At 44.4% G+C, this 68,387-nt stretch overlaps 3 protein-coding genes and 2 non-coding genes across 9 annotated transcripts; all 5 read right to left on the bottom strand.

Annotated features, from left to right (window-relative positions):
* Positions 1–2,881: 2,881 nt before the first annotated feature.
* LOC116277761 (U6 spliceosomal RNA) lies at positions 2,882–2,985 on the bottom strand. The gene has a single exon (XR_004187230.1). It is a non-coding gene; the product is annotated as a U6 spliceosomal RNA (small nuclear RNA).
* Positions 2,986–14,254: 11,269 nt separating this feature from the next.
* TRNAL-AAG (transfer RNA leucine (anticodon AAG)) lies at positions 14,255–14,327 on the bottom strand. Its single transcript has one exon. It is a non-coding gene; the product is annotated as a tRNA-Leu (tRNA).
* An 11,470-nt stretch (positions 14,328–25,797) lies between these two features.
* On the bottom strand, positions 25,798–32,544 carry WDR13 (WD repeat domain 13). Of its 2 annotated transcripts, none has more exons than XM_015247290.3 (10): positions 32,405–32,544; positions 31,982–32,061; positions 31,056–31,296; positions 30,310–30,419; positions 30,062–30,192; positions 28,857–29,164; positions 27,951–28,131; positions 27,709–27,850; positions 26,499–26,617; positions 25,798–26,066 (listed from the first exon to the last, which is right to left on the bottom strand). In XM_015247290.3, the coding sequence occupies exons 2-10, from the start codon at positions 32,020–32,022 to the stop codon at positions 25,882–25,884; spliced, it is 1,458 nt and encodes a 485-aa protein (XP_015102776.1). In that variant the 5' UTR covers positions 32,023–32,061; positions 32,405–32,544; the 3' UTR covers positions 25,798–25,881. The 2 variants fall into 2 exon arrangements, with proteins under 2 accessions (XP_015102776.1, XP_031528295.1); XM_031672435.2 differs by having other exon boundaries at positions 31,056–31,262; positions 32,405–32,476.
* A 6,394-nt stretch (positions 32,545–38,938) lies between these two features.
* On the bottom strand, positions 38,939–46,797 carry RBM3 (RNA binding motif protein 3). 4 transcript variants are annotated; one of them, XM_072956315.1, is made up of 7 exons: positions 46,662–46,797; positions 45,942–46,061; positions 45,580–45,686; positions 44,827–44,935; positions 44,633–44,732; positions 44,071–44,156; positions 38,939–39,373 (listed from the first exon to the last, which is right to left on the bottom strand). In XM_072956315.1, the coding sequence occupies exons 2-6, from the start codon at positions 46,042–46,044 to the stop codon at positions 44,096–44,098; spliced, it is 480 nt and encodes a 159-aa protein (XP_072812416.1). In that variant the 5' UTR covers positions 46,045–46,061; positions 46,662–46,797; the 3' UTR covers positions 38,939–39,373; positions 44,071–44,095. The 4 variants fall into 4 exon arrangements, with proteins under 4 accessions (XP_072812416.1, XP_072812417.1, XP_006213508.1 ...); XM_072956316.1 differs by having other exon boundaries at positions 44,071–44,153; XM_006213446.4 differs by lacking the exon at positions 38,939–39,373 and adding an exon at positions 43,147–43,723.
* An 8,378-nt stretch (positions 46,798–55,175) lies between these two features.
* Positions 55,176–67,068, bottom strand: TBC1D25 (TBC1 domain family member 25). The gene is made up of 6 exons (XM_006213445.3): positions 66,807–67,068; positions 65,101–65,210; positions 63,985–64,139; positions 57,343–57,470; positions 57,027–57,215; positions 55,176–56,778 (listed from the first exon to the last, which is right to left on the bottom strand). Exons 1-6 carry the CDS (start codon positions 66,924–66,926, stop codon positions 55,417–55,419), a joined length of 2,064 nt encoding a protein of 687 aa, XP_006213507.1. The 5' UTR covers positions 66,927–67,068; the 3' UTR covers positions 55,176–55,416.
* Between the last annotated feature and the right edge of the window lie 1,319 nt (positions 67,069–68,387).

The following is a 68,387-nucleotide window of genomic DNA, read 5'->3' as shown; positions in this document are numbered from 1 at the left end:
TACAATTTTGAAATCCCAGTCTATCCCTTATTTGTTTATTTTCAATGGCGATACTGGGGATTGAACCCAGGACCTTGTGCTTGCTAGGAACGCACTCTACCACTGAGCTATCTCCTTCCCCCTAATTGTTTTTTTAATGGACGCACTGGGGACCTCCTGCATGCTAGGCATGTACACTACCACTGAGCTATATACCCTGTGCCCAAATGTTGCCACTTTTTAGAGGCAATATGGAGAACTTTATTATAAATTATTAATTTATGAGAAGCATTTATTATAAATGATTTTAGTTTAAAATGAAACACTTTACTATAAATAAGTTATGATAAACGATTTTGTGATAAATGATTAATTCATGATAAGTATTACATGTATTTTTGAAGTGTAAGATAATTTAAATACATAACACGGACACTAGACAAATTTTTGATGGATTAATGAATCTCCCCCTTCTCCTGCAAGCAAACAGGATCCTCATGTGTGTGTATGTGTGGGAAGGATTAGACATTGTCCAACTGTCAATTTTACCAAGTTAGAAACTTAACAATCTAATAAAGACTCAACTTCTTTTTTTTTTTTTGGTAAAGATTGAACCCAGGACCTGGTACATGCTAAACATGCCCTCTACCTCTGAGCTATTACCCCCGGCCCCACCCCCAAAGCGTCAACTTCTAACTATTCTCCCCATGTTTTTAAGGAAGAAAGAAAAAAATGTTTTACATTAAAAAAAAAAACTAGAAAGGACATAATCTTAGAATATAGCCTCTTCATCCTGTAGGGCCCCAGAGATCCAGAGAAGGAAGCAAGAATAGGGTGAAGATGTCAAAGACTGAGCAGGAAGAAGAGAAGAAAGGTAAGGAGAAGTCATCCTCTTTTTCCGATCATGTAGGATGGGACATCTGTTGGAAGGATAAAAGAAATAAGCTTAGGGGTAGTGGGAAAACTTTGGGAGACCTTTTGAGGGAAATGGGTGTTTATTTCCAAAGGCCAACAAATGGAGTCTTTGATGATATTAAGGCCCCATAGCACCTGTGATCCCCTCCTGGTTTCAGAAATTGGTGCAGCTGCACCTCGCTTGTTATTGGTGATGATTTGGGGAGAAACAGGGAAATAGCACAGAAACCATGGTCTATTTGTGGAAGCCTGGAAGAGTCTGATTTCAAGCCAAGAGAATGCAGTATTTTGTTGCCAAGATCCCTAGAAAAGCTCTCAATTCTAATAGCAGGTCCTTGAGGAAGTCAATAGTCTTTGGTCAGGAGAACACTGATGGCAGCAGCATCTCCCAGCCCTCCTTTCTCATCTGGCTTATCTTCCAGGCACACACTGTGGTTGGTGTTGCTGCAGCTGCTGGGGCAAGATAAAGCCCGTCCATTTCTCCTGCCTCTGGGTCCAATTTTTTATAGCTTCATCAAGGTATAATTTACATGTCATAATATTCACTCATTGTAAACGTACAATTCAATGATTTATTTTATTTTACTTTAATTGAAGTATAGTCAGTTTACAATGTTGTGTCAATTTCTGGTGTACAGCATAATGTTTCAGTCATATATGTACATATATATTTCTTTTCATCTTTCACTGTAGGTTACTACAGGATATTGAATATAGTTCCCTGTGCTATACAGAAGAAACTTGTTCATCTATTTTATATATAGTAGCTAATATTTGCAAATCTCAAACTCCCAACTTATCCCCTCCCACTCTCTTTCAATGATTTTTAATACATTTATAGAATCATACAATCATCATCACCATCCAGTTTCAGAACTTTCTCATCACTTCCAAAATTTCCCACAAGCCCACTTGTCATCACTCCCCACTCCCTACCCACCAGCCGTAGGCAACCACTGACCTTTTTGTCCCTATGGAGTTACCTTTTCCCAACATTTCATATAAATGGAATCATACAATATGTGGGCCTTTGTATCTGGCTTCTTTTGCCTGTTAATATAATGTTTTTGAGATTCATCCATGTTGTATGTAGCGTGTATCAGTATTTTGTCCCTTTTTATTGTTGATAGTAATTTTGTTTGGATATACCACATTCGGTTGATCCATTCATTAGTAATAGAAATATAGATAGTTTCTAGATTTTGGTTATTACGAATAATGTTGCTATAAATATTCACATCCCAGTCTTTGTATGGACATGTTTTTATTCTCTTGAGTAGATTCCTAGGAGTGAAATTGTTGGGTCGTATGGTTAGTTTATCTGTAAGTTTTCAAGAAACCTGTCAAACCCCTTTCCAATGGCTGTACCATTATAAATTCCCACCAGCAATGGATGAGGATTCCAGTTTCTCCCCATCCTCCTCAACACTTGGTATTATCTGTCTTTCTGGTAATAGCCATTCTAAATGGTATATAGCGACATCTTATTGGGGTTTTAATTTGTATTTCCCTAATGACTAATGGTGCTGAGTATCCTTTCATGTACTTATTAGCCATTCCTATATCTTCTTTGGTGAAATGTATACTCAAATCTTTTGCCAATTTTTCAGTTGAGTTGTTTGTCTTTTTATCGAGTTTTAAGAGTTCTTTGTATTTTCCGGATACAAGTCCATTATCAGATATGTGATTTGGAAATATTTTCTTCCAGTTTATTGTTTGCCTTTTCATGTTTCTTGAGAAAAATATATTTTTATTTTACAATATTCATTGGAAAAATACTGAATATACATCTATCTATATTAGATATTAGATATATATATATTATTACTGGTATAGATATATATTGTTACTGAAGGTATACCAGTATATATCAGTCCTTCAACAACGGTTATTCTGGGGTGATAGAAATTTTAGTTAGTGAACTTTTTACTCTTCATTTTAAATATTTCCGTAATTTTTAAATTCTTTCATTTTAATGGGCTTTTCAAAAAATATGGAATGCTTCACAAATTTGGGTGCCATCTTTGTGAAGGGGATATGCTATTCTCTGTATTGTTTCAATTTTAGTATGTGTGCTGCTGACGCAAGCACTGTCTTCGTTTTCTTGGCGGTGTCTTTTGAAGTGCAAACATTTTAAATTTTATTGAAATCCAATATCAACTTTTTTGGGGGGGGGTCAGGGAACAGAGGGATTTTTTATTTGTGGGAGCTTTATCCTAAGAAAGTAACTTAGACATCCATGATGTCCCAGGAAGAATATTTCAAGAATACTTCAAAGAATATTTTTTACTTTTCTCAGGACCAGTTGCATACTTAAATGCTAAAGTCCTTGGCTGCAGCATTTGGTAACATTCTTTTTTTGTAAACATTTTTTTTACTGAGTTATAGTCATTTTACAATGTTGTGTCAAATTCCAGTGTAGAGCACAATTTTTCAGTTATACATGAACATATATATATTCATTGTCACATTTTTTTTCTCTGTGAGCTACCACAAGATCTTGTATATATTTCCCTGTGCTATGCGGTATAATCTTGTTTACCTATTCTACATATGCCTGTCAGTATCAACAAATTTTGAACTCCCAGTCTATCCCTTCCCACCCTGCTCCCCCTTGGCAACCAAAAGTTTGTATTCTATGTCTATGAGTCTGTTTCTGTTTTGTATTTATGTTTTTTTTTTAGATTCTACATATGAGCAATCTCATGTGGTATTTTTCTTTCTCTTTCTGGCTTGCTTCACTTAGAATGACATTCTCCAGGGACATCCATGTTGCTGCAAATGGTGTTATGTTGTCATTTTTATGGCTGAATAATATTCCATTGTATAAATATACCACCTCTTCTTTATCCAGTCATCTGTTGATGGACATTTAGGCTGTTTCCGTCAACTTTTTTCTTTTATTAGTTATTTGGTATCTTTAAAATTTTTTTTCCCTCCAGTTTTATTGAAATATAATTGACATGCAGCACTGTATACATTTTTTTTTCTTTTTTGCCAGGAGGAGGTAATTAGGTTTTTTTACTTATATTTTTTAATGGAGCTACTGAGACTTGAACCCAGGGCCTCATGCTGGCTAGGCATGCACTCTACCACTGAGCTATCCCCTCCGCCTTCTTTGGTGTCTTTTTGAAGAACTCTTTACCTAACCTCAAGGTTGCAAAGATTTTCTCTTATGTTTTCTTCTAAACATTTTAGCTATAGGTCTAGGCTCTATTTTGAGTTAATTTTTGTGTATGGTGTGAGATAACAGCCTAAATTTACTTTTTCCATATGGATATCCAATTGTCCCAGGACCATTTGTTGGAAAGACTGTCTTTTCCCTATTGAATTATCTTAGTACTCTGTCGAAATCAATTGACCATAAATGTAGGGGTTATTTCTAGACTCTCAATTTGATTACATTGATCTATATGACTATTTTTGTGCAGATACCACCCTGTCATGATTAACTTTTGAAATTGGGTAGTAGAAGCTTTGTTCTTTTTCAAAATTGTTTTGGCTATTCTAGGTCATTTGCATTTCCATATAAATTTTAGGTTTAGCTTGTCAATACCTACAACAAAGCCCTCCAGGATTTTCTTAGAGAGTTCATTGTAATTATAGAACAATTTTGGGAGAATTACCATCTTAACAATATTGAGGGGGGAGGGTATATCTCAGTGATAGAACACGTGCTCAGCATGCAAGAGGTCCTGGGTTCAATCCCCAGTACCTCCTCTAAAAATAAAAAACCCCACTCCCCCCCCCAAAAAGATAAAAGAAACAAAAAATAATTTCTAAAATATATATATAGAGAGAGGGTCTCCTATGAATGTGAATTGTTTGTCCATTTATTTAGACCTTCTTTAATTTCTCGCAGCAATGATTTAAGTTTTTAGCACACAAATCTTGAGTTTCCTTTGTTAAATTCATTCTTAAGTATTTTATGCTTTTAGTTACAATTGTCAATGCAGTTTTTTCCCCTTAATTTTACTTTTGGATTGCTCATTGCTAGCATGTTGAGCTGCAGTTGATTTTGTATCCTGAAACCTTGCTAAACTCACTTCTTAGTTCTAGTAGTTATTTTTTAAAGGATTCCTTAGGATCAGATTTTCTACATAGAGGATCATATTGCTTATGAATAAAGACATTTTTACTTCTTCTTTTCTAATATACATGTCTTTATTTCCCCACCCCCGCCTTTTTTTGGCTGGTTGCATTTTTGGCTAGAATCTCCACTAAGAGCAGACATCCTCACCTTGTTCCTGACGCTAATGAAACTAACTTTTCCTTTACTTCCAATAAGAAGCTCTATGCAAAGATATTTTTTGATTATGCTTGAACAATCGCAAGGACTTACTTAAAAATATCTTTTTTCTTTTTTTTCTGGGGGCGGGTATTTTTATGTTGGTGTTATATAAATCATTTTAAGAATTGTGATTAGTGGTGTCCGCCAGCCACTTGAGCTGGATGGAGGGCTGGCAAGGGTCGGGAGGCTGTGCACTCCGGACAAGGGCAGCCGGCCTCCCATAGCCTCCAAGCTCAGGAGTGTGAGGAGACCCAAGCCCTGTCAGTGAACATGGATGAGCTGCGGCACCAGGTCCTGATCAATCAGTTGGTGCTGGCATCGGGCTGCACAGCAGACTAGGAGAAGCGGCTGCTGCAGGCGGTGCACTGGCAGCTGGAAGCCGCCCTGAGCACGTTTTTCCAGGAAACCAACATTCCCAATAGTTACACCAGATGATGTGCACCCCCAGCAAACCCCTGCCACACCACCAAACTTCGCCGATGCGCTGGACATGTTCTCTAGGCTTTGCACTCGCTCCCCCCACCCTGCCCCAGAACCAGCAGCACCGCAATGGCCTCATGACAGCCATGGCCCACTCCCTGTCTGCAAATCCCAGCTACCATGCTACCTGAATCCCATCATCCTCCCCTACAGCCCACAGCTTCCACCATCCTTACCACCCACAGCCCATATGCCCCCCTCCCCAGTACAGCAAGGGCACCCACAGAAAGACAGGGTTGCAATGGATGGCCAGAGATGAGACTGGATAAGGCAGGCACTGTACTGGCGCTGGGGGACAGTCCAGGGTTGTGGGGACAGAGGAGGGCCAGGGTGGCAGGAGATGGGGCAGTGGGGGGTGGTTTCTTGAAGATGACACTGGAAGATTTTATAAAATATTTTTCGTGGGTGGGGGGACAGTAAACTTCCTGAGACACACACACACACACACACAATATATATATTAACTTGTCAGTAGGTTTTTGGGAGCTCGGCTTGATGGAGGAAACTCAGGCTGGAAAGATTAAACAAGCAGACTTCAGCCTGATGTACCCAGCCCATCTGTTTCGCCCTCCCATCACCACCTCCGGTCTGACCTGGGCATGTATGAACTCTCTTTGCACAAAGCAAAATGAAACAGCTGGGCTTCAGCCAGCGTGTAACAAAACATGTTGAGAGGGAGGGTATAGCTCAGTGGTAGGGTCTGCTTAGCATGCACAGAGGTCGTGGGTTCAATCCCCAGTACTATCATTAAAAAAAGTAATAAACCTAATTACTCCCCCCAGAATATTAAGAGCATAAAAGACAAGAAAACTACGTGATCATATAGATGCAGAAAAGGCATTTGACAAAATTCAGCTCCCTTTCATGATTAAAAAGTCAACAAACTACCAATGGCAGTGAATTTCCTCAACCTGATAAAGGCATTTATAATATATATATATATATATATATATATATATATATATATGTCTGCAACTAACATCACAATGGTGAAAGACTGAATGCATTCACCGTAAGATTGGGAAGAAGGCAAGGTTGTTCACTCTCACCTCTTGTACTAGGCATAGTACTAGAAGTCTTCACTAGTGCAATTAGGCAAGAAAAAGGTAAAAGGCATACAGATTGGAAAGGAAGAAATTAAACTGTCCCTATTCACAGACGACAAGATTGTGCAGATACAGAGAACAAACTAGTGATTACTAGGTGGGGGGGGGGAAGCAATTTAGGGACAAGGGATTTAGAGGTACAAACTATAATGTATAAAATAAGCTAGAAGGATATATCGTACAACACGGAATATAGCCAGTATTTTATAATAACTATAATTGGTGTATATGCTTTAAAATTGTGAATCACTATGTTATGCACCTGTAACTTACATAATACTGTATAGCAACTATACTTCAATGAAAGTTAAAAAAAATTTTTTAAAGAAAGCTTCTCTATGTAGAAAATCTCAAGGAATCTACAAAAACAAAACAAAACAAAAAACTTCTGAAACTCAGAAATAAGCTTAGCAAGGTCAACAAACAAAAATCAATCACACATCTATAAACCAGAAATGTACAATTAGAACCCCCCTCAAAATGTACAACAGCGCCAACAAAAATGAAACAGTTATAAACCTAACAAAACACATACAGGAACTGTATGCTGAAAACTATAAAATATTGATGAAAGACATCAACAAGAGCTCAATAAATGGAGAGGCATGCTGTGTGCAGTGACTGGAAGACTCAGTGCAGAAAAGATGTCAGTTCTCCCCCAAATTGATCAAAATATTTAATTCAATACCAATCAAAATCCCAGCAGGAGTTGGTGTGGATATAGATTGATTCTAAAATTTATATGGAAGGACAAAGGAACTAGAGTAGCTAAAAGAATTTTGAAAAGGAAGACTCAAGTTGGAGGAATCACACTACTCAATTTTAAGAATTTCGGTGAAACCATAGTATTCAGGACAGTGTGGTATTGGCAAAGGAACAGACACAAAGATCAATGGAGCAAAATAGAGTTTGGAAATATATTCACACAAATATTGACCTTTGATTTTTTGACAAAGTTGCAAAAGAAAGTCAATGGAAGCAGGACAGTCTTTTCAAAAAAGTGGTGTTGGAACAATTAGCAATCCATGTGCAAAAAAAACAAGAATCTCGATGGAAACCTCAAACTTTATACAAAAATGAACAAAAGCAGATCATAGAGCTACATGTCAAACATAAAACTATCAAACTTTAGAAAGAAAACATGGGAGAAAATCTTTGCAACCAGGAATTAGGAGAAGAGTTCTTAGACACGACACCCAACACATGAAATATAACTGAAAAATGATTAAATTCGACCTCACCAAAAGTAAAAATCTTTTGCTCTGTGAAAGACACTGTTAAAAGAATGAAAAGAATGAAGCTACAGATTAGGAGAAAGTATTTGCAAATCATATATCAGATAAAGAACTTATATCCAGAATATGTAAAGGATTCTCAAAGCTCAATAATAAAAAATCAAGACAGGGAGTGGGATGGTTGAGGGGATGGAGATGGCATGTAAGCTCAGTGGTACAGCGCATGCTTAGCATGCAGGAGGTCCTGGGTTCAGTCCCCAGCATTTCCAGTAAAAAAAACGCCAATTTTTTTTAACATTTTTTATTGATTTATAATCATTTTACAATGTTGTGTCAAATTCCAGTGTTCAGCACAATTTTTCAGTCATTCATGGACATATACACACTCATTGTCACATTTTTTTCTCTGTGATTTATCATAACATTTTGTGTATATTTCCCTGTGCTATACAATGTAATCTTGTTTATCTATTCTACAATTTTGAAATCCCAGTCTATCCCTTCCCACCCTCTACCCCCCTGGTAACCACAAGTCTGTATTCTCTGTCCATGAGTCTATTTCTGTCCTGTATTTATGCTTTGTTTTTGTTTGTTTGTTTGTTTTTGTTTTTTAGATTCCACATACGAGCGATCTCATATGGTATTTTTCTTTCTCTTTCTGGCTTACTTCACTTAGAATGACATTCTCAAAAAACCCCCAATTTTTAAAATGGGGAGAAAATTTGAATAGATATGACACCAGAGGATATACAGTGGACTATGAACACATAAAAAGATGTTCAACATCACCATCATTAGGGAACTGCAGATTATCACCACCGTGAGATACACACATTCTAATGAGGACTGAAATAATAATACTGACAACACCAAATGCTGGCAACGATGTGGAGAAACTAGATCACTCATACATTGCTGGTGGGAAAGCAAAATGACACAGCCACTCTGGAAATGGTTTGCAGTTTCTTATGAAGTTAAATAAACACTTACCTCGTGACCCAGCAATTTCACTTCTAGGTATTTACTGTAGAGAAATGAAAAGTTACAGTCATACAAAAACCTGTATGTGAATATTTATAGCGGCTCTAAGCATGATTTCCCAAAGCTGGAAACAATCCAAATATCCATGACTATATAAATGGATTAACCAACTGTGGTGCATCCTTATAATAGAATATTACTCCAAACCATTGATAGACAGCACAACGTGCAGAAATCTCAAGGTCATTATGAAAGAAACCTGGCTGAAAAGGTCGCATACTTTATGATTCCATTTATATGACATTCTGGAAAGGACAAAACTCTAGTGATGGGAACAGACCAGTGGTTTACAGCGGCTTGGGGGTAGGGGGCGGGGTGTATCTAGAAAGGGATGGTATGAAGGAGTTTGGGGAGGGGATGGAAATGTTCCAGATCCTGATTGTGGTGGTGTTCACACAAATATGTGGTAAAAGTCATAGAACTGTACAATAAAAGGATAAAAGTCCATTCTGTGGTATGATGATTGAAACAAAATAAAAGACACAACTCTTGCCCTGAAGAGTACACAGATCAGAGAGCTGGAGGTGTAGACGTATCCTACATTAAACAACACATCAGTCACTGATAGTGCTGTGAGGGCACAGAGCAAGGAGATTATCACTTGATGGGGGTAGGAATCAAAGAAGGCATCACAACTAACACTTCTTTGATTAGTAGGCAGCTGTTGAATATATTTTCATGTGTATTATGGCCACGTGTGGTGGTTTTAAAAAAATGGTTTGTCATCCTTTGCCCATTTAAAAAATGTGAATATCCTTTTTTTCTTCAGTTTGTAAGCTTTTTTTAAATTTTATTTGTATTTTTTAGTGGAGGTACCGAGGATTGAACCCAGGACCTCCAGTATGCTAAGCATGTGCTCTACCACTGAGCTATAGCCTCACCCCTCTATACAAATTCTTTATGTATTGAAAGTATTAACTCTTTGGCTTTATTTCTGTCTATTTTTCCATTTACTTCCCTTTTATTTGTGTGTGTTGTAAATTTTGTGATAAACACAATTTTTTTTGAGCAACAAGAGGAGTAGATGTTTTTATTGATCTGGAACCCCTTATGGATCTTCACGTTGGGCAACCTGAAAGATGAGTGGACCGTTTCTTATTCATCCCATGCCTCTCCCCAACCCCTCGCCCCACCCACCTCCTTCCCTGATTGGCTCCCAGTGGCAATGGCTGACAGAGGAGCGCCTTCACCCATCCTCTTAGTGATGCTGGGGCCCCCTCGCCACGGCATTCCTATCATTTTGGTAAATGAAAGCTCCCCTGGCCCCCTCAGGGGACGTGGTCATCCTGTGGGTTTTTCTGGGGGTTTTCCACTTTCACATTATATATCCACTCAGGCACACCCACTTCTTTGACCCTTCTTCCACCATCTGCTCCAGGAGTCCTGACATTTCTAGTTCACTTAGAATGAGGCTTTCTCCAGTCTTTACAGCTGGCAATGAAACTTCAGAAGTGCAAGGATTGAGGAAGGGATAAATTAGGATTTTGGGATTAGCAGATACAAACTACTATATATAAAACAAACAACAGAGTCCTACTGTATAGCACAGGGAGCTATATTCAATATCCTGTAATAAACCATAATGGAAAAGAATATGAAAAAATATATATGTGTATAACTGAATCACTTTGCTGTACATCTGAAACTAACACAACATTGTAAATCAACTATACTTCAACAACAAAAAAGTGCAAGGATCGAAAGAAAATCTTAAAAAGGTAAAAGAAAAAAATCTAAAATTAAATTCATGAGAATAAGGATCAAAATGATAATCTCATTTCTCACTCGACTGGATGAAGGTAAGAGCTGTTTTTTCGCTGTTTCTCCTTGGATGTATGCAGTCTCTAAAACAGTGCCTGACACATAGTAGACACTCAATTAATACTTGTTATATGATTGATTAGAATAGTAGCTTGAAAATAGCTTTAAACCTACATCTGCATCACTGCCCAGTTAATCCTCAAGAGTGAGTGTGGACAGAATGTAGTTATGATTGGACAAATAAGGATGCTGTGATCAATGCTCATAGGCCCGAGGTGAAAAGTGTACCAAAGGATGTACTCCAGCTAACAGAAAAAAACAACCCAAAAGGGAGTAGTGGGATGCAAAGGTCAAATGTGAGCAAAGAAATCGGTATAGAATGCTGGTACAGATAAACAAACATTGACTGTCAAAAAAGATAATAGTAATTACAAACTTTACAGTTCTGATAACTCTTGACAACAAGTCAGACATTAAATTACCAAAAATATTAACAGGACAGATGGGAGGAAGAATAGTGCCCTGGGATGCTGTTGAATCTGTTTTTGTTAAAGTGATATATCAGGCTTTTAGAAAGCAGACAATAGAAATACTAAATAACTCCAGTCATTGGTAGGAAAATGTAGGTTTCAGCTTGTTAAGAATTCTATATAAACATTAAAATAATAGGAATAGAAAATATAATTTCCAAGCTACTAAGGGGAAAAAAAAGAATAACCCCCCTAAATCAATCCAAGAAGTGAAACAAATGTATATATACATTGATATTTCATTGTAAAAATATTTATATCTATATATGAGTGACTAAAATGAAAGGTTATACTACTAATTAAATTAAACTGCTAATTGAATTGAAAAGTTATTAGGTCCGAGGACTAGGATTAGCCTGTTTAGGCCTTTATTATTTTGGATAATTTTTGGAATACAAATTTGAACACTGATCATAGCACGACGATTGGAGAAATATTATATAAAACTCCAGAAAATGGTGGGGGGAAGCTTTAGCTCAAGCGGTAGAGTACATGCTTAGCATGCACGAGGTCCTGGGTTCAATCCCCATGGAAATTTAGAAAGCTATAAATATGTAAAGTACAGAAATGAGAAACTATTCCTAGGAGGTTGGATTGATACTTGCCATTTATTTCTGCAACGTAGTTCCTTCTTTTCCAAAAATCTTGCAAGCAGCGTGGGTGACTTTTCTAATGATAAGAGAAAACACTATTTCTGGAATGAAAGTAAAGGAAATAGGAAGCAACAGAAGGCTATTTAATGGTATGTGAAAGGGTTCCAGTTTCAATATAAATGATAAAACCACAAGACAAAGCTTTATCCCGCCCCTCTGCCTAGAGCACACACGTCCTGTGTGTGACCATTGTATGGTGCACACTGATGGATTGATGGAGACTATCTGACCTGTCCTTTGAGGACTTGCCCCAAATAGCTATTTCCCACTTAGCACACCTGGCCTAGAGCACGAGTGTTCATAATCCACTGGTGGGCTTGTTCAAACCCAGGCTGCTGGACCCCCATCCCCAGTTTTCTCATTCAGTGGGTCTGGGGTGGGGTCCGACAATGGACATTTCTAACACGTTCCCAGTGATGAGGCTGCATCCTCGTTTGGAAAACTACCGGCCTCGGATCTGGGTCCGCAAACGGAGGACACCGGAGCCTGGCAGATGTGTGAGGCCCGGCACCTCAGGGCTGGGTGGCTAGGGACACCCCTGGCCTTTAGCCTCCGGGACCTCTTGACAACTTGGGGAAATTGCGGGGAGCTAATGCTGGGTAACTAGCGCGGATTTACAAAGCCAGAGTCGTGGAGAAATGGCATTCTCGAAATGATGTCTGATGAGAGTTTGCAGTTTAGACCTCAAATTTATTTCAGATTCAAAGGAGAAAGGTAAGCACCGCCGCAGCGAGCAGGTTTCCCGCAAACCTTGCGGTGGGCAGCTTCCTTCCCAGCAGCCATCAGGCTCCGAAGCGTTTTTTTCAGACACGAAAGGCGGGCGAAGAGGCTGCGTAGATGGGGGCGGGGTGAAGGCATGGAGGGCTTCTCGGCATTTCTGGAGCAACATTGCCATCAAGAGGAAAATCTAACAAAGCCTCAAGCCACGTGGGAAAACAGGGTGAGGCTGCACAATACCAGGCAGAAAGGAAAGCTTTGTTGGAGCAGAAAACCCAGAAGTCCTGAGTAAAGGATCCAGAAGCCGAGTGAAAGGTAGTCCCACTGATAGCAGGTGGGACGATTTGATCGTCACCAAGGTTATGATTGCAATGGATGGAAATACATGAAAGAGAAACCTGTTTGAAATCCAAAAACTCGTGATGATACGAATGAAACTAGCTCATTGGTCACTGTGGGAGGATGCTTGGGAAACAAAGCTTGATATTGAAAACTGGTAAATACAGGGAAAGAATCAAGCGTTTATCCTGTTTTTCTTATATAAGGCGAAGAGTTGGCTAGGGGAAGTTCTCCTTTATAGGTGTATTTGGGCTAATAAACGAAGAAGGAACGAGGGACTCAGAACATCCCATTTTGTCACTCCTTTGTGAATAAATGATCCAGGCACCGCCCATCGATGACCGATGACGTCACAAAAAGAGGGACAACAAATAGTATGTGCCTGACAATGAAGGCACAAAGCATCCATATGAAGCTGTCCTGAATCTATATAAACATGAGAATAATGTGAAGGCTGAATGGATATTTGACGACATTTAGGATTTATTATAATTTTTTTGATGAGAAAATGGTGTTGAGTTTAGATTTTCTAGAGTCCTTATCTTTCAGATGCACATACTGACATATTCTAGATAAAATAATATGATGTCTGAGATTTGCTTCAAAATAATCTGAGAGGAGTGTAGCGGGTGGGATATAGATGAAATAAGATTGGTCATGAGTTTATAAAGGTCGGAGCTGTGTGATGGGTACAGAATGTTCTAGAAAAGTCTCTAGACTTTTGTGTACTTTTTTTTATTTTTAATTTTTTATTTCTTTATTGAAGTATAGTCGATTTACAATGTTGTATTAAATTCTGGGGTACAGCATGGTGATTCAGTTATATATATATATATATATATATATATATATATATATATATATATGCCTTTTCATATTCTTTTTCATTGTAGGCTGTTACAAGATATTGAATATAGTTCCCTGTGCTCTACAGTAGAACCTTGTTATGTAAGTTTCTAATTTGCCGTAATACAAAGTAAAAATAAAATTTGATTACTGGAATTAAGCATTTTATAATTAATTCAGAGCTAGCTTTGAATACACTCTTAACACATGCTCCACTAATTTGTATTCATACAGCTTGTGTGAAATGTGACTTAAAGTTTTAGATGGCCTAGTTTCATACAATCCTGAGTCATGTCACCGCTTATGAGTCATTTCCCAAATCCACAACCCTACTTACTGTTAAGGATCCATTTTTTTTTAAAGGAGATACTGGGGATTGAACCCAGGACCTCATGCATCTTAAGCATGTGCTTTACCACTGAGCTACACCCTCCCCTCAATCCATGTTTAGCTTTTCTTTTTCTAGTAAAGACAGACAGGGATTCATGTGGTGCTGCATTTTGTATGTACATGGAATTATGTTTTACTCATAAGGTTCTAGTAAATAGAGTTGGAGGTTCTCAACTTGCTCTGAATCATTTCATAGTTAATTACACATGTAGGACATTCATGTTTCAGCCACTGGTGAGAAATGAAGCTTCTCTCGTGTTACTTAAAACCCATTAATGACCCCCTCCCAAATAAAAGACATGCTCTGTTCTTTAACTGGTAGGATGCCTCCTGCTCACACATCAACTTCTGATTTTGTTAGCTGTGGCCAAGGCGGCAGGAAGGTTCTCAACACACAGGGGATAAGCGATTTTAACCTGGACCACAGGCAACAAATGGGGCCCCCTTCTTCCCAGGGAACAGTGTGATTGGCAGCCATTTTAAGGCTTCTCGAACTGGGGATGGAGCCTGAACTGGAAAAAGTTTGCAGGGGAGGCCTGAGACTGCTGTCCTGAGAAAGGCCTGCTTGCAAAGTTGGCCCTTGGTTAGTGTCACAGATTGAGCTGTGTCCCTACCCCCAAATTCGTATGTTGAAGCCCTACCATCAGTGTGACTGTATTTGGAGACTAGGGCCTTTAAGGAGGTAATTAAAGTTAAATAAGGTCATAAAGGTGGGGCCCTGATCCAATAGGACTGGTGTCCTGAGATGAAGAGACCCCAGGTTGCTCTCTTTCTCAGTGCCTGCACAGAGGAAAGGCCATGTTAAGACACAGCAAGAAGGCGGCTGTCTACAAGGCAGGAAGAGAGTCCTCGCCAGCAACCAACCCTGGTGGTGCCTTGATCTTGAATTTCTAGCCTCCAGAACTGTGAGAAAAGAAAGTTTCTGTTGTTAAAGCCACCAAGACTGTGGTAGCTTGTGTGGCAGCCTGAGCTGACTAATGCAGCTGGCATCTGGGAACTCAGATTTTGGGAGGGTTCCCGGCACTCTCTAAATGACAAGTGGCTGACTGTGCCTAAATGGTTCGAACAAAACACTGTGGTTTATGCTGAACACCTGCTTTCCTTCTGGGGAGCTGGGGTTTGGGTCCATGCTAACTGGAGGGTGCCTATGTCACTGGCTCCTGATAAAAATCTTGGACTCTTATGCTCAGGTTGAGTTTCCCCATTGACCAGATTTTAGATGTGGTGTCACAGTTCATTCATTGCTGGAGGAATTAAGCGTGTCTTGTGTGACTTCACCAAGAGAGGAATGTCCCTTTTCCCTGTGCTGATCGCACTTCGGGTCCTTTCATTGTAATAAATCACAGCATGACTACACAGAGACCTGTGAGTCCTCAGTGTGAATCATCAAACCTGGGGGTGGTCTCAGGGACCCCCACACACACAGCCTCTTCCCCATAGTCCCATGCCATTGTCCTCAGAGCCCTTCCATTCGTCCCTTTACTGCTTGTATAACTGCTAGCTCCTTGGGAGCAGGGTCCTTAGTCATTACTGTATTCCCAGTGCCTGGAACAGAGTAGGATCCCAGTAAAGGTCTGTTGATTCTTTTGGGGGTGGGGAGGGCTTAAAACAACAGACATTTATTCTCTGATGGTTCTGGAAGTTAGACATCTGAAATCAAGATGTCAGCAGAGTCATGTTCCCTCAAAGGCTCCAGGGGAGAGAACTTACTTGCCTCTTCCAGCTTCTGGTGGGTTGCCAGCAATCCTTGGCAGTCCACGCAGAATTGCTTGGTGTGGGAAAAAAAACCCCACACATCTGGTGTCAGAGGTGGTGTGAGCAGTAATTTTTATAGAGGAAAAAAATCTTGGAATACATAATAAGCATGAGACATAATATACATGATATGTCAAGAATATCAAGTAAAGAGATTGAGAAAATCTGGAGTAGGTTCTAAACATCTGTATTTTGATTTATGATGGGGAGGTAATTAGGTTTCTTCATTGATTTCCGCTTGGAGGAGGTACTGGGGTTTGAACCCCTGACCTCCTGGGTGCTGAGCATGCGCTCTGTCACTTGAGCTATACCCTTCCCCCTAAACATCTGTATTTTGATAAAACTCTGTTGGCAAGTCTGATGTGCATTGAGAACCACTGGCTTAGAACATGCTAGATTTAAAAAGAAGTAAATTTATGACAAAATAAACATTCACAATGATGACTGATATTATGACTGATAACTCTATCCTGTTGTGGTCTAACCTCGTCAAGCAAAGTGCCACCAGGACTCTGACAAATATAGGAAAACTCAACGGAAATGTTTCAGAAGGGTTTTGGTTAGTGCTTCCTCTAAGTTTCAACATATTATGAAAAGCAAGATCACAAATCTCTAGGGACTTCTCATAAAGCAAACGCTTTCGAAAATATTTATATTAGTCACATTTTAACTATATAAAGTTAACCTCAGGAAGGCCAAGGGTCTTATGATTTGCCAATTCTTTCCATGCAACTTATCAGTAGTAACACAGCAGATAAGATATTTTAAACAATGAGTAAAAATGTATGAGAAAAGTAAAGACAGAAAACAGTGGTTGCAATATAAATTCAAGACAAAATTAAGGGAATTTAAAAGATTAAACAGTCAAAAAGGATCAAGGCATGATCGCAAGCATGATCAACACTGAAAATATAACAGCCATAGATGATCGGATAAAGAAGTTGTGTCATATATATATATATATATATACACACACACACACATACATATATATAATGGAATACTATTCAACCATTAAAAGGGAAAAATGGTAACATTTGCAGCAACATGGATGGACCTAGAGATTATCACACTAAGTGAAATAAATCAGAGAACGCCAAATACCATATGATATCATTTATATGGGGAAATTTTTTTAAAAAGTGACACAAATGAACTTACTTACAAAACAGAAACAGACTCAGACAGAAAACAAACTTATGGTTACCAAAGGGGAAAGAGGGGAGAGGGATAAATTAGGAATTTGGGATTTGCAGATACACACTACTATAAATAAAAAAGATAAACAACTAGGTCTTACTGTATAATACAGGGATCTATATTCAATAGCTTGCAATAACTTATCATGAAAAAGAATATGAAAAATAATATATATGTAAATGTATAACTGAATCACTATGCTGGACACCAGAAACTAACACAACACTGTAAATCAACAATACTTTAATTGAAAAAAACCTAGAGAATGTCATTCTCAGTGAAGTAAGCCAGAAAGAGAAAGAAAAATACCATATGAGATCGCTCATATGTGGAATCTAAAAAACAAACAAACAAACAAAGCATAAATACAAAACAAAAACAGACTCATAGACATAGAATACAAACTTGTGGTTGCCAAGGGGGTGGGGGGTGGGAAGGGATAGTCTGGGATTTCAAAATGTAGAATAGATAAACAAGATTATACTGCATAGCACAGGGAAATATATACAAGATCTTGTGGTAGCTCACAGAGAAAAATAATGTGACAATGTATATATATATATGTTCATGTGTAACTGAAAAATTGTGCTCTACATTGAAATTTGACACAACATTGTAAAATCATTATAAATCAATAAAAAATGTTTTAAAAAAAGAAAAAGAAAAAAACCTAGAAAGTAACATGATTGTAAAGAACTTAAGTCAGAAAACTTCATTTAAAATTTTTTTCCTTCAAAAATTAAAACATAATAAAGTCTGTATAGAACACAGATTATTATTTCAGTAAAATGCAAAGCCTTTGCTATCTCAGTGTAGATTGGACAGAAAGTAAAGAATAACCATTCACGTGGTAGGTGGACACAAGGACACCAGCAAGCAAGTCCATCAAAATTGAGCAAACTATGCTAAGAACCCATCACGCAGCTCCCTCCAAGACTCAGGTATTAGAAACTAAGGCCAATAAAATTCACTTTTCTCCAGGTTGGGTTCTTCATTATTCTCTTTCATATTCTGGAATGATCTGGCACTTGAGGACAGATGTCAGGGGGGCCCCCAAGGTCGGAACTAATTTCATAATGATACCAAGATATTAGTTACGTTAAACATGTAATGCATTCATCATTGCTATCATTGAATGAATCAGTAACGATGTAAATTTTTCTCATTTTTAATTTCTAACCTGGCAAATAGCAAAAGCTATAACCCATATAGAAAATGCAGAAAGAAAGGAAAACAGTCAAGCAAGGCAAAATAATAGCAGTTTAGCCATTAAACAAAGTCAAGGACCTTTAGTTCCTCCACAAGGGCTATAGATAATATACTGAGCCATATCCTTTGAACTGTTTTGCAGACTGAAAACTCCCACCAGGTGGAGGAAGTTAACTGTATGCTGCCCGCAAGCACACAGACCCCAGACCAGGTGGAACTAGAAGGTTGATGGTGTTGACTCCCAATTACCTCACCACCAACCAATCAGAAAAATGTCCACATACCCCCCACAACCCGCCTCCCTCAACCTTTTTTTTAAAACCTTTCTTGGGGGAGCTCAGTGGTAGAGGGCATGCCTAGCACGCATGAGGTCCTGGGTTCAATCCCAGTACTTCCATTTAAAAAATAAATAAACCTAATTACCACCCTCCCACTCCCCACAAAAAACCCAAACTTTCCCTGAAAGCCTTGGGAGAGTTTGGGCCTTTTAAGCACTAGCTGCCTAGACTCCTTGCTTGGCGCCCTGCAATAAACACTGCACTTTCCTTGACCACAACCTGCTGTCAGTAGATTGGCTTTACTGTGCATTGGCAAGTGGACCCAAGTTTGGTTTGGTAACAAGAACACAGCTCTTTTAATTTAAGAGACTCGGCAAAATAGTTGATTTGTTGACGCCCTCCGGAGCTAGAAAAACATTACACGCTCACACACCAAACACTGAATAACAGACACACTCATGCACACAGACACAGAGAGCTTAAAGTTTCCGTTCTTCACTGTTAGTCACCGGACAAGAGCTGCAAAAGGTATAGACAAATAAATCAGATACCCTGTGGTTTCTTGCCCAAGCTTCATTCATTCATTCATTCATAGATGTCACCATATGGCCAGATTAGAAAGCCAAGTTCCTAATCATTGCTGCCACCGATGGGCAATAATTTGGTTGCAACAAGCCAAAAACAAACATTCAACACACAGCTGGGCAGGCACTGTGTCTTGGCCTCGATGTCTATTTTTCTTCACTTGACCCCTGCAAGGAGCAGGATGATATGCAGTAAAAATGTCTTTTTTCTGCACTTTTGTTATTGACTGCTGCTGGAATAGTCCTTTTAAAACTCCCCGCTTATCTCTTTGCACTCCTGCTCAAGAATCCATAGTGGCGCCCTCCTTCCTGTTATCAAGTGGACCCAGCTGATCATTTCCTCAGCTTCCATGCTTGCCAGTCATGTCTGAGAATGCATTGAGGCCATGGTGCCCACCGTGCGTCACAATCATCAAAAGCAAGGCCAGGGATGACCTCCGCTCTGAGTCTGCGTCACTGGATGGAGTTCAGGGGTCATTGGGAATGTCAGTTTTCTGAGGGCAGAGGTTTGACCTGTTTTGTTCTCTGTCCTGGCCCAGTGCCTACCACGCTGTAGAGACTTAGGTAATAAATGTCAGAAGAATGAATGAACTGACTCCCCAACCCTCAGCTGGGTCCGGAGGAAACTGAGGAACAGCATGGGGAGGCGATTGGCTCAGGGTTGAATAATGGGGGGAGCCAGGATTTTACCTGGCCAGTTTCTTTCACAGCCCCTCTCCTCGCGCTGCTCCTGGCAATGGTAGGTGCGGATGTGCACAACCTAGACCCCCTTTCAAGGAAACGCTGGCTGCAGCCGTCAGCTCCGCAGGGTGGCTAAGAGCCACCTTCCTGGGGTCAAGCCCAGCCTGGCCAGCCCACATCTGATGACTGAGCCAGGTGGAGATATGGTGCCCAGCGTTTCCTCCCAATGGGGGTCGCTCTGACTGATAGCCCTGGCTCCAGAGCTCCCTTGGGGCCTTTGTAGGGCCAGTGTCCCAACTCTACTGCCCCCTCCCCATCCCACTTCCCTGTGCAGGAACCCATCCCTAACAAACATACCCCAGACTCCATCTCGAGTTCTGCTTTCAGAGAACCCATCTTGTGACACTGGCTGTCCAGCAAAGGCCTAATAAAATGTCCCAGTGATCTCAAGGGCCTTAACCTGGCAGCTGCCAGGAATTACACCAGTTTGGGGAAAGCAGATGAGTAGAATAGCTATCTTGTTCATCAGCTAAATGTCGCTGTCTGACTAGTTGAGAGGCAATTTATTTCAAGCGCACGTGAGAAAGTTGGAGGCACGCGACACAAAGCAGAAGGGGCAGGAAGTGGCTGTGTGAACTTCACTGGCGCTGGGTAGTATGAAACTCAGGCTCACACAACCAGACAGGTGGGATGGAGGGCAAAAGCCTGGGGCGGGTTTTTATTCAGAACACGTTTCCATCTGGTTCTGTGGGGATTGCAAAAATCAAAAGGCCCAAGAGAACAGCAGATGGACTGTATTCTTTGGGATCTGGGAAGTCAGGTTTCAGGGAGCTCCTGAAACGTGTAACATGCTGTGTAGCTCAAGAATCGTGTCCAACAGGTTGTTTTAGCTTAAGAAACACTCAAGAATGAAAAGTTGAAAGCGATGATACTTAGCACTTGAATGAATAATCTCTCTGATGCAAGAATGAGTAAGACTAGATCAAGCCTGTCAGGAAACTCGAGCATCACTCTGGACAGATGGAGGAAACAGCCTCAGAGATTCTAGCCTGCACCTCAGTTAGTGTGGTAGTAGGAGCTTGGTGGCTTCTTTTTTATAATTGAGTGCTAATTTCTAATCATTATTGCATCATGGTCTGGGATTATGGTCATTGGAAATTTTTTTTTAAGCTAGAGGATTTCTTGTGGTTCACAAACTGGGCAGTACACATCTTTTTTATTCTCCAATGAGGCTGAGTGAGGTGTAATTTGACCATCAGTGACTTCTCCCTTTGAATAGACACCTGAAGATGGACTTAGGGAGAAAAAGAAAAAGCTCATAGATAAAGACAACAGATTGGTGGTTGCCAGAGGTTGGGGGGTAGGGGTGAAATGGATGAAGGGCAGGTGGGAGGATATAGCTCAGTGGTAGAGTGCATGCCTAGCATGCACGAGGTCCTAGGTTCAATCCCCAGTACCTCCATCAAATAAACAAACAAACAAACCTAATTACCTTCCCCCCACACAAAAAAAGAAAAAAAAATTTTTTAATGGGTGAAGGGCATCAAAAAAAGGTACAAACTTCCATTTATAAAATAAATAAGTCATGGGGATTTAATGTACAGCATGGCAACTATAGTTAATAATACTGTATTTCATATATGAAAGTAAATCTTGAGTTCTCATCACAGAAAAAAATTGTAACTACATATGGTGATGGGTGTTAACTAGACTTATTGTGGTAATTATTTCACAATATATACAAATACCAAATCTTTATCCATTTCATTATATTTACACCTGAAACTAATATAATATTGTATGTCAGTTATACCTCAGTTAAAAATTTAAACATGGACCTAGGGCAGTCAAATCAAGATCTAATAGAGACTCACATAGTAAACTTATGGTTACTAGGAGGGAAGGGGGTGAGAAGGGATAAACTGGGCGTACAAGATGTGCAAATACTAACTACTATATATAAAATACTTAAAAAAAACCAGATTTCCTCTGTATAGCACAGGGAACTATATTCAGTATCTTGTGGTAACCTATAATGAAAAAGAATATGAAAACGAATGTATGTATGTATATGACTGAAGGGCACGGATGGTGGAATTGTTAATAGAGGTCAAACCAGAGAAGCTGGAGTCCTGGAATAGCTCAAAATTAGATCAGAGGGTCTTAATGTTGGAATGGTTAACAGGAATCTCTATTCCTAGTCAGACCAGAGGGCCGATGATGGTGGAACCATTTATAGAGGTCTGGGTTTGAGGTCAGGGCAGAGGGGCACCCGCAGTAGAATAGCTAACAAAAGCTCTGGGTTTTACTTGGATGGAAAGTCAGTCATGTTGGATTAATTAAGAGACACCCATATGAGAATTCAGATCAAAGGGCGTCTTGATGGAGTAAAAGCTAACAGTGTCTGAATTTAAAGTCAGACCAGAGATGTCTTGATAACTTGAGTTCAAAAAGAGCCATACCGAATGATCCAGCAATCCCACTCCTGGGCATATATCCAGAGAGAATTCTGATTTGAAAAGATAACATGCACCCCAATGTTCATAGCAGCACTATTTACAATAGCCAAGACATGGAAACAACCTAAATGTCCATCGACAGATGACTGGATAAAGAAGCTGTGGTGTATTTATACAATGGAATACTGCTCAGCCATTAAAAAGAATAAAATAGTGCCATTTGAAGCAACATGGATGGACCTGGAGATCGTCATTCTAAGTGAAGTAAGCCAGAAAGAGAAAGAAAAATACCACATGATATCACTCATATGTGGAATCTAAAAAAAAAAAAAAACAAAGACACAAATGAACTTATTTACAAAATGGAAACAGACTCACAGACATAGCAAATAAACTATGGTTACCAGGGGGGAAAGTGGGTGGGAAGGGATAAATTGGGAGTTTGAGATTTGCAGATACTAATTATTATGTATAAAATAGATAAACGACAAGTTTCTTCTGTATAGCACAGGAAACTACATTTAATATCTTGTAGTAACCTATAGTGAAAAGAATATAATAAGGAATATATGTGTGTATATGCATGACTGAAACACGATGCTGTATACCAGAAATTGACACATCGTAAACTGGCTATACTTCAATTAAAAAAAAACGTTAAAAAAAGGCCCAGTCAGAGCCGAAAACCAGTGACGATGAGATTTTAACCAGAGGCCCAGATTCAAGGTTGAATCAAAGAGTCACCAGAATTTCAGTTCCAGGTAAGACCAGAGGGATACTGATGGTGGTGTGGTTAAGAGTTCCAGAGCTGATGTCAAATTGGAGGCACAGTGATGACAGACAAGTTAACAGAGGCCCAAATTTGACCAATAAGCTTATTTTTTATTACTTGCTCTTTATTTCACCTTGGGTTGTAAGTCAAGAAAAAATATCATGAAGATGAATTTAAAGCAGAATGTAGTAACTAACATTAAAAAAAAAGAATGCCAACTCTGCCACCTCAAAATTTCACAAGGAGGAAACCCCCAAAATTGTGTATAACAACATCCACGATCAGCTGTCTTGGATCCAGATGCAATAAAGAACATGACGAAGTGTGAAGACGACGTTAGAGAAAACTGAGGGTCCCCCTAAATGATCCTGCCCACCCACTGACCTTAGTTGAAACCGAGCATCTTTTCGGTGTTGCATACTGTGCAGAAAAATAGTTAACACAGCAGACCTGAACCCCTCTCCTTGGAAAGTCCTGCATCAAGGTAGGCCCTTGGCTGGTGTCTGGAAACTTCGATTCCAGGATGACTCCCACCACTCTCTAAACGATGACAGTGCCTGGACTGTTTGTGTGAGCACTGTGGTTTATGCAGAACTCCTGCTTTCCTTCAGGGAGCCTGAAAGTTGGGTATTTTCCAGGCAGGGGCTGCCTATGTGACCAGCCCCCAGTGGAAACCTTGGGTGCTAAGTCTCTAATGAGATTCCCTAGTTGGCAACATGTCACGTGTGCTGTCGGTACCCAGGACTGGGGGAATTTGGTGCATCCTGTGCGACTCCACTGGGAGAGGACCCTTGGAAGCTTGTGCCTGGTCTCCTCTGGACTTCACCCTGTATCAGCTGTGTATACAACCATATGCTGATACTGAGAGTCCTCGCAAAACATTGAGTCTGGGTGGTCCTAGGAACCTCTGACACACATACATACGTGATCTTGACCATGAACAGTCCAGATCTCTGATGTCTCTATTGCATCACCATTTACCTTAAGGTCTTGTCAGATGGAAGGTCCAGGTAGAAATGCTTCTGGCTGCAAGTAACCTCACTGTCCAGTAATAGTGGCTTGAATGAACAAGAGGTAACTTTCCACCCGCTACAAGACCGCTGGTGGTAGTTCAGCAACTCAACAATGTTGGGCCCAGCTGAGGTGCTGTGACTCTGAGGACTGACCCTGTGGTCTCAAGACGGTAGCTACACTTCCCACTGAAGCCTCTGGACATGGCAGCCTACAGAGCTGGTGGGGAGGGAGCAGCTGAAGCAAGAGCCTCTTTGATGTCCTGACAAGCCTGACATTTCCTGGTGACTCGGGTCACTGACAAGGGATTTGGGTTCTCCATCTGTCTATACCCCCAAATTTTCTCTCCATGCTCAGGGCTCCTGTCAAATGTTGAACATTATTCTGTAGCCTCTGAGCTGTTCCAAGCCCTGAATTTGGGCCCTGGGTGGGCATGGGAAAAGCTAGGGGTGGCTGGGGTTTCTCTGCGGTGGAGAGGTTCTCCATCCCCTGACCCCACCAACACGAACTGCCACCTCAGCCTTAGGGCCTCTGGTTGCTCTGCACCACTGGCCTGATGCTCTAAGTCCTCAACACCCCTGCTCCCTGCTTGTGGAAAAGAGGTGTTGGGCCTCGGCCTCCCTGAGGAGCTAGCAGAGTCCTGCAGACTAACAGGTGAAAGCACTGGGTTAGAAGCCAGCAGTCCCTACCTCAGCTCCTCCGCTGCCGCCGCCCTGGTGCAAGTCCCCGCCATGGCCCGCCTCCACTACTGCAGGGTCTCTGGAAGGGCCCCCCTGCTCCCGCTCCCCACCCCCAGGCTGTTCTTTTCACAGTACCCAGAGGGGTCCTCTTCCAACCAAGTCACATCACATCTCTACTCTCTTTAAAATGGTCCAGTGACTCACCCCTCACTCAACCAAAAAGCCTAAGTTCTCACCGTAGCCCCCAAAGCCTTCCAGGATCAGGCCTGTTCAACTTCATGTCCCACCAAACTCTGATCCAGCCACATTGGCCTCTACAGCGGCCCTTCTGGCACACTCCAGCCTCAGGGCCTTTGCACTGCCTTTTCTCTGCCGCTAATTTTCTTCTCCCCGCTATGCTATGGCTCCCTCTCTCACTTCGTGCAGGTCTCTGTTTAAATCTCAGTCAGAAACGTGTTCCCTGATCACGACACCAAAAAGAGCCCAATGTCCCCCACCCCTGAAGTTCTATCTCCTGTCCTTGCTTTTTTCCCACGACACTCATCTTTAGCTGACCTATTATATATTTGTATTATCTACCTGCCCCCACTAGAACGTAAGCCCCATGAGGGCAGGGATTTCTGTCAGTTTAGGCCACAGCTGTACCTTTGGTGCCCAGGACAGTTCCTAGCACACAGTAGGTGCTCAGTATTGTCTGTCCAGTGCAGGGCTGTGTGAAACACTCAAAGTGGTGCCTCTGACATGATAGACGTTCATAAGTGGTTGTTGAATGAATGAATAAATCAATGCATGAAGGCCCGAATGAGAAGGGGAACCCCGTTCCATCTTTGGTCTGAGAGCTGCCCTCTCCCCTATCCCACCCCTAGTGGACCTGGGAGCCTGCCGTCAGCACAACCACGGAACTTTATTTACACACACAAGGCTGGGGCAGGAGGTGGGTGGAAGGTGGATGGTGGCAGGGCTGGAAGTCTACTTCTGCTCACGCCTCCAGACGATGACCATGCCGCTGGCGTCACTGGAAGCCAGCAGGCTCTCGTCACAGTTGAAGCTGACGTCCAGCACGGGTGCGCTGTGGCCCTGCAGCTTGTTGACGGCGGCCTTGGCTGCCCGCTCCACATCAAAGAAATGCACGCACATGTCCTCGCTGCCCGTCACTGCCCAGGTGAGAGGAGAGGCCATCGGGGGGTGTTGTGGGAGGCAGTGGGGTGCCCTGCACGGTAAGTCTCTAAGGTGTCTTGAGGTGTTGAGGGATTTGTGTCCAAGTTGTGAGGCCCCATGGCTGGGGTGGGGGGCTCTAGGGTGGACCATCCCTAGACAGGAGGTCACCTCGCTGTTGTGGCTCTGTGTCCAGAGTGTGAGGTCTCTGAGCTCCTTGGGGGCTGGGGAGGGGGTCTGTCTCAGACTGAGGTTTCTGGTCTGTTGGGGGGATCTGTGTTCAAAATGTGAGGTTGCTGGGGCGAGAGAGTTCTCAATGCACAGGAAGTTAGGGCATCAGGGTGTCATATCTGAGCTGGATCAGCACCAGCCCTGGTCCATGCCCCACCCAACCCCCCACCGCCTTGATGCCCCGACCCCAAGGGACTCACCCACACAGGCCCCCTGGCGGAAGGACATGAGGGGGCAGAAGATGCTGCGTACGGGGTGCGAACTCTGCTCAATGGGGAAGCTTCTCTTCAGCTGCAGGGTCCCCTCGTTGTCCACCACCCTGAGAGGAGGAGGAGAGCAGGTGAGGGCACAGCCTCAGCCCCAGAGAGGGACGAATGGTGGGCCAGTCTGTGTCCCCACCCCTGTGCAAGGTTCATAAGATCCAGTTTTGAGACGACTGCGTAAACCTCTGAAGTGTGGGCTGGTGTGTGAGTTACTGACGGTTTGGAAGCGGTACCTGCTGATGGAAATGGGAAGCCTCTGCAGTTTAATTCACTAGTTTCTCTTTCTCAGGGTCCCTAAGAGATTTGAGCATTAGGATGGGCACAAAGAGAGAAAACGGCTGACCAAACCATGGCACCCCTGCACTGTGGAATACCACACATGCCCAAAGCGATGAAGCCGAGCTGCTGCAGGTGACCTGCGGCATTTCCACAGGCAGCACCTGGGGAGAAAAGCATTCCCGCGGGCTGCCCTGGCTGAGAAATGCATTTTGGTAACATGATGTGTAAGTGAGTAGGGATAGTAAACTCCCTGCTTTAAAAAAAAAAAAAAGGAAGAAAAGCAGGTCCCTGCTCTAAGGGGGGCTCTAGTCTATTTCATGGCTCAGTTTGCTCATCTGTAAAATGGACATGATGACAGCACCCACCTCTCAGGGTTGTTGTGACAATTAAATGAGGCGCTATGTATAAAGGTGCTCTGAACAGAGCCTGGCCCCAGGAAGCATTACGTACGTGCTAGCAACTGCTATTACTGTGTTACTATTACTGCTCCTATTTTTATTTTATTTTTTGCGGGGGGACGAGGTAATTAGATTTATCTATCTATCTATCTATCTATTTATTTATTTATTTAATGGAGGTACTGCGGATTGAACCCAGGACCTCATGAATACTCTGCAGGCACTCTACCACTGAGCTATACCCTCCCCACTACTGCTCCTATTGCTATCACAATTCTCATGTTATTATTATTATTGCCATTATTACTACTACTACTACTACTACTACTACTTGTATTATTAGAGACCAGACTTCTGCTCAGTGAAATTAACCTCCACTGCTTAGTCTGCTGGGGAGATGGGGCTCTCGTCCCGGTCTGATGGACACAGCAGGCCCCCCAATCTCCAGGTGGCCCAGAAGGGAGACCCACCTATAGAGCAGCAGCTTGTTGAGGCAAGCATTGATGAGCAGTGAGGGGTCCCGGGCCTCGCGGCTGACCCAAGAGCGGGCGGAGATGCTGGTCACTGGGCTGCCCTCGTGCACCACCAGACGCTTGGCTTTGGTCAGCTTCCCTGTGGCAGCAGAGGGAAGGAGAGGCAGAGGTAAGGGCGGGAGCTCCGTACTGGGTGGGGTGTGCGCAAGTGCCCGGATGCCGGCCTCGGACCTGCCTACCTGTGGCCATGTCGAAGAGAAAGGAGAAAACACTGCCGCGGTCATCGCCCGCCCAGAGCAGCCGGCCAGGGGCATCAAAGGACAGAGCAAGGACTCGGCCTGTCAGCTTGCTAGAGCCACCCTTCACCTTCTTGCCCGTGGAGATGTTCATGACATGCACGTTGTGCTTGGCATTCCCTACCTGTGGGTGAGATCCATATACCATCACCCTATTCCCAGCCAGTCCGTCCTTGAGTCTGACCACAGAGGGGCTGCTTTTGATTGGGCTGGTGGATCCCTATCAGACTCTAATCACAGTGAGGCTGGGCTGGGAGGTGAGGTAGCCCAGGCCTGTGATCCTTCTGAGCTAGCCCCTCTTGCAAGCTGACCGGAGTAGACCAGCTGCTCCCAGGACTAAGGGGGCCTGCCTGGCCCTTCTGGGAGCCTTGACTATACTGGGGCGGCGGCTGCTGCTGTAGCTGAGAGGACCCCAGAGCACAAGCTCACTTGGCCAGCTCCCCCTACTCCCCGCTCAGGGCCAGGCCAGACGTTTCATTTCTGTCCCCTGCCCTCTGACTCTCTTTATCCAGGGGTTGGACCACCGTGAAGCTGCCACTGAGACAAGATGAGGTTTCCAACTAGTAATCCTGCTCCCCAACCAACAGCCTCTGCAGTAGGAAAACGGTAGGACTACTGCTAATGGGACCATGACCTGATCCCCTGACCACCCCTCAAACCCCCGGAGTCTACCACAGTGAGGCCATCCCAGACCAAGAACTGCATCCCCCGCTGTGCCCTGTTTCCCTGACTCTGACCACATGAGGACCGCAGCGATGGACTAGAGGGGATCCCCTTATACTGACTCCCTGTGAGAGCCCTCCTGGCCTGGCATCCCGCCCTCGGCACATGGACCCCCTGGAGCCTGACCACAGTGAGGTTGTTGTTGACCGGCTGGAAGGTGCAGCAGAGCAGTTCGGCGCTGTCGGGGTCAGGGATCTCCCGGATACAGCGGCCGTCCTCAGAAGCCCAGATGCGCATGGTGGCATCGAGCGAGGTGGACACAAGGATGTCATTGGAGAGAGACCAGGCGAAGTCGGAGACACCGCGGGTGTGGCCCCGCAGCATGCGGAGCACAGTGGGCGGGGCGGGCACCAGCTGGCACAGGGAGATACTACCATCGAGCGAGCAGCAGGCCAGGCGGTGCCGGTCATCATTGGCGAAGCGCACCCTGGGGACTGCAAGGCCAAGAGGCTGTTTGTGAGAGTCGCCATGCTCACCGGGTGCTTTCATCTATAGAAGGTCTCATGTGTGAGCTGGGGACCGGGACCCACTGCACCAGGTACAGTAGCCTCTGCAAAGGGCTTTCCTTGGCTGAGAAAGGGAGCTGGGACCCCAGAAGACCCTCTGCCAAAAGCTCCCTAAATCTTAGCAGATATTTTATGGATTACAAATGACTTCTGCAACTTGACAAGGCTTCTACATCTCAGTGAGTGCTTTATGGTTACCAAGGTCTTCATGGACATAGAAAACAAACTATGGTTACCAAAGGGGAAAGGGGTGGGGAGAGGGATAAATTAGGAATTTGGGATTAACAGACACACATCATTACTATATATAAAATAAATGAACAAGGACCTACTGTATAGCACAGGGAACTATATTCAATTCCTTGTAATAAGCTATAACAGAAAAGAATCTAAAAAATATATGTATGTATATGTATAACTAAATTGCTTTGCTGTACACCTGAAACTACACTGTAAATCAAATACACTTCAATAAAAACATTTGGGAAAAAAACACAATTACCAAGGTCTTGGCGGCGTGCAAAACCCACTTTGCAAGGGGGATTTCTCTACAGCAAAGGCTTTAAACTTGTCTGAGAGACTTAGGACCCCAGAAGCCTTCTGAAAAGTGCCCTTTTAAGCTGCTGAGTCCCTTTATGGTAGACAAAGCAGCCAAGACTTTACAGATCATTTTGCAGTGGGCTTTTACGTTTGTGAAAGGTTTGATGGATAGGAATTCCTCCGTCGGAGGTGGGCTCAAGATTCTGTGTTCCCAAAAAGGATGGACAGGGTGGCTTTCACGGTTTGGACAAACGTGTGGCGTGGACCCGCCACCCACTGGCTCACCTGCCTCATCCACGTGCTGGTCAAAAACATGGTACATGCCCGCAAAGGCGTAGTTCTCGCTCAGCGATGTGTCCCCAGCCATGGCTCGACTTGCTTCTGCCGCTGATGTGGGCACCACACTGCCGGGGGGCCTAGGCCCCAACAGGAGTGAGGGGTGAGAGGAGGTAGGTACTAGCATTGGGCCTGCCGTTGCCCCACGGCACCCCACCTCCTCACAGACCCCACCCTCAGCTGCCCCGAGTACGTACCTGTCCTCATAGACTGCACGGTTCATCTGTGCCTGCAGCTGGTAGGAGCCTCGGCTAACAGAACGGCGATGCCCACGGGCGCCCAGGGCCCGAGGATCATCCTCAAAGTCCTGCAAACAGAAGGAGGGGGACCCACCTTGAAAACAGCCCTCAAGAACCTATGAGGTCTGGAGTCTTCAAAATATAGCCAGAACTCTCTCTCCCCTCTCACCCCTTCTACTGCCCCCACCACTGCCTGGACTCCTGTGGTGGCCTCTGCACTAGTTCCCCTGCTCCTGCCCTTGCCCTGCTCAGCAGATACTCAACAAATCTTCTCTCAACAAGGAATGAACACTCTTTCACCAGAAACACTCAGCTTAGTCTCTTGCCTCATTCAAGTCTCAGCTCAACTGTCACCTCCTCAGAGAGGCCTTCCCTGATTGCCCCCATCAAAAAGAGCTTCCCTCTGTCCCACCAGTCCTGTTTCATCCCCCAAGTCTGCTTTAATTTTTCCATGTTAGCACTTCTCGCTACAAGCCATGATAGTTATTAACCTGTTTATCTGGCTTGCTGTTTATTGACCTACTTATCTTGTTTATTGCCTGTTTACTGATTTATCTCATACGATATCTCTTTTTGCCCTCCGCTTAGCCTAAGAGCCTAGAACAGTGCCTGGCACAGAGCAGGCACTTAACAAGTCTGTTGAGTGAATGGATATGGAGGAAGATGGTTCGTATCGCAGGAGGCGTGGGGGAGGAGGAGCTCACCTCCATCCGGTCAAGGGTAGTGCGGCTGCTGCGGACGATGCTGTTGCTATAGGCACGAGCACTGCCTGGCTCAGATAGGGGCCCGTAGCGCTGGCCTAGTAGCTGCCCACGCAGCCTCAGGTACTGCCGACGCAATGCTGGAGGGTGCCCAGCCTTCGCATTCTCCCGCAGTAGCTGGCTGCGCCGTCGGATATACTGCGTCCGAAACTGTGGAAACGTTGGTGTGCGGTACGCGTTGTACCTGCGATGGCACGAGGCAAGGCGGGCAGCAGGCACAGGACAGAGGGAGTCAATCAACTCACGCGATAGGGAAGGCGAATGGGGTGTGTGGCAGGGAAGGGTTAGGATGGCAAGTGATTAGTAGTGGTGGTGGGGGTCCCTTTGGTGCTGTGATGAGGGTGAGTCTACATCATTAATGGGCAGGGCAATGAGGTCAGTGTGGGGGACCGTGGAGGCCGTCTGCAGCTTTGCTGGAGTTGGGAGGGGGTGCCCAAGTCAATGTAAACAACAGGAGAAGCCAGTCTGACATGATGATGGAGATTAGTGTGGGACAATGGTGGGAGTCAGTACAGGATGGCGATTGAGTCAGACTGGGGAAGTGATGGTGGTAAGAGCAGCCTGGGAAGCAATGGTGGGGAACAGGATGTCACCAGCCTGGGCTCCATCACCCCCTCCCAAAGGCTCCAGTAACACAGCCTCTTTGCGCATGCCTATAGGTGACGGCATTTTCCTAGCAGGCTCTTTAATGACCCTCTGGCCAGCCATTCTCACTGCCGGCAAGCCCCCACACCCTGCTATTGCGCATGCTCAACTCTGGCAAGCCCACTCAGCCACATAAAGCAAGTTCTCCGCCCAGCCTCACTTATCGCCATTGCGCATGCACTACAGTAACTTCCGCTCCCACGAGCTCCGACCCCACGCCTCACCTCGCGTCTACTGCTAAGACCTGCTGCCACACCGCGGCCATTCCCCGGCCTCCTCTTCCGGCGTGTCCGCCCGCGGGAGCCTGCAGGACAAGGGCTTGGAATGTCAGCGTCTCAACTAAAGCGATCTAGTTCCGCCCCTTCCGCCAGGCGATCATTGCCATAGACACTGAGTCCCTCCATGCCAGGATGTCGCGAAATCCCACCCGGCTGTTAGCATGGCCATCACCCCAGCCCTGCCCTTCCCGGGCAGTGCCCGGGTGACTCACAGCCGCGATTCAGACCCCGCCCCTTCCAGGTAGCCATAGCAACGCCCCTCCTCCTCCCCGCCTAACAATCCTTGTTGGCATTCCCACCCATCTCGCCCCCACCTCCCCCCGCTTTCCCTTCTCGGGGCCAAGAGCAGGGCCCGGGATCAGGGGCCACCTCCGGGGCTGCCTCCGGCTCTTGAGGCTCCCGGGGCGGCCCTGAGACCAGTGTCACCCTTTCCTTCTCTCTTCTCCCTCTCTCTGGTTCCAAGCAAGATGGCCGCCTGCTGCCAGGAAGAACTGCCAAGCGCAGAGCAAATCGATAGGAATCCTCAGGGCGTGGGAGAATCACGCAGGCGCATTAAGGGCTTCTGGCACAAGGATGGAAGCTCCGCCTTTTAAGTTCTATACACCCCAGACCCTAATAGCACTTTTTGTGTACACAAGAACAACGTCCAGGAGCCACAGGGACACGGGCGAGTGTGCAGATCACTCACTGAAAATCAGAAATATGACTTTCTTTAGAGTGGTATAAGATGCTTTTTTAGCAGCACAATCTTAACCAAGCAAGATTTGAAGTGCAGAATGAAAAATCATCACACATGCGAAGGCCCCTAGAAAGTTCTCCAGTTCTTAGGTGACTGATGGACCGTCAGACACCCCGGGGATGAGAACAGTCCTTTCTGTGTGTCTGTGTTGGGGTGGGGTGGGTGGGCTTGGATGTTCCCCGGAAGCTTGGTCTGGGCATGAGTCTCTAAAGGCAGAAGACGTAATTAGGCACAACTCAAGCTTTAGGGTTTGGATCCCAGGAGGCTATCTGAATCATCCTTATTTCAACTCCAACAGGAAGCTGCATCTCTCCATATTAACGTGATCAGGACACACAATGTACAAGGTTGGAATACGAGGTTTAGTAGCTTCCTATTGGATTTTTTTTTAATTGAAGTATAGTCAGTTTACAATGTTGTGTCAATTTCTGATGTACAGCATAATAGTTCAGTCATACATATACATACATATATTTGTTCTCATATTCTTTTTCACTATAAGTTACTATAAGATACTGAATATAGTTCCTTGTGCTATACAGTAGAAACTTGTTTATCTATTTTATATATAGTAGTTAGTGCTTCCTACTGGATCTTAATATCAACCGACACAATTCTCAAAACTGTTATTTTTCACACTATTTTTATAATAAATACAATAATCTGGACAATATTTTTAAACCCACCTGAAAAGAGACACAGCCAAAAATCTATTGCAACCTTGTGTTCTAACAAAAATAGACCACACTGTATTGTACTGACTTAACATCTCCCTTCTTCATGTAACTAAGCTATGGGTGTCTTTTCAGGATATTGACCCCCCTTTGTGTTTCATGATTGCTAAAGGATAAACTATTTCACTTAATTTCAATAAATTAACATTTATTGGACAATGTACTGGATACTGTTCAAAGTGACTTACATGTATTAATCCACTGAAACCTAATAACTGAATGTTGTGGATCCCATTACTATCCTCATTTTACAGATGAGGAAATCTGAATCCCAGAAAGTTCAAGTAAGGGTGACATTTTGTTGAATTGGACCCCTATTTCTGACCAACCAGCACTGGGTTTTACAGTTGGCCCATGAACACCATAGGTTTGAACTGTGTAGGTCCACTTATACAGGGTTCTTTCTTTTCAATAACTGTTACAGTGCTACACCATCCATGGTTGGTTGAATTTGCAGCTGCAGAACCACAGATACAGAGGACCAATTATGGGATTTTAGCACTCATGGATTTTGGTATCCATGGCAGGTCCTGGGACTAATCCCCCACGGACACTAAGGAACAACTGTATTTCCAAGTTCCTTTTTTTGCCATAAAGGATATGATCAATGCTTTTCCCATTCACCTTGATCCTCCCTGGACAGAACCCTGCCCCTCATCCCACCATTCAGCTTCCAAAGAAACATGATGGGAAGAAATCAGAGGAGAGTCAGGGGTCCCAGGGAGATTTACTGTCTCACTGCCTGAATTGATTTTTTTATTGTTTTTACAGTATTCATGTTAAAATTTCAAAAATTATTTTAAAACCTTATTCATATACAGCTATATATAAGGTACTAGATAAAACAACCTAATGAGGGTGGTCATAAGTAAGAATTAGCCATTAATGCATAGAAAGAGTTCATAATGACACCCGCTGTGTGAACATTTGCTGTCATTACAGGAAGTAGTACTTGTCAGAAGGCAGTATAACTTGGCCACTGCCACAGGCTCTGACAAGTAGGAGCTATGTGGTCTTGGGCAGGTCACTTAACCCCTTTGTGACCCACCCTCATCTGAAAAAAAAAACTGCCTCATAGAGTTAGAGTGAGGACTCAATGAGTTAATATTTGTAAAGCTTAGACTAGCACCTGGGACAGAGAAAATATCCACTAAATGCTGACTACTGTTAGTTGTTTTAAAAACTTTTCCCAATAACAGATTCATCTGCCAGAGGTAAATCTGGGGCAGAAATGATGTGAATTAGAATGACCACAGCCACCTCTTTTATTTCTGTCCTCTGCATTTTTTTCAATTTTTATTTTTAAACATTTACACATTCTTATTGGATTAAAAATGGGTTTTGAGCAACAAGCTGATGGCAGAAGGTCTTTTCAGTTTGCTGGGAGCTTAGAGAGAAAGGGGTAGAATTTATGTGCATGAATGGCACGTCGGGGTGAGGGGAGGAGGGTCTCAAGCCTGGATGTATTAAGTAACCAGAAACAGCTTCTGGAGGTTGTGAATGACCTTGGTTACAATCATGACATCTAAAAACGCTCAAGTCCATGTGGGACACAAGTTCCACCCACTCTCACAGAATCTAGGGCTATTTTACAGTCAGAGTGACAGCTGAGGGTCCTAGCCAAATGAACAACAAAAACAGATTGGGATAGAAAAGACAGGTAAGCCAGAGCTGTTTGAAGATAAAGCCACATCACAATAGTAACTTAAGTGATGGCAGAAACGGGTAAGGGCAGTGTCTTTTTTGAACTCCTTTCTTCATGGTGCCACCTGCCTATATGGCCCCCAGAGCTTACACCTGCAAAAGTGAGCACTGAACCACAGTGGCTGTGTCTGCTGTTCATTACAAACACAGGCTGAAATGAAACCTGAAATTGGGCCCCATCCTCAGGAACTAAAAGAAGCATAATTCGAGGGAAAGCCTGGGTGGCTTGGGGTGACAAGGGTGTGCTGAGAATCAAGGCCAGAGAGCGATATGGGAGGACACTTGGAGCTGAGGTTTAACTAACTAGTGTGCAGATACTGAGTCCTTGTTCACTTATCTCATCTCTGAAGTTTCTTCCTAAATGGGACAAGTGGGGGTTGGAACACAAGATCATAACTTAAACTTCACCATTTCCTGGTGGGAAAACATTTGCCTCTGAAGCCAGAGCGCTCACAATTCCCAAAGTTTTTTTTTTAAGTGGGAGTACTGGGGATTGAACCCAGGACCTCGTGCATGCTAAGCACACACTTTACCACTGAGCTATTACCCACCCCCTCCAAAGCCTTAATGGTGACAACTCTCCATGGCATGAGTCAGAACCCGATTCCTGCATTTGGGAAGAGCCTCACAGACCACTTGAGCAGCCTCCAGCAAGTTGCAAGAGCAAGCCAGCCTTCTAACAAATATTTATCAAGTCCCTACTAGGTGCCAGGCACTGGAGAAGCAGCAGGAACTCAAACAAATGGTCCCCTGCTCTCATGAAGTTGCCATTCTAGCTGGAAAGATGCATGATAAATACAATCATTTTAAAAATGGATATTTACTATCATTAAAATAGTAGTTTGGTTAGCGTTGCTGAGCAGTGAGGGAAGAGAGGGAGGGATGAGAAATAAATTTAAGCTGGAAACTGAATGAAAAGGAACCAGATACACAAAGCTCTGGACACTGGGTAAGACCAGTGAGGCCAGTCTGTGACTGATTCAGAGGAGAAATCACTTCACGGGGCTAGAACTGGAGTCACTTTGCTCTTAAGAGCTCCATTCCATCTAACCAGTGAGTGACTAGGGGCCTGAGCAAGACCAGATTGTAGGTTTGGTACCTCAGTCCCAGATGATATCGCAAAATGGGCAAGGCCCTTGATTGTTCCCATTTTTTCTGCTAATAGACTGAACTACCTCTGGCTGCTTTTCAAATGTGAAGCCACCCTTGCTTTCCTGGGATGAGTCTCACCTGGTTTTGGTGACAGCCTGCATTTATCGAGCTCTTACTACATCTAATGGAACTGTCACAACAGCCCTAATGAGGTAGGTGTGACATTTAGCTCCACTTTGAAGATGAGGAAGGTGAACCCTGGAGGGGTTTACTGCCTGTGGCCACAGATGCAGGAAATATCAGAGCTAGCATTTGGACCCAGGCACGAAGTAGAACTGGACTAGGTTTTCTTATCCTGAACACCAGAAACCACCATCCCCTGGTAACCAGCCAGCAGTGTTGACAGCGGTACTCCATCCCTCTCTCACCTCTCTGTACGGCCCCTGCATCGAGTCCCAAATCAATTTCCACTGGTACATCCTCCCCGAAATCTACAACGGCTCCCAGCTGCTGTGAGGAGAAGCCAGCTTCTTCGGCCTCCTCTCCAGCTTTGTCCCTTGTTGCTCTTACTCTATCTGGTTATGTTCCAGTCACACTGGCTTTCTTGCACATCCTTTTAAAATTGCACAAACTGTTCCCAAGATCTGTAACACTGTCTTCTGTGCACTCAAACAAACACTTCTCATCCTACGGTAATATTACTAATGACAAGCACTCTGTGCCACGCACTGTTCAAAGCATTTTACAGAGAAAACCTTCTTTAATACTCACAACCACCCTATGAAGTTAGTAATATTATCATCCCATGTCACAGATTGGGAAATGGAAGCAAAGACACGAAGTAAACAGCCCAAGGCCACGTAGCAAGTAGGCGATGGAGTTAGATTTACACCCAGGCCACCTTGCTCCAGAATCCTTGCTCATAACCACTACACTATTTAATATCAGTTCCTGAATTACTTTGTATGAGGTCCTCCAGTGCGGATTCAGAACAATTTCTTTCTCTCTCACCCCCTTCGTTTAATTTGTCAAGCGGATCCTGTCAATTCCTTCAGAATTTATCCAGAATCCACGTCCACTGCTGCCACCACCATTGCTGATCTGGACCAGGACAGTGGCCTTCTCATGGCTTCTGCCCTTGTTGCCTCCCTGTCTGTCCTCACAGCAGCCAGAGGGTCCTGTTAACAACCCAAGTCAGCCCACAGCCCTCCTCTGTTCAGACCCCTGCTACATCTCTCTCAGAGAAAAAGCCCAAGTCGTCCCCATGGCCAGCGAGGCCCTTCGGGACCAGGCCCCGTCACCTCTCTGGCCTCACCTCCTGCCACTGGCCCTCCTGCACACTATGCTCCCGCTGCACTGACCTTCTTGCTGTTCCTCACATACACCAAGGAATCTCCCACCTCAGGGCCTTTGCACTTGCTTACTTTTCCTTCTGCCTGTAATTCTCCTCTTCCAGATGTCATGGAAAGGGAAGGCTGAGAGATCTGGCTGGTATAGAAATATACCATCATTCCATTCAGATGTTTGCTAATTACCTAGACGGCAAAAGCAAGAATTGCCACAGATGCCAGCTCATGTCCCTTGTGCAGGGTAACACAGAAACAAAAAGGGGCCAGATAACTGCAGCACGGATAGTAGGATACCGTGTTGCCGAGGAGCTAGGATATGCTAAGCAGTTTGATAACCTTAAGTCAGAGAAGAGAAGTAACAGAAAGCCTCATACCTCACTGGGAACTCGGGAGATGAGAAATTGTCTCATGACAGCCTCTTTGGTAGACAGGGAGGTGAACGAGAAATGGTCTTGTAGCTGTTCCTCACAAGCCTCTCGTGCTCTGTGTTCCGAGGATCATGGGGCGTTCTGCCAATACTTAGATCAGCTTGCCTACGTCGCCTATGCGGAAACGTGCTAGGCGGCCAGAGCGCTGTGGCGGAACCATTCCCCTACCATTCTTCCTCTTATTTCAAGTCTCTGCTGTAAGGTTACCTCCTCTGAGTCATCTTCCTTAACCACCCTGTGTAAAATGGCGCATCCCATCACTCTCCATGCCCCTGGCTTTATTTTCCTTAATGCCAACATTACATTACACATCACTTTATTACTTGATCATCCATAGACCCCAAAACGTGATTCCCAAGGAAAGAAATTTGTCACATCCATTGTTATACCATTATTATCTGGCACTCATAACAAACTCTTCTTAACATTGACTATGTCTAACTACCTGACACTGTTCTGGGTGTTCCCCACGTCTTAACTCATTTAATGCGTTTTATCCCCATTTTACCCACAAGGAGACAGGTTTCTAAGAGATCCTGGCTTTTTCAGGAGATAAAGCAGGACCTCTGGTGCTGGGCAAAGGAATGGTCCCTTGGCCTGGAGGAGCCAGAGGGGTCCCGAGGACTGTGATTGGGGAGCAGAAGCAGGAAGGGGTTCTGGGACCAGTATCTGGAAAATATCAAGGAATGCCAGATGTCAAGTAGAAGCTAGCAGTTTGGGGTTTCCTGAGGCCTTTGGAGTAGAAATGCCTGCAACTTTGGAGAAGGCTTTGGGGACCAGGGGCAGGTCAGCAGGAAACATTAGACAGCTACCCACCTCCCACACCAACGGAGAGGTCTAGCAAACCACACCTCTAACACTTTTCTTTTGGACATTTATTGTGGAAAACCTCAAACTTACAATAGTACTGATATAATGAACTTTCATGCATCTATCACCCAGGTCCAACAATTGTAAAACACACTGCATTTTCTAAACTTCAGGCTCCATAAGCATTTGAGTGGTTTGGGGTCAGCTGTCTTTGTTAAAATAAACTACGAAACATCAGGGCATTTTGCACATTTCTTTTCTCCTACCAGATTTTTGGCGTCTTTATCTTTTGAAGAGGGCGATGATCTGTCGGAGTTCCGCAGGTGCTCTGGTTGGCTGAGTGGGTCTGTAGATGTGGGTCTTGGTGTATTTGTGGGAGAGGGTGACTTACAAGCGTCCTTCTACTCCGCCATCTTGCCCGGAAGATTTTGCACATTTCATTCATCAAATCTTTCCTCCACTTAAATAGACAAATGGGTGGACTGGATCCCAAAGAAGAAAAATGTACTTCTTACTATGGATTATTGGTCATAAAGTTTAAAAAATAGAGACTGCAAATTCTGTGCTCAGATGACTTAAGTACAAAAAGTAAAAAACTCCCAGAGTTTTTACTTCAAGGGAGCTTAAAATTGAGTTTAAAAATTTGACTGAACAGCATATTAGAAATGTTTATGCAGAACCGTGCAACGGATTGTTTTTAACAATTTAGAAGCCTTAACTTTCTCTGTGCTTTCACTGGTATGTTGAAACCCACGTCCCATGGACTCTAGGACAGCTCTCCATAACCAAACAAACACTAATATTTTCTGCAGTACATTGTATGCATATTCATACAAAATGGGAAAAATAAAAATTATGAAAAGCTTCAGGTCTTGTCACCAAATTTGAAAAAAGACCACTTCTGGTTTTTCAGATCTCTGTGCACTTTGGACTATGAGGAATCATGGTCCTTGTCAGCCTGGAGAGGGTTGGAGGGGGTGGAAGAGGAATGCATCTGGGCAGGGAATGTGGCACGTTCTGTCTCCATAAGCAGGAGTGGAAGGAACACTGCCTACTGTTATCTAATGTTTTTTACATACCTGAATTATTTAAAAATTTTTTTGAGTTTTTCTACACCCACAAATCCAGAACGTAGGGCAAGGTGTGGGTATCACAGACGTACCCTGTTATCAACATGTCACATCTATTTATTTATTTATTGAAGTATAGCTGATTTAAAACAGAATAGATAAACGAGATTATACTGTTTAGCACAGGGAAATATACACAAGATCTTGTGGTGGCTCACAGCGAAAAAAAATGTGACAATGAATATATGTATGTTCATGTATAACTGAAAAATTGTGCTCTATGCTGGAAGTTTGACACAACATTGTAAAATGACTATAACTCAATAAAAAATGTTTTAAAAAATGCTGCGTTAGTTTCTGGTGTTTGGCAGTGATTCAATTATACATATATACGTATATATATATATTCATTACAGGTTACAAGTCATTGAAAATACTCATTGAATATAGTTCCCTGTGCTATACAGGACCTTGTTTACCTATTTTGTATATAGTAATGTGTATGTGCTAATCCCCAACTCCTAATTTATCCCTCTCTCCTCCTTCCCCTTTGGTAACCTAAGTTTGTTTTCTGAGTCTGTTGATTTTATAAATTCATGCCATTTTTTTAGATTCTATGTACGAATGATAAATTACGTCTTTCTTACTTCACTTAGTATGACAATCTCTAGTTTCATCCCTGTTGCTGCAAATGGCAGTATTTCATTTTTCTATGGCTAATATTCCATTGTGTATATACATATCTTTACCCAATCATCTGCCATGGCTAAACATGTCATCTAATAGCCCTCTGCGTGGTGGACACTACAATTTTTTAAAAAATTAGGTGGTGGTGGGGAGTAATTAGGCTTTTATTTAACAGAAGTACTGGAGATCAAACCCAGGACCTTGTGCATGCTAAGCATGTGTTCTACCACTGAGCTCTACCCTCCCTGCTATTGTACAGTGGACACGATAACTCCCATTTTGCACATGTTGAACCTGTGGCAAAGAATTTAGGCTAGGAAACGGTGTGATTTCAGCCACGTGAGGTGAGGAGGGCAAAGCTTGGGATTTATTCAGGACCTTGAAACAGGCCAGGGAGTGTCTATCACAGATGTTTGTTACCAATTTTTTTTTGGTATAGACAAGATCTGGGGCTTGAGAATACAAAAATTTGCAGGCCAGGGGCCTGGTCTTCATAGGACTTGGGATGCAGCTTCTCAAGGGACCTTTGACTATTTGGGAGTTTCTAGTCTCTGGTGGGTTCTTGGGAAACATGCACATTAGTGAGGTCCTGGTAAAACGGAAGAAAATATGCTTTTAATGGGGTTTTGAGTCTCCTGTCTGGAAATTGTACTCATGAGCCACGTACTGCCCCTTCTAGGCCTCTTTCCTTAGAGCAACTGAACAAGAGACCGGGCCTCCCTGAGCTGCATTACTACACAGCACCTTCCTTCTGAAAGGCTGTTTATGGTCTTTGTTGTCACTTTGGGGATCATTCTATTGTAGGAACTTTGTAATTGATTATATGATCCTGCCTCAGGCCACATTGAGAGAGGGCCATTTTACTTCCTGAAGAGGTAGGGAGCAGAGGTGCCACCCCAGGCAGTAAATAACCACGTTCCTCTTGCCAGACCCCATTGCCTTAGCTCTCTGAAGGCCCAGCACAGAACGCCTCCTCAGACTTAGTACCCATCTGGTAAGAGTGGCCACAATGCTGTTACCTCCGCCTGGAAGAGTGGGCCAGGCAGGTTGCAGGAGTTCCCAGTCTCCACCTGTCAAAGCAAATTCATGACTGGGTGGGAGGACGAGGGGTCTTTGGGCCTGTCCCAACTAGCTGGGAGGCACCAGAGGCAGGCTGTCAATACTGGGACTCACGCAGTCTGCTGTTCAATAGTACAATCTATCGGGTGGCTTACAAAGAGAAATTTCTCACACCTCTGGAGGATGAAGTCCAAGATCAGGGTGCAAGTATGGTCAAGCTCTTGTGGGGGCTCTTCCAGGTTGCAGACTAACTTGTATTCTCACAGTGGTGGCTGAACCAAGCTTCTTAGGGACTCTTATAAGGGCATTAACCCCATCATGAGGGTGGAGCCCTCATGACCTCACCCAACCCCTATCACCCCCATTAGAGCCTCATCTCCCAATACCGTTACTTTGGGGAGGGGACACATTCAGTCCACTAACACAGGCTCCATGAATGAGGGAATAAGGCAGTATGAGATGTCCTGAAACTTACAATCTGGTGGTACTTGGCTCAGTATCAGTCAGGCAGAAGCCATGGACACAGCTGATTTAGTAGCTCCAGATAGAAAGATAAAGCACATGGGAATCCAATGCAGGCAGCAGAACCATGACTAGAGGGAGTAGAACTGAGGAGCTAAGACCAGCTAGGGGTGAAAAACCTAATCAGGCTACCACGACCACCTTACCACTGAAGACCCTTAACCACCATGGAAAGTTGAATGCCTGTGGCTGATGGCTTTGCCAACTGTTTTTACCGGCTGTATATGCTTATTAAATGCACTTAACCCCCAACAGAGAAAGTAAAATGTCCACGAGCCTGAGGGACATGGGTTAAATGACTCACCCAAGGTAGGGAGCACAGGTGCCTGGGAAGTAGCGTAACTTGGACTGGAATCCTAGTCTGTGCTCTTAGAACCAACCGTTTTCAAACCAGGATTCTCCCATGTCCCTCACACTAAGGTGAATTTACTGTAACACCCCATTATTTCAGGAGTTGGAACCACTGTTTATTCTTACATTCTCGAAACAGTCCTGTGAGGAGGGCACCTACTTGATGTTCAGAGAAGCTAGGGAGAGTCAAACCCAAGTAGTCATTCCCAAGCTGATACTCAACAACACAATGGGCCAAGGAGACCATCTCAAAAAACCCAGTTCCAGCCATAATGGGATTTCACCTGGATTCCGCCCGGCCCCCCTACCCCCAGCAGGCCTTATATATACCCAAACCAACCCCAAACTCCAAGCTTTGCACTCAAGGTCTCTATCCTTTTGGCAGTCCCTGCCCACCCCTCTAACTAAATTCTTTTCTCAAAGTCTCCCACTTGGAACCTAATTATGCCCCCTCCCCACCAAAACAAAACTAAAATCAAAAGCCTCCCTCTTGATCTTCCTGTTTTTAATTTGTAACAAGCCTCTATACCTTAATTTGTGTAAGGAAAAAGCACTATCAAGATCGATTTGTTTTTTCAGGTTTCATCTTTTTAATCAACTCCATGAAAGACATCCTAAACACTACATGAAACATAACAGGATATTTTTTTCTTCCAGTATCAAAAACTGACGTACAAATATTTTTAAGAAACTTCTATATAACGAAGGCAGATATCTGGAGTAAAAAGTACCCCTAAGTAATTATGTTCTTCATTTCTTAGTTACAGTGGTAAATTGCTTTCTAATGACAACTGAAAACATTGCATACAGGTTTTTTAAATGCTCCTAGATGCACATTATCTTCAAAAAAAATCAGTCTGGCCAAACATTTTTGATAATCCTGAGAGCCTGAATTAAAACAACTGGTAAAAAGAAAAAATCACCCAGACACTACAGATGTCTCAGAATTTGTCTTTAAACAGGAAATTTTTAGAAAAAAAACATGGAGCTTTCTGAACAAGCTACCTTGGGAGCTCAATTAAAAAAAAAAAAGCTTGATGTACTTAAAAAACCCCCAATTGTTTCAGTGCAGCTCCAAATATCTTTATAAACACAGCCATTTGGAAGGAAGGTCCTGGATCAGAAGTTTTATTCCTTGTGCATCTGAGAATAGTAAAGAAAGGGAAGAATTGTGATGTGGGGAACAGGCTAACATGCTCACTTCCCGGGGTTGATTAAGGATGCTGAAAGGCTGAACAGGGACCCCTTCATCTCCTCCATGCTCAGTAAGAACAGAAGATTACAGGCAAGACAGGTTTAACTCTCCTCTGCCCGACCGCCCTCTCCCCTCCCCACAATCAGACTAGCCTTGACAGGCACCCGAGAGTAAGGGAGACCTAGGAATGGTGTCAGATGGTCCCGTGAGGTGTGCACATGCAGGAGGAACAGTGAGAGGAACAGGGCAGGGCTGGTGGACAGAGGTCTGCCCAGCAGCAACATACATGTCTTACCTACATTAGGCGTGTATGCCTCATTTCAGTTGTCGTAATTGTCCCTGTAATTTCCTCCTGAGTAGCGGTCATAACCACCCTGGCTTCTGAGAAAAAACAGTCATACCAGAAATGTATTATATACACTCCCTGATAATATTAAAGATCATGTATGCTTACATATCCTGTCATTTTTTATGTACTAGAATACAAACTTTAATGCGTAAAATGGAATATATTAAACATATGAACATCATGTAGAAATCAGTCATACGGCACATAACATGCATAGCATATTAAGTCATATCAAATACTAATATAATACAAACACCTCATTAACCAACACAGTAAAATTAATATATACCTCTCACCATCTACTGAACACTGAAATTGTATGATCTTATGACTTATTAGTGTTGTACGTAACCCAGAATACTGTTTTGTACTTGCTTTATAGTTCACTACTATTTGTAAAAGCGAAAACTAACTAGCGGCACCAAAACAAGATATGAATGAATGCTCAAGAAGCTGAGCTCTTAAGAAAGAAGCACCACCAGAGCACCCCAATCCCTGGGCTACCCACCTGCCGCCATAGTCTCTGGACCTTCCATATCCATATCCGTATCCATATCCTCCAGGTCGACTGTCATACCTGCCACCTCCATAGCCCTGGTCTCCACCACCTATAACACATAAATATTTTAATGGCAATTATCTAGACAAAGGCCACTAACAGGTGACTCATACCCCATGATCAAACTTAACCACTACACTTACCTCTAGGGTAGCCACGACCACGCCCATAGGACCCAAAGGTACCCCCTCCTCTTGTTCCTCGGGCTGACTTGCCCGCGTGGTCCACACGAATCTGGCGACCATCCAGAGACTAGGTGTGGGGAGACACAAGGAGGATGGATGGGTTGGTGGTCAGACAGGGCAGTGGTGAGGGAAGAGTGGGCAGGGCAGGCGAGCAAATGAGCCCAGAAACTCCTGCTGGGCACCAGGTTCTGGGTGCCACATTCCAGAACAAGCTCCTCTGACCAAAATGGCTTTATTGGGAGCTACAGAATCCCACAACATGACCTGAATCCACCGTGTTCCCCCTGCTACTACTTACATCTTGACCGAACTCAGGTGAGTTCTCCTCCCCACTCCTCTAAGCTGCCCGACTATTAGGGCTAGTTAGACACCTCTCTTGGTTTGAGGCTTCAGAGTCCATCCCAGAAGACTCACGAGGTCCTCTCCGGGCCAGGCCCGCAGGTCTGCAGACTCTACTACCTAAGCCCAGGGCAGGTCAACCATCCACAGGTGGCTTCTCGGCCTCATGCAGGACCAGTCGTCGCCTCCCAGGCAGCCCGGCTCTGTCTGCCGCTGCCCTCCACCCCCTAGAACAGAAGGCAGTCACGCTCCTGTGAGTGGGCACTGCGGGGCTTGGTGGCCACGCTGCCCCTAGCAGACACAGAGAAAAACAGAAAGAATGGTGGAAGTGACAGATAGGGGCAGGACCCCTATAAAGGTAGGAAGCCTCACCTCTCCATTCATGGCTCTCATGGCATCTGAGGCATGCTCTGGATTGGCAAAGGTGACGAAGCCAAAACCCCGGGATCGCTGAGTCTCCCGGTCCTTGACAACGACCACTGGGGAAAGGGAGAGAGGAGGAGGAGGAAGGTAAGAAGAGTGGCAAAGAGTGTTAGCTAAAGTATGTACCCTTATCCCACCAATCTTCAATGGAAGGTTATTGGGTTCTCCTCAGTCTTAGGTCGAGAAACAAAAGGAGGAAAGGCATACATGAAGGCCTGGGGTCCTGAGTCTTTTCTGCATGTTTCTTGAAATGGATGGGCCCCAGACTTTTTTCCACAACCCCCTCATCATGGTTCTGACCCAAGACTCACCCTCAGAAATAGGCCCAAAGCTGCTGAAGTGGTCTTCCAGAGCCTGCTCGTCAGTGTTGAAATTGAGCCCTCCCACGAAGAGCTTCCCTTCTTCAGAGGACATGGCAGTAAATGCGAGTCCTGCGGAGAAAAGTACGGAAAAGAATGGGAGAGAAGCGGAGATGGGAGACAGAAGAGATCGGAGTGAGAAAGAATGAAGATAGGGAATGAAGAGAGGACAGGGAACTAAACAAAAGGGACAAAATAAGGAATAACTAAGGATAGACAAAAGAAAAAAGGCAAAAAAGAGGAAATCTACAGGAACCGCTCAGTGAGGTAGCCATTTGAGGGCCGCTCTGACGCATGCCCACAACATCCCCTGCCACCACGCCCGTCATTTTGTATGGCCGCGCATGCCCATTACACCCTTGCGTTCCCTCAGCACCCGCAGAACAAGATGGCGGCGATCACGTGAAAAAAGGGGGTCCACCCATCCCCCCGCAGATCTCCACTGTCGCGTGGTCACTGCTGCCATCAAAGTCGCCAGACCCTCCTGGCACTTCCCGCACTCGGACAGAGCGCGGCCAGCCTCGCGGCAATCAACAAGTGTCACTTCCGAGTACGAGACCCGCCCCCCCCCGGAAAAGCCCAAGCCTACGTGTCAGAAGTCGCTATTCCCCATGGCGCGGCGCAAGTCAGTGAGACTAGGAGTGGCCGCTCTGCAAGACCAACATTGCTTACCTGGAAATTAAGAAGTAAGAAGGCAGGAGAAACAGCTACCGCCAAAGAGCCGAGAGACTGAGAAAGCTGGCGCGCGGGAAGACGCCTGATAAAGCCTACGTAGCGGACACGTCACGAAACGTCCCCCGAGCGTGAGCTCTCATTGGCTGAGGCCAGTGAGGTGGGTGGGAGGAATGCGCTTAGCACGCTTCCGGGAATGGAGGCGAGATTTGTGTGGTTGGTAGACTCTGACGTAAGCATCGCGCCACTGGCCCCAGCCGTCTTCATCCCTTCTGCGCATGAACCTTTTCTCTGTCACACCCCTTTCCGTCCCTGACTTCACCCTCACCATCTTTGACGTCATTTCCCCCGTTGGTTCTGCTATCTTCTTCCGGGGCCTTGACGCCGTAATTGCCGTCCGCCGATTGTTTCCTTCACCGTTTAGTCCTCTAACGACTTACCCCTTGAGAGCCCATGTTTTATCCACCTACTGTCTGTGACGCCATCACCCTTCACGGTCCTTAACATCAGACCCTTCGTTTCTTAGTGCCTTATCCTGACCCCTATGTTTTCTTCTCTGTGCCGAACATTTCACTACCTGTTTCAGGACTCTTTTCCCTGCCGTCATTCCTTCTCGTTTCTGACTTCAGCCCTCATCCTTATCTGGCAGCCTCCTGAAGCCAGTCTCTTGAATTCCCCTCCAGTAGATTGCCTGAGGTGCATCTGCAAAACAGGATGCTCCAATCTTCAGAGGGAGTGCATCCCAATCCGAAAAAATGATTTGTTGTTACTCAGAATTGCTGAACCCTCGATCCACAAAAGGGACTTTCACAATACAAAATGGACTTATTCAAAGGGTAAGGAGTGTCTGAACCCACTGCCCACAATTTGGTCTTGTCCAGCCTCTGAGCTACCTTTACAATGAGTGAATTTGACAGACCTGTTGTTTCTGAGCTCCCCATCAAGGATTAATGGGTTAGTTTGCGCTCAGAGACTCTAAATTTCTTATCCATAGAATGGACTTGTTCAGCCTGCTAAGGGTCATCACCCCAGAAAAAGACGCAATTTGTTAACTTTCAGAATACAGTATGGTATGCATCCACAAAATCAACTTGTTTGGCTTTTGCCATATCCAAACCTCATATGCCCAGGATGGACGTGAATAGATTTCACATTATCCACACACGTACTGGTTTTTCTTAGCCTTCTGAGAATCTGAGCCCCCATGCAAAAAATGAGGTACTTGTTTACTTCTCAGAGTGTTTGACCGCTGATCATATTCCACAGTTCGTGATACATTGTTACGGTTGTTCTATGCAAAGCCTCTCGTTTTATTTATTCTGTTTTATTCCTGCACCCAACTATCATTCTCTTCCTCCCGCAGTTAACCATTTAATTGACTTTAATGTGTATTTTGGTGCGATTTCATATAAAATCTGTATTTTTGTGTATGCTTTTAATTAAAGTAAGTGGTAGTGTCATTCTTTTCCTTTTTTTCCGACCAGCATTATGTTTTTAAGACCCATCTGTGTTGTTATGGGTTCATCTAATCTGTCTGTTGCTTCTAATGATTGCAGTAAACTCCGATGTGTCCATCCACTCCATTTTACCCCTAGGAGCTCCCAACAAGGGACACTTGGGTTCCTTCCAACACCTCATTTCAATAAATAATGCCTTGTAAATGCTCCCTTATGGGCACTGTGGAAAATTCTTTAGAATGTGTACTCAGAAGAATTGCTGGGTCATAGGGGATGTACCTACTTAAATTTCTGTAAGCAGTGCCGGGGTGGGGCAATGTATGAAAGTGTCTGCATTCCCCCATCCCTGCCAACATTTAGCATTATTCAGCTTTCTAAAATCTTCCAGTCCAACAGATGTAGTCATATTTCATTAGTTTTAAAAATGATTGACAATTATTTTGAGTACCCCTCATATACTTGTTCGGTTTTTGATTTCCTCATGTAAATTGCTTGTTCATATCCATATTACTGTTGGGCCAATTCTCATATTCCTCTTCTTGTTGATCTTCGGGAGTCCCTCACATAGTCTAATTATGAATCTCTTTGGTGTTGGAAATTGCAAATACCCTTTTCCACGCTGACATGTATGGTATTAACTATAAGTAGTATTCTTAGTTGAATAAAGATCCTTAATTTTCATGTAATTAATTTCCCCCCCTTATGGTCTGTGCTTTTAAATTCTTCTTTCCCCAGGTCATATAGATGTTCAGTATTTTCTTCTATTAACTTTATAATTTTTTCTCACATTTAGGTTTTTAACCCATCTAGAGTCCATCCTTATTTGTGGTGTGAGAGAGGGATCTGGTTTTATTTTTTTCCATATCATGAGCCAGATGTTCCATCACTATCTGCTAAGCAATCTGTCCCATCGTTTTGTTTATGTGGTACCACTTCTTATCATATATTAAGTTCCATGGATATAGGGCTCTGTCTCTGAGCCCTTTTTTCTATTCCATCGGGCTATTTGAGCCAATATCAGTAGTTTTTTCTTTAATTAGTAAGGCCTTTAGTATGTCTTAATATCTAGTGGGACAAATTCCTATCACAGCTTTTTTTTTTTTCAAAGTAGTTGTATCATTTAGTTATTTATTTATTTTTATTGAAATATAGTTGATTTACAATGTTGTGCCATCAAAACTACTTTTTGAAGGTTATCTTAGCTATCGATAATCCTTTATTATTCTAAATTCTAATGTAGGTTTATTAGAATTCTAAAAAAAACTAATGTAAGTTTTGTTGGGATTGCATTGAATTAATAGATTTGGGGCAAAATAACATCTTAATAATATTACCTGTGGAGCTTCTTTTTGTACAATTTATTTTTATTTTGGGGGGAAGTAAAGAGGTTTATTTATTTATTTTGGGGGGGAGGTAATGAGGGTTATTTTTATTTATTTATTTATTTATTTATTTATTTAATGGAGGTACTGGGATTGAACCCAGGACCTCCTTCATGCTGAGCATGCGCTCTACCACTGAGTTATACCCTCCTTCCCCCTGTGGAGCTTTTAAGATAGGTTCACAAATTCTTTGATACTGCCCCCTTCAAGAGGTGGAGCCTAGTTCCTTTGCGCTTGAGTGTGGGCTGGACTTGGTGATTCACTTGCAATGCACAGAATGAGCATGTTACTTCCAAGACTAGGTCATAAAAGTCACTTCGACATCCTGCCCTCACACAGATTGCGCTATGGGACGATAGCTGGTATGTCATGAAGCAGCCCTGTGGAGAAACTAAGGCCTCCTGCCAACAGCTATGTGAGTGGGCTTTCTTGGAAGTGGAGTCAAGTCTTCAGATAACTGCAGCCCCCATCCACATCCTGACTGCAATCTTGTGAGAGACTCTGGACCAGAACCACCCAGCTACTCCCAGAATTCTGACCCTTTGAAACTGTGAGATAATAAATGTTTATTGTTTTAAGCCAATAAGTGTGGGAGTAATTTGTTGCCAATAGATAACTAATACATCACTAAAATCTTCCCAGCAAAAAGCATGAGATGGCTTTCCTTTTATTCAGATCACCTATTTGTTACTGATTTTTTTCTTACAGAGGTCTTTTGTATTGGATAAATTCTTTCCTAGCTGCTTTATTTTCTTGGTTATTGCTAGTGTAGAGAAATGTTTTGATTTTTATAGGTTGATATGGATAGCTCTTATTGGTCCTAATGGTTTTTCTGGTCATTCTGTTAGTTCTTTAAGGTAGTCAATCATATCATTTGCAAATGGGCTATTATCCATTCCTTCCAAAACTTACATATCATTTCTTTTCCTTTCCTTACAGCATTGGTCAGTTATGTATTAAATAGCAATATTGAGAGTGAATGTCTTTGCCTATTCTTGATCTTAAAGAGAAAATGTGTTTAAATTTTCCCTATTAGGCATTCTTTTGTTTGTTGTTTTGGTTTAATTTTTTCTATTAGGCATGTTTGCTGTTTTTTGCCACGTTATAACCTTTATCAAGTTAAGGAAGTCCTCTTGTACTCAACTTTGTTTGCTAAGGGTTCTTTTTTTAAATATCATGAACGGGTACTGAAATTTAGCAAATATTTTTTCTGCTTTGAGATTATCACATGATTTTTCCTTCTTATTAATGTGGTAGTTCACTCATTAATTTTCTAATTTGGATTATGCTTGCATTCCTGGGATAAGCCCTACTTGTGATTTTTAAAAGATACGCTGTTGAATTCAGGTAGCTAATGTTTTATTAGAATTTTTGCATCTATATTAATGAGTAAGATGGGTCTAGAACTTTATTATCTTGCATCTTCCTTATCTCATTTTAGAATCAAAATTATGCTAGCCTCAAAAAAATGAGCTAGGCAGCTTTTGCTTTTATTTTCTGGAAAAATTTGTGTATTTGGGAATTAACAGCTCCTTGTAAGTTTGCTAGAATGACATCTGCAAAAGCATCTGGGTCTGAAGCTTTTTGTTACAATGAGATGGGGTGTCTTTAACTATCATTTCAATTTTTTTTTAAAACTTACGTTCAAGTTTTCAATTTCTTTTTGCATCAACTTGAGCACATTTAAATTTTTCCAGAAACTTAAGCCTTTCACCTGGGTTTTCAAATGTATTAGCTTAGAATATTTAGCCTCTTTCTGTGTCTATAATTTCCCTTTTTTTTGCTCTGTATTTTGCATTCTTTTAAAGCAGTCTTTGGCCAAGGTCTATCAATATTTTCAAAGAACCTAGCAGCTTTTCATTTTGTTATTCTTTATCATTACTTTAAAAATTCACTTTGGCACTTATTTCCATCCTTATAATATTTCCTCCATGACTCATGGAGTCATGGGTTTGTTCTCTGCTCTTTCCAACTTCTTAAGATGAATGTTTAAATCATTTATTTTTCAACCTCTCTTCTTTCCTGATAAATGTGTTTAAAGCTATATATTTTCTTTTATTAACTGATTTGGCTGTGTCCCACAAATTTTGCATATAGTGTTTTTATTACTTAGATCTAAATATTTGTAAAGTTCCTTCATGACTTCTTTCATCCAGGGGCTATTTAGTAATGCTAATTCCCCCCAAATGGGGGCTTTTTAAAAAGCTTTTTGTTATTGCTAATTTTATTGTATTGTGCTCAGCATGCTTAACATTGATACTTCTGAATTTATTGAGGCTTTCTCGGTGCCCTAACATGGTCTATTTTTGTAATTGTTAAGTGTAAGCATAAAAAGAGTCTTCTCCAGTTGCTAAGTGGAGGGTTATATCGGAATGTGTCATGAAATTATATATCAAGCTTAAAAATTGTTCAGGGCCCCTTAGGAGTATATGTGTTCGTGGTGGACTCATATTCCTTGTCAGTGAGTGTTATGTCCTTTGTCTTTTGTGATCTTAAATTTTGTTTTGTTAGCTATTAGGATGGCTATCTCAGCTTTCTTTGGTTATTGCTCTGCTGTATTTTTTCTTCATCCTTTCCTCTTCAGCATTCCCAAATCTTTGCATTTGTGTATACTGCTGGACCTTTTTTTTTTTCAATCTATTGAGGGTCTCTGTGTTCTAAATATTTTTCATAATTACTATTAAAACTTCTGGCATCTCATTTTATATTTTTCATTTACAATATTTTTCTGTTCCTTTTTAACTATCATACTTATACCTAATATTCTCTTTGGGTCCTATTTGTATCTCTTGTTCTTGTTTTTTTTTTTTAATTAGGTTTTTGTTTTGTTTTGTTTCTGAGGGGGGAGGTAATTAGGTTTATTTTTTATTTAACAGAGGTACTGGGGATCGAACCCAGGACCTTGTGCATACCAAGCATGCACTACCACTGAGCTCTACCCTCACTCCTTCTTGTTCTTGTTTTATATTTTACCTCTTATTTATTATACTTACTTAAAATTCTTCATTGATCTATCCCAATACTCCTGCTTCAGGTATTGTGTGTCACCCAGTGTGTTAGCCAATCTCTGACATAGCCCCTGATGACCCCTGCCTCCTGGTATTCACATTCTAAGTAATTCTCTTCCACGCTGTGTTAGGGTTGGCCTATGTGACCAAGAAAATACAGCAGAAGTGATAGTATGTCATTGGCCACGGTCTCTTGCCTGCCTGCTGGAACCATTTATTATGAGGAGCCCCACGGAGAGGCTTAGGTGGCGAAAACCTGAAGCTTCCTACCACCAGCCCTGTGCATGGGCTGTGTTAGAAGTGGGTCCTTCAGCCAGGTCATGCCTTCAGCTGACCACAGTCCTGGCTGACTTGACTGAAACCGCAGAAGAGACCCTAAGCCAAAATCCCCAACTAAGCTGCTCCCAGATTCCTGATCCTCAGAAACTGAGAAAATAAATATTTGTTGTTTTAAGCTGCTAGGTTTGGGGGTAATTTGTTATAGAGCAATAGATAACACATCCAGTTTATTTATTTTTGTGGAGGAAGGAGGGAATTAGGTTTATTTATTTATTCTAATGGAGGTACTGGGGATTGAACCTAGGACCTCGTACATGCTAAGCACATGCTTTACGACTGAGCGATACCCTCCCCACTTACGTCCAGCTTTTTCTTCACTGGAGGTAATTATACTGCCCCGGTGTCCAGCTGTTTGGGCAGTGAGCTCGTATTCCCGACATGAGCAGCTGTTCTCACTGGTAAAATGTGTGGATGGAAGGCTGAAGGCCAGACCTGACTCTGCTCAATCACCTGAAGTCCGAGGGGTAAAGGGATGTGTGGGGAGATAAGCCAGGGGGTGGACAGGCCCAGGCACCACACAAGCAGAGCTCTCTCCCATCTAGTATCACACCACTTGATGATTCCTCTGGTAGCGGTTTTCTCTTTAAACCCTAAGAGGAGGTCATCTCCCAGGTGTGACCACGGGCCCTGGTGTCTGGAGGGGACAGTGGACGAGTGATTGCCTCTGGCTGCTCATTTCCTCCCCTCAGCAGGGTCCTGATGCCCTGATACTAGCCCCCAATGCCTGTCCCAGTGGTTTGGATGATTTCTGCAGTGAGGGGGCTAAAGAGGCAACATGGGGAAGAGGTAACAGCCAGAACTTAAATCTCTAACCCATCATGTATCTGCTGCCTCCAGCCATCTGCCACTCAAAACACAGGCCAGCTAAAGACAGCCTTCCATCTCCCCTTAGGTCCTCCTAGCTGTGCTGCAGTCTCTGGAACTCATGTTTTCCTCTGTAGTTTCTCCAGAGTTGTTTTGGGGCAAGGGAGTCAGTGGCTTGCGTTGTTTGCCATCTTGGCAAGAACCAGAAGTCCCAGGTAACCTTGGGGACTAACAGATATTTCTGTCCTTCAGGGTATCTGAGCCTCCTGTTCACAGAAGGGACCCCTCTGGCCCTCAGAGGTCCCAAACCACCGAATAGTCTGACGTCTCAAGTATATGAGCTTGTTAATCACAGCACGCACCCAGAGGGTGTCAGCTGGTTACTGACAAAGGGGGACATTTCAGGTCCACAGCTTGGATGGTGCTTGGGGACCAGGGTTTCTGAGCTCCTTATCTGCTCTTGTTAGACCCCCCCCCCAGTCTCAGAGCACCCTTGGCACAGAACGGTCATGTCCTGCTCTTCTGATGACCGAGCCCTCATCTGAGGAACGGTCAGCTTCCCCTCCAATACTGGGAGCCTTTGAAGGGTTATCTCCAGCTTTGTATGGGATTCTTGGGAGAGACAGATGAAAGGATGGCTGCCCTGATGCCCCTCAACTGTCAGCACTGCCTGGCACAGCACAGCTTCTGGCCAGAATCTGGCATAGTGAGGCCACAACCTGAAGGAGCCCAGTGATGTCACCAATCGTCGGCCACATCCTTTGTGGAGGACAGCACCAGGCCTGTGAGAGAATCTGCCTTGTGAGAAGGTAAGTGGAAAAAAGGACCTTTTTTTGATCATTACCCTCCAAATATGTAGGTGACTTCTTTTAAGGCCTGAGCTTTATCAGTGCTTGATTAGTTTGTCTGCAGTCGTGGCATAGAGAAGGCAAAGAAATGGTTAAGACAGGTATCCATGAGTTGGAAACCCAGTTTAGGGCTTAGAGCCCTAGGCATGGCAAGGCCACAGTCCCTTAAGCTGGCCCCAAAGCAAGTGACAAGAGTAGGAGCCTTAGACCCTTGTACAGGACCGCTGACATGAGTGCATAAGACTCATAGGGGAGGGAGGGTCTGGATCCTAGAAACGGGGACATGTGGAATGCCAGAGGTGGCTGGCTCAGTGTTTTTCTCTAAGTGGCCCATACTTCCCAGTCTTTGTAATGAATCTTGTCCTTTCTGAGTCAGGAACTCTCTCTCATCCCTCATTCGGGGCCTGTTCTAAAAACATACATTCACAGCCATAGTCCAGACCCTCATAGGCAGACAAATGTACCACAAAACAGCCTCAGGCCTCCTCAAGCAGTCCTCGACCTGGGCTCATCTTCTAGAACCGATTTCTCAGCATCCGCCCTCCTGCCCCTGGGGACGCAGAAACTGCCCTTCACATGAAGTGGGAGGTATTTCAGCTCCACCAGGTGAAGAGCCCCCGGGGATGCCACCTATAACCAAAACCAGGGAGAAGGTGGAGAAATACACAGACCACGGTGACCTTCATGTGTGTAAAGTATAGTTGTTAAAAATAAAACAACAAAAACAGAAAAAAGAGGCCGTGGCCTCCATGGGGCAGTGCCAAAACAGAGCCCCATACTCTCAGAGCTGGGGAGAGAGGGCACCGTGTTCCTACAGGCCTCGGGCTGGCAGGCAGGGAGGTGGGGTCTCACATGTAGGCCCTGATGGCAAAGAACGAAGATCTGGTGGGGCTGATGGTGGCCTGGAGGGAGCCTGATCACGATGGGGCCGTGGCCTCGGCCCCCTCCTCTGAGTCCCATACCTCTGACTGCAGGTAATCAGCGAAGAGAGCCTTAGCCCGGCGCAGAACGCGCCCCAGGTGGTGTTTTCGCACCAGGCGGTCAAAGTGCATGGCCAGCTCGTTGTAATCCAGCCCGTTGCGCATGATGTGGTCGCGGTGCTCCAGCAGGATGGCAAGGCAGAGGAAGAGCATGAACGGGTTCCCGCGGCCAAACTCCTGGGGCGGGGGCAGGCCCAGTGGGGGTGGGGGGAGCAGGGGCTTCCCAGGGTCTTGCGGGGAGCCCACCTCCGGCATCAAGGGGGATCCTGCGGCCACGTCACCCGCAGGAGAGGCGTCCTGGGTGGACGGCGGAGACGAGGAGGATGGGGAATCAGGGTGGGAGGAGGAGGAAAGCAGCGGGTCTGAGGAGTTCAGCAAGGGCTCCGAGAGGGACTTGGAGCTGATGAGGGCAGCGGGGTGGGGCAGTTGGACCAGGGCGTCCCTCCTGGGGCCTGTGTTATCCCTGAGTTGCTGGAGGTCATCCAGACTGGCTTGTCTCAGGAGACGCCCCCCACCGCCAGGCCCCTGGCTGGTGGCAGCCAAGTGGTCAACAGCATCTTCAAAGGCACCACCACCACCACCTGCAGGCCTCAGCATGTGCCGCTGCCGCACGGGCCGTCCCCTGTGGCCCCCGAAGCTGGTGTCTGCCACCAGGCTGGGGGGCCCGACGAGCTCCACCTCGTGCTCAGGAGGATCAGGGGGCAGCGAGCTCCAGGTGACCTCTAGCATGCGGAGGGCATCGTCGAAGGCAAACTCACGCTTGAGCTCGAGCAGCAGCCAGCGGTAGCAGAAGAACAGGTCGTCGGCACCGGCTTCCTGCAAGTACTGGTAGAAGTCAGGGTCGGCGTGCCGCAGCAGCAGCTTGAGGTGAGCGAACTTGGTGGCCATGGCGCGGCCGTCGGGGTGGAAGTTTGCGGCCAGGCGCTTCATGATGCCACAAAAGCAGATGAAGGCGTGGCCCTCATGGTCCATGACGGCGAGGATGGGCGAGGCCAGGTCGCTCATGCCCTGGCAGTAGGACACCTGTGGGTGGGTGACGGCATACGTGGTGAGCAGGTCGTGCAGGGCCCGCAGGTGTGGGCCGTCCTCAGGCCCCGCATAGTAGGGGTGGGCCCGGTCGGTACGCAGCACATCCTTGAGGACCGTGCTGCGGATGAACTCCAGGTCCTCGGGGCTGGCGCGCTGGGCCCACTCGCTCTTGAGCTGCTCGTACTCGCGACTCTTGCGTTTCATGTAGTCCATCCGCTCTCGGCCGGTCAGCCCATCTGGGTACACATTCAGCAGGTACCGCCACACCACCTGGCCAGGGATGAGACAGGTGAGGCTGAGGTTCTACAGACGAGGTGCCACACCCCGGCGTGGATCTGTCACCACCCCGCCCTCAGGTCTCCACCCTTCTTCGGGAAAGGCTGCCTTCCCACCTCTGACTCCTAGTCCCTCCTGAAGGCAAGCCTGCCGCCCTGGAATATTTCCACTCCATCCCATGATAGTGTGGCCCACTGCCTATGTCTCCAGGAGTGATGGGTCCAGTGGCCGAGAAAACCCACCTTTCGCAGGGAGGGCTCGACACCACCGTGATAGATCCGCAGGCGCAACTCCTCGGGGCGGGAGAGCTGGCCCTCATGGTTCAGGTACGTGTGAAACTCCGCATCACTCAGGGGTGGCTTGAAGGGCTTGACGTCTTCCCCGTATGACCAGCTCAGCACCTGTTGTACCTTAGATAAGGTGCGGCCCACCTGTGAAGGAAGGAGGGTAGGAGGCCCCCAGTCAGCTGGGCAGGCGCCAACCAGCATGCTCGGATTAGGGGTGCCAAGCAGGCCCTGCCCTCCAACCGCACTGGGTCCCGGGGCTCCCTGAAACCACCTGAGAGAGGATGGACTGTGTGAAGGGCAGGGCAGCTGTCGTCAGTGATGACCGTTTCTCAGCCAGCAGCACGTCGGAACCAATGACATCCTTGGGGCTGATTATGTCCCAGTCTTCCAGCAGGGGGCCTGGGCACACAGGATGATGTGGTATGAGAACCCCAGACCTCAGGGCTGGGTTTCTCTCCCACCAAAGCCAGGCCACCCACAGGGCAATGAGCCACTCCACTCTCTCTTGCCGTGTCATCCAAATCATGCAAAGATAAAACCCTGAATAATTCTCTTGTGGTAACTGTCTCACAAGATGGCTGGGAGACTCTATCGGTAATAGCTTAATGATACAAAGCAGTATTTATTGAGCACTTACTAGGTGTCAGGTACTGTGACAGGGCTTAACTTCAACATAAATAATAAGAACACTAGTCCACACTTCCGTAGGGCTAAGAGCCAGTAAGTGTTCCGAGCCCTTTGCAAATATTAACTCATTTAATATTATATTCACTTCCATCCTCTAAATTAGGTGATACCATCACCGCCACTCTTTCTATGAGGAAACAGGCACAGGCAGGATTAGGTGGTTGCCCAAGGCCTCACAGCTAGTGAGTGTGAAAGAACTGAAATTTGAAGCCCAGGCCCGAAGCTCAGGAGCCTAAACTCTTAATCTTACATTCCCGCTAGCCCTCTTCCCACAACTGGGGGAGACCACCATTATCGTTCTCATTTTACAGATGAGGACCAAAAGGCTGGAACATTTAGTAAGTGGCCAAGATTCTCCAGCCAGGAAACAGTAGGGCTGGGGTCTGGATCTCATTTACCTTACTCCAGGGCCCAGATAAACGTCAGAAAAAAGTATCTGTGGAACAGGTAGGTCGTGTATGTTAGACGTGAGAAACAACGCTATGCTTGACTTGACCCAATTCTGGCCCCTGGAATATCAGCAGAAGTCTGTCCCTTCTCTCTTTTCTTTCCCCCCACCTTGCATCCTTTCTTCCCACGTCAAATGTGATGTGGCTGCAGCAGCAGTGGCCACCTGAGGGTAAGTTCGAGAGACTTAAGAGATGTCAGCCCTGGTGCCACAGAGCTGCTAAGCTGACAACAGCAAAGACCGGTGGCTTTCAAATGCTACGATGTGAAACAAATCAACTGCGATTTGTTTAAGCCATTGTCATTTGCAGGCAAATGCTGTCCCTAAGCAGCATTTCCATGAAGTCCACTGAACTTTCTCCTACAGAGCATCAACAAGTGGATGCCACTGTCTCTCCTTGGAGGTCTCAAAGGGCACTGAAAACCTAAGGGGTCCAAAAGGGGAGATCCACTCTAGACATGCCCTCCTCCTCTGCTCATGTGAGTGAACAGCATCTCTATCTGTTCAGTTGCTTCAGCCCAAAACCTGAGAGACATCCTTACCACCTCCCACTCTCCCAACACCCAGCGCCAAACTGTCGCTAAGCCCTGTGGCTCCTGCCTGCGGAACACACTTCAATTCCACCTCTCTCGTCTGAAGCCACCTCCTGATCAGTGCCTGCTTCCCCTTTGTCCCTCTCCACTCTCTCCAACAGCTAGCTGCAGAGTGGTCTTTTCTAAAACATGAAAGCCCTTAAAAGGAAGAAGATCGCACCACTCAGAGGGTAAAATGAAGGTCACACCGATGGTTTGAAAGACCAAAGAGAAGAACCCCTTTCAAGGTACAGAGGTAAAGCCTGGTGGTTTGAGTGAAAAAGTAGAGTGACCAGGAGGACAAGTCCAGGAGACCTAAGATGCAGACGCCAGCAAATGCAGGGGAAGATACGGGATCAGGTGGAGACACGATGATCCAGGTATGAAGGAAAATGTCCTTGAGATGAAGAAATGGCTCACCAGGTCTTAGACAGAATGAATCCACAAATGGCCCATACCACAGGCCTCCCCCAACTCTACTCACCTGCTGGCGAAATGCCCAAATTCTAAGAATGAAGACCAACTCTTGCCAGCTTCCAAAGACAAAGAACAGGCTGCTTACAATGGAAAGAAGGTCAGACTGGCGACGAACTTCTGTTCCACAACTCTGGAAGCAAGACAGTGGCTTGCAGCACCCACGGAGCACTGACAAGAAAGGCCCGAGATCCAAGGGCCCCACCCCAGCTAAGCCAGCACATGTGTACCACAGCCGAGGAAAGAATTTTCTGGTCACTGGAGTACATCTAACCCGTGCACCTTACTGGAGGAGAACAAAGAAGTTCTCTCAGAAATGACTACGGAATGACTGCAAGGGCTTAAGGTGGGGGAAGGCAGAAGGGAAGGTGAATGGTGACAGGCCACAAGTGTTTAATATACCCAGTTAAACATAAAATGACAAAGACACAGTGACTGGGAGTTTGTGAAATTAAGTGTTACATTACGATTCCTAAAACACATAAGTGACCTACTCTAAAGAAAAGATAGTGATAGCCTGGAATTTAAAAAGAAAAAAAAATTACCGTCTAAGCAAAGCCATCTTGGAAGTTAAGGGTTAGGGAGGGACCAGAGGAAGAATGAGAATTAGAAGTGTTCCAGAGCTTCCATTTCAAGGGCCAGGGAGGGTGGGGGAGTCTGGAGGGGGAAAGTGGTCAAAAGATTTCACTGGCAATTCTGTTAAAACGCATAAATCCAGCTGAGGATTTTTTCTGAGAGACGTACCTCAAACTAGGTGACAAAGAAAGGTTAAAAATGGAAGAAACGGGGGAGGGTGTAGCTCAAGCAGTACAGAGGGTGCCTAGCATGCACGAGGTCATGGGTTCAATCCCCAGCACCTCCTCTAAAAATAAATAAACCTAACTACCTCCCCCAGCCAAAAAATAATTAAAAAGAAAAAGTAGAAGAAACCTAAAGGTGTACCCGGCAAACACGGATAAACAAAGAGCCAAGAGCAGCCATGTGAACGTCAGGAAAAGCACAGGGCCAAATACATGACAGGAAAAGAGAGACGTTCTATATTGATTTAAAAAAGAAAGAAAGAAGCTCTTAATAAAATGGGTGAAGGATTTCTACAAGCACAAACTCATCTAGTAGCAAAACCAGCTCTGAACTGACAAGAGACTATATATAGTCCTTATGTAACAACCCACTAAGTGTGAATCTGCGTGCATTTCCCTGAAGAAAGAGCCAAGTGTTTCATTATGGGGTGTGGTCCCAGGCCCTGCCTGCAGTATTACACAATATATGCTATACATACGGGGTGTGGCCCCAGGCCCTGCCTGCAGTATTACACAATATATGCTATACATACTACGTCTCCTTATCATAAAATTGTCAAGCCTCCCAAACTTTAGATATAGAGTCTGTGCAATGCCAAACAGAAATGTAATGAGGTTTTCCCTGGAACTGGATAAAATTATTTTAAGGCTCATATGAAAGAATTCATATTTAAGAATAGTTAAGAAAAAGAAGAGCCAAAAAAAAAAGTGGGAGGAAGGCAGTGCTTTCTGATTAAAATTTATCACAAAACCACTGAGATAAAAATATAGTGTTAGCATAGCATGAGACAAATAGAGCCAGTTGGTGGAATGCAATCTAAAGCCCAGAAATAAATCCAAGTACATATGGAAACTCAGTATATGACAAAAGTGGCATTTCAAATCAGTGTAGAAAAAGCTGGTTATTAAATAAATGATGCTGGCGTAACTATTTATCTGGAATTATTTTTAAAAGCTAAGTCTACTAATCACACTGTTGGCAGAGTAGAGAGTTATATATAAAAAAAGAAAATAATAAGCATATTGGAAGAAAATATAGGAGAATATTTGTGTAAGCTTATGGATGGGGAAGATGTTCCAAAGTAAGAGGAGAAATTCAGAAACCATAAAGGAAAAGGTAGACACATGTATGAGACTGCATACAAATTTTAGTTTCTGATAGGACCAAAAAAAGATACCATAAGCAAAGCCATAAAACCAAAAGATACACTTGGAAAAAATATTTGCAATACATATGACAGAAAGAGGATTCCTATCACAAATGCACAAACTGGTTGAAGGTCTAGGTTTGGTAATCTTCCAACTATAGAGGTGACAGAGACTGACTTCTCAGAAAGCGGGACTGCGCCATCCAAGTGGTCACTGCACGCCTGCTGCTTTCACAGTCGTGAACACGACTGCAAGAATTCCATTAATAATATTTTTAACAGCTCCATCGATGGGATACTTACTCATTCATTTAGAGTATGATACCATTTACGTTAAACAAATACTGTTTGTGGATATATATAAATAGGAACATACTTACGTATCTCTATATGTGGATTAATTTGTGTGTGCGTGTGTGAATAAAGGACCTGCAAGGTTACACATCCAACTGATCAAAGTGGTTCCTGCCGGGTGAAAGGGTGGCGGGGGGGTCAAGATTAGGCACAGTGGTTCCAGGAGACCACAGCATTATTTGAAATATTTTCATTTCTAGTAATGTATTTACTGGATAATTAAAAAATTCATTTCAGGGGGAGGGTATAGCTCAAGTGGTATAGTGCATGCTTAGCATGCATGAGGTCCTGGGTTCAATCCCCAGTACCTCTATCAAAAAACTAAATAAATGAATAAAACTAATTACCTTCCCCTGCAAAAAAAAAAAAATTCGTTTCTTTTAAAAACGCAACTTCAATCAAATTCCCAGCAGGATTTCAATGGAATGATAAGCTAACTCTATTAAATGAAAAGAACAGCAAGTGCACAAGAATAATCAAGAACACTTTTAAAAGGAAAACATTGAAACACATTTATTTTAAAGCTATATGATGAAAACAACATGGAACTGGCTTAGGATTTAACAAAGAGATCAGTTTAAGAGGACCAGGAATTCTGAAACAAACTCCTGTATTCCTGTCTTTGCAGGAATTTGGTAAATAAGAACTGACTCATCTGTAACTGGAAAGTTGATTCTCTTTAAAAAGGTACCTTTTAAATATCCTTTTGCCAAATGGTTGGATGTCTGTCTCCCTGTGTCATCTGCATTCCTCTCAGTTCTTATGCAGTTGGGGTTTTCTTTTTTAAAATTTTTTGGGGTAATTAGGTTTATTTATTTATTTTATTTTTTAATGGAGGTACTGGGGATTGAACCCAGGACCTTGTGAATGCTAAGCATGCGCTCTACCACTGAGCTATAGCCTTGCCTCTGGGGGTTTTCTTCAAATATTTATTAGCCGAGGGGATTTTATTTCCTTACTGAAATAGTGCTATGTGTTTATTTCACAGGGGAGGAAACCCTGGGCTTGGGGAATTAGTCAAGTGACTGACACATGGTAGTGCACAGGGCTACTCAGTGTAGAGGATCCTGTGTCTCTGGTTACCTGTCTTTTTTCCATTTGTCTCTCTGCCTGTCTCTGTCACTAACTTTCTCTCTGATTCTTCTTTCTCTCTCTCTCTGCCTGTCTTTTTCTTAACAAGCTCCAAATTTTGCAGAGTCAGACAGTTAAGAGCAAGGACTCTGAAGCCACCACCTTGGGTTCAAATCCTGCTCCTCCACTTACTGTCTGTGTGACACAGATAAGTACTGTCCCCTCCCTGAGCCTCAGTTTCTTCATCTGTAACACGGAGATAACAGTTGCACTTTCCCTGTAGGATTGTTTTGACAATCCAATGAATAAATATGTATTTCAGAATGGCCCCAAGTGTTCAACACGTATTAGCTACTTATGTGTTATTATGATGTCAATAAAATGTCTCAGTCACCCTAAATAGGCACTGTGAGTTTCCTGAGGCTGCGAACCATGTCTTCCACTCCATAACTTTTTATTTTAAAAAACTTCAAATCTACAGTTAAAGTTAAAAAGAAAAATACATTGAACAGCCGTACACCCTTCATCCAGCTCCCTTAACTGTTCAGTTTTGCCACATTTGCTTCATTTCACTCTCTCTGTATATATACATTTATTTTTTGCTGAATTATTTGCAGATCTCGTAACACTTTACCCCTGAATTCTTAACTGTGTTTTTCCCAGGAACAAGGATGTTTTCCTTCGAAAATCATGATACCATTATGATACCCAGGAAGTTTAACACTGATACAATATTATTATCTAATGTCTGCTCCATAATCAAATGTGGGGGACCATGTCTTAATTTATCTGTGGGCCCCTGGGACCAGCACAGGCAAGACTGAGGTAACAAATATGAGAAGATCAGAAGTGGCTGAGAGATCAAAGGAACAAACAAATGAGTGAGCAAGAGCGCAAACAAATGAATATGAGTGTGAGATGACTGAATGAATAAATACAATTACCATTAGTATAATCAGCATTGTTATAGTTATGTATTATTATAACTCAAACATAATAATCCAGCTCTATTGTTACACTGCATTCTATGACCATAACATACATTGCTAGATTATATGCTATAATCAATGATAATTATTGTTCTTAGAGCTAAAACTTTTTGAGCATTCACTATGCAGCTATGCACAGTTCCAGGCATTTTACATGAATTTCCCTGTTTAATCCTCATGATGGCCCTAAGATACCATTACTTCTACTTTACAGGTAAGGAAATTGAGGCCCAGTGGCCAAACCAGAATTTGGACCTAGGAGACCTGGCTCTCTAGCCTCCTGTGAGGGAGTGTATTGCAAGGGGTGGAGTCATCCTATGAGGAAAGAAAGGCAATCCCAGAGCAGTACCCCAGGGCACCAGGTACTCACTATCCTCAGTGGGCCGAATATCTACACGCAGCTGCAGGTAAGGTTTGGAGGCGGTGGCGAACGCTGTGCTGAGGTCCCAGTCAGACAGGAGTGAGAGGTAAGCTTCCTGCCCTAGCCGATCCCGGCCCAGGTAGCTGATACCAAAGTTCTTCTTCCTGGACAGAGGAGACGTGGCAGCTTTCAGCGCCCCAGTGCCCTGGAGGCCTCAGGGATGGCTTCCAAAAGAAGCAGGGAAAGATGGATGGTTTTGAATACAACTTCCTCCTATGTGCTGGGTACTGCGCCAAGGATTTCAGGCAGTCTGAGGTCAGATCATTTACATCCACTTTGTTTCACAAACACAGAAACAGATACACACCTGCTTGTATCTGGAGAGCATATAGGAAACGGGTAATGTGGTCCTCTCTAGGGAGGGTAACAGAGTAGTTGAGGGATAGAGGTGGGAAGAAAGCAGCCTTCTTACTGCATAAAAAATAAAGCAATCTGTATGTCTGTTATTTTTCACAACAAATAATGTTTATGCAAAAAAGTCAAATAACAACTAAGAATTTGTTCTTCAGATACACCTGTGCAACTATGCAAAGAAGTACGCTAATAGTTATAACTATGTAACCATGGAAACATATACCCATCACTTTTGTACTCTGAGTTTGTCACCATGTGCATATAGCCCTCCAAAACGACAACCACAACAAAATAAGCATCATACCTGCCCCCAAGAGACACCACTTTTCATCTGTCAGGTTGGCAAAATTTCCAGTGTTTTCTAACTAGTGTTAGTGACCAGGCTGTGAGGGAAACAAGAATTTTATATGCTGCTGGCGAGACAGTAAATTGGTAATACCTATCTGGAGAACATTTTGGAAGCATCCATTGACATTTTAAAAAGCATACAACCTTTAACTCAGCAATATCACTGCTAGGAATTTCTCCTCTGACAAGATTTCCCCAAATATTCCAAGATATGCATGTGGCTGTTTGTTTATTGTGGGATTATTTATAATAATCAAACAAACAAACAAACACTCTTACCAAATAACAACAATAAAAAAAAACCAAACAACTACTGTCGAGGCTGGGTGGTACAGACGTTTTCCCCAGCATCCCATTACTCACCCGTTCAAGTCAAAGGCTCGGATAAGGATGTGCTGTAACACATCAAGCGAGGTGATCTGAGGGTCAACAGCAAAAGAACGAAACTCAGGTGGCAAGAAGCTCTCACATTTCTGGGAAGAGAAGACACAGGGTCAGCCATCAGGGGTCGCATCACCATGCTGGAAACGCAGTGACAGGCAGGCGGCAAGGTCAGAGAAGTGGCAGCGGCCAGATGAAGGCGGGAGTTCTGGACTATGGTGAGGACTTTGGTTTTTGTTCTGAGTGAGGTGGTAGGCTTGGGAGGGTTCTGAATAGAGGAGGGATGTGGTCTGACTTAGGATTTAACAGGATCCTTCTGGCTGCTCTGTGAAGAACAGACTATGGGGGACAAAGGAGAAAGCAGTGGTCCAGTGAGGAGGAGGCTACTGCAATTGTCCAGGCACCCAATCCTTCTTCTATATCCCTTCAACGATGGCTGCCAGGATCACCATGTCCAGTCTGGCCCTTATTAAACCAGTCATCCACAATGCAAGCAATCCAGCACCTCTGTCTACAATACTCCCCTGCTTAAATCTCTTCAAAGGGAACCCCAGGGTCCCCACCAAGTGGGCCTACGGGACCCCAGCCAGCCTCTCTCCAGTCAGCTTTTTTGAACTTTCCACTCTGGTACTACCAAACTGAGGGAAGTTACTCTAAACACATTCTGGCTCCGGGCCTTTGCTTATGCTGCTCCCGCTGTCTGGAACATCCTTTCCACTTTCCTCAACTGGCTCACTCACGGCTCAGGCATCATCTCTTTTCTGAACTCCCAAACCTCTATCTTAGAGCTCTCTCTATTACACTGAACTTATCTGTTTACATCTCCCCAGAAGTGACCCTCTTCTCATCACCACCAGAGCCACCACCCTAGTCCGAACCACCTTCACTTCTTGCTGGAACTACTACAACAGCTTTCTTACTCAAGAGGATGCACCAAAGGCCCGTCACAATCTGCCCCTCTCTTACCTCTCTGATTCACCTCCTACCACTCTTCCCTGCACTTTCTGGGCGCTAACAATATGGGAGCCTAAGAGAGTATGCCAAGCTTGTCCCCACCTCTCAGCCTATTTGCCCTTGCTGTTCCTTCTACCTAGAACACTCTTCCCCCGCTCATATGCACATGGCTGACTCCTTTTTATTTGGCTCTCTGCTCCTTCAATAGCTCTCTGGGGATTTCCCTGTACAACCTTGGCTAAAGCTAACTCCCTAGCTCAGAACCTTTTTGGTTATTTCCCCATGCCATCCACCAGTGTCTGAAGCTCATTTATATAGACGAGTATGTCTGCTCAATCAGGGTGGGGACGTGCACCAAAGTGCAGTCTCAACACATATGTTAACTGATTTCGGCGCCACCTTTTCAGACAGCAACAACCTCCCTCATTCATCAGGGCCCCACTCAACTATTAAGGCCCCTCCTCCAACCCTACAGCCCCTCCTCTCTACCTACAATCTCCATTCCATAGGCCCCCTATCCCTCCATGTGCAGTCCCCACGCCCCATGCCCTGCCCCTGCATTTCAAGTCCAGCCTTCCCCCAACCCCCACCCACGCCACCATCACTCTGCCCTCAAGCCTCGCCCCTCACGTAACACCCTAAATCTCAGGTCCCGCCCTCCATCCTAGGACCGCCACCGCCTTCCCCTCCCCCGGGAGCCCCCGGCTGGCTGGCGGACGGGTCGCCAGCCTCACCTTGACTCGGACCCGCACCACCTCTCGCTCTTCCTCCTCAGCCGCCGCCGCCTGGGCTCCCCCGCCAGGCGGGGGCGCTCCGGAGCTGGCCAACTCCAAGGACCCAGAGGCTGTCGCCATCCCGCCGCCGCCACCCGCTTCAGAATGACAGCTGATTGTTGCCCCCTACCCTTGCGCGCACCCCAGAGTGCAGGCGCCCGCGGCCCCACCTTGCGCCCGGGCGCAGGCGCAGAGGGCGCCGCGCGACCCTGCCCCCCCCTCACCTGGCACAGGCTGGCCATTGCCTCTGCGCATGTGCACAGCGCGCTGTTGCCAGGACCCCGCCCCCCCAAAGCCGGGCATTTTGCCTCACTTCGGCCAGTGTGCAGGCGCCTACTGAGGCCCCGCCTCCTCTCGGCCGCGTTTGGTTGTTTGGTCCTTTTGCTTCCGGATTCACCTAGGTGTGTGTTAAAGTGACAACCTATTCTGGCGGGAGAAGTGGGCGGGGAAAGGAAGCTGCTGCGCGATGACGTCAAGGCCTCACGCCCCGCCCCAAGTCGCCTTGCTTCTTTGCTTACAGACGATGTCATCTGTTTCAAATGCCTGTGGCCCTCACTTCAAATGAATCTGCTGAAGGGAGGAATAATCCTTTCTCCAGAATCTTTAAAGAATAGTTTACACTTTGTGGCAATTCATCGAGCTGTACGTTTATGATTTTTGCAGTTTCTGCCCTTACGTTATACTTCAATAAATAATTTACCCCTAAAAGCCGTTATTATACTCTCTGGAGGTCCTAGCTTTTTAAAATTTGCCTTTCTTTTATTTAATTCTTACAACACATTGAGGTTGGTCCTATTATTAAACGGTGTGTGTCCACCAAATAATCAGCTGAATACTGGACATACATTAGATTCCTTTGAGAAACTTTATGCATCGCAAAATGCAAAAAGGCATTCTCTTCACTTCATTGCACAACATCGTATGGTTTGGACAGAATACAGGCTGCCTGTACAAATGTAATTTCTAACAAAGGAGTCTTGTAAGGTGCCTGGACTTCTGCTGTTGTTGCAGTGTTGTATGATGCTACCCCGAATGTTAACTTTTTAGAGAAGTAGAGAAGTCTGCAATTCTATTTTGATATCTTTTAAAATACTTTTTTGCCTTGGTATTAAGAGTAAATAGATTTCTATTTCCTGGAAGCTATAAGTCCTGTGGATTTTTTTTTTTTGAAAGCCAGAAAAGGGTTCGTGGCGCATTTCTCTTGTTCCCTGTGCTGGAGCCAAAAACACTTCTTATGGCACTGCTGGATTTTCTGATGGAAACAAGGAGTTTGAAAGTCTGCTTCCCAGGGGGTGGGGGATATAGCTCGGTGGTAGAGCATGTTAACCCGCAGGAGGTCCTGGGTTCAATCCCCAGTATTTCCATTAACAAAAATTAAAGAAAAAGAAAGTCTGCCTCTCGTTAAAATGATCATAGGGTGGAAGGAGCAAAACATTAGCCTAGAACTTGAAGTTTATCCTGAGCACAGGTTTTAGATGCGGATATGATATAGTCAGATGTCTCTGTCTTGGTTACAGAGCCCTGGAAGGAAAGATACTGGAA

This window comes from Vicugna pacos, chromosome X, assembly GCF_048564905.1.
Source record: "Vicugna pacos chromosome X, VicPac4, whole genome shotgun sequence".
NCBI lineage: Eukaryota > Metazoa > Chordata > Mammalia > Artiodactyla > Camelidae > Vicugna > Vicugna pacos.
The sequence above is the reverse complement of the archived record's forward strand: the minus strand, read 5'-3'. Positions and strand labels throughout refer to the sequence as shown.

Bases quoted from the DNA above. Each gene is read 5' to 3' on its own strand.
- TBC1D25 (XM_006213445.3), bottom strand. From the start codon at position 66,926: ATGGCGACAGCCTCTGGGTCCTTGGAGTTGGCCAGCTCCGGAGCGCCC. The intron at 64,140-65,100 runs GTGAGTAATGGG...TCCTCTGTCCAG, and splicing joins CGAGCCTTTGACTTGAACGG to GAAGAAGAACTTTGGTATCA. The intron at 57,216-57,342 runs GTGGTTTCAGGG...CTTCCTTCACAG, and splicing joins CACAGTCCATCCTCTCTCAG to GTGGGCCGCACCTTATCTAA.
- RBM3 (XM_072956315.1), bottom strand. From the start codon at position 46,044: ATGTCCTCTGAAGAAGGGAAGCTCTTCGTGGGAGGGCTCAATTTCAAC. The intron at 44,936-45,579 runs GTGAGGCTTCCT...CCCCACACCTAG, and splicing joins TGAGAGCCATGAATGGAGAG to TCTCTGGATGGTCGCCAGAT. The intron at 44,157-44,632 runs GTGGGTAGCCCA...GTTTTTTCTCAG, and splicing joins TCCAGAGACTATGGCGGCAG to AAGCCAGGGTGGTTATGACC.
- WDR13 (XM_015247290.3), bottom strand. From the start codon at position 32,022: ATGGCCGCGGTGTGGCAGCAGGTCTTAGCAGTAGACGCGAG. The intron at 29,165-30,061 runs GTGAGCCAGTGG...TTGGCCTTGCAG, and splicing joins CCAGCACGTGGATGAGGCAG to TCCCCAGGGTGCGCTTCGCC. The intron at 26,618-27,708 runs GTGGGTCTCCCT...TCCTCCTCTCAG, and splicing joins AACAAGCTGCTGCTCTATAG to GGTGGTGGACAACGAGGGGA.